Below are 72,089 nucleotides of genomic sequence, written 5' to 3' on the forward strand. Positions count from 1 at the left end.
ACCATTTCATCTCAAGCCATAGCGGTATTGTCCTAAAAAAATATAAGAATTTTGGCAGTATTAGCATTTTTATAACATTGATACAGCCCATTAAAGTCAGATGCAAATTATTCATTCGAGCCAAGTCCGTCTTAACTTTTAGCATTAGGGGCGCCAAATTCTTCTGTACTAGTGACTCCAAATCTGCTGTAATTGCAACCCCCAGATATACCGCTGAGTCGGTGACTCTTTGATCGTTGAAGACTATATACTGGTTACATATTATTTGTGTTTTAGAGCTATTTAAGCTATACCCCGATACCTTCCCAAATCTTTGTGCTTCAGACTCAATTTCTCCTATGGCCATGCTAGGGTTGGGGGTCAAAATGGCCACATCATCAGCATAGGCAAGGGACTTCATTATACTTCCATTCAATCTAATTGGAGGGATCCTTACGTTATTATCTATATTCCTTATCAATGGGTCCAGGTAAAGTGCAAATAATAATGGGGAAGATGGGCAACCCTGTCTGGTCCCTCTTCCAATACTAACTGCTGCTGATTTACCCCTATTGACTCTTATCTTTCCTGACGGATTTTTGTACAAAGTCTGCATTACGGTTGTAAAGCTATTCCCGAAGCCATTCCACTTAAGTATTTGCCATAGATATTCCCAGGAGACCCTATCGAACGCCTTCTCAGCATCTAAGAAGAGCGCCGCAATAGGGTCCCCCAGGCCAGCCGCCGCATCGAAAGCTGTAATTACCTGTCTAATATGTTGTGTGGTACCTTTACCGGGAATAAACCCGTGCTGAGTATGGCTTACCAAACCCTCTATTACTTCTGCGAGTCTTATTGCTAATATCTTAGAATAGACTTTTGTGTCAGCGTTCATCAATGCAATAGGCCTGTATGATCCTGGGAGCAGCACATTTTTTCCTTTTTTTAAAATGACGATGATATCTGCTTCCCCCCATGATTCGGGGATCATATCCCCTGTCTGTGCTTCCAACATAACCTGAAACATATCTATTCCAAGAACTTCGTAAAATACCTTATAAAAATTGACCGGGAGCTGGTCAGGACCGGCTGCTTTACCCGATGGCAACATATTTAGTGCCATATGGAATTCCTCCAAGCTAAAGGGAGAGTCCAATCTATACTTTTCTTCCATAAATAAAACCGGAGGAATAATCTTACTAAGATAATTTTGAATCTCCCTTATAGACGCTCCCCTGTCCCTCGTGTATAGCTCTTCGTAAAATTTCCTGAACACTTCCCTCACCTCGATTGATGCAGTGACCCTAGTTCCATTCCTATCCCTAATCTCCTGAATATCTGATGCTGCTAATTTCTGTCTAGTGCGTACTGCTAATAGACGGCCTACCTTGTCGCTTAACTCATAAGCAGCTTCCCTCTTAGTTAAGTAGTTCTCTACTGCTTTTTTTGAAGTGCATTCTGTCGCCTCTGCTCTGAGGACCGCTAGTTTTAATAAATGTGCTTCTATTGATACCTTATCTCTTATATCCCTAACCAATTCCTCCTCTACTCTTAATATCTTTTGGTAAACCTCCTTAATTTCCAGCCATGTCTTTTTTTGTGATGAGAACACATAGCTCATCGTCTCACCCCTAACTCCGGCCTTAAAAGCATCCCATACTATTCGTGACGGAGCCGTGCCTTTATTAATTTCCCAGTACTCCTTAATCCAATTAGACATGTAAACCCTGTATCCCTCATCCCCCAGCAGGGCTCTGTCGAATGTCCATTGCGTATCCTTTCGCCTTACCTGCCCTATTCTAATCGTCAATATCAATGGACTATGGTCCGAGATGATACGAGGTTGCTTTTCTATCTGCGCCTCTGGCATCAGGGAAGATGAAATCAAAAAATAATCTAATCTGACAAGCACCTTGTGAGGGGCTGAGTAATAGGTACTACCATCACTGCCTAAGTTTAGCTTAACCCATGGATCCCTTAATGAGTTGTTCAACACCATATCTGTGAGTGCCTTATGGGTACTCTTTTTTCTCCCTGCGTATGTCCCTCCCGGATATAAAAATGAACTACTGGGATCATGGATATTAAAATCGCCACAGCATATAATTGGCTCGGGCCATAATGCCAACTCAATGTCCAAAAATTGAAAGAGTTCGGGATCGTCCTCTGTTGAACCATACACAGAGACTATAGTGCATTTTTCCCCCTTAAATTTTATTTCGACGATTACCCACCTCCCCCATTGATCTTCCTTTTTCCTTATCACCTCCACGTCAGTGGATCTTCCTAGTATCGCCACTCCCCTATGCTTAGTCCCTTGCTTTGTATTTGCTAATACCGCAAATCCTAGGTGGTCCAATAGATAACCCTTGGATGCTTCAACATGAGTTTCTTGAAGACAAACCAAATCCAGCTTAAGCGTCCTAAGTAATGCCGCCGCCCTAATCCTCTTCCCTGGGTCGTTGAGTCCACAGATATTAATGGTAGCAATCCTACAACTCATTAGGACCCATCATAGGTTCTATCCAGCAATGCATACCTTATTCTATCTATTGTTCTGTTGTGACTTGTAAAGTATATCTGATGATTTTGATTATCATTTAGACTCCACCTTATAGCAAATCTGTGTTGTGCACTATGAATTCCGTGTGCGTAGTATTGTGCTCTCCTGTGTTGCTTCTTGAACCCTACCTCCCCTTTTTTCCATTTTTCCCCCTCTTTTTACCTCCGAACTCCACCCTCCCCACCCTCCCCACCCTCTGTCCTCTGTCCTCCACCCCCCTCCCCCCCTCCCTGCATTTACTGGCAAATAGGTCCAGAGACCTATGTGCAGCCGCACTAGCTCGCGGCGAACGCTCCTCACTCTCCCCCCCACACCTAACCCCTAATTCATCCTATACCCCACCTATGTGTCTTTAACCTAACTTATTTAATCTTTTGTGTGTATTAACTCCTTAGTAGAATAAACCAATCTGGGAGATACCTATACCTAAAGTCTTCCTCTCCTAGTCTATAAATCTCACCTAGTGACTTTCAAGCTTTTAGCATTTAGGATTTGACATTTTTATCTTATAATTCTCAGCCCCCTTTCTGCGATTTAATTTCCTCTAAAAACTGTTGGGCCTTAATCTCAGAAAGAAAGATACTCATTCTGCCCTTGAAGACCACCTTTAACCTCGCCGGAAATAAGAGGAACGCCTCAGACCCTAGTGCCTGAAACGGTTTGATAAGCTGTCTGAGTTTCCATCTTCTTTCTACCGTTACATGGCAAAAATCTGGTCTAGCAAAGAATGTGGTTCCCTCATATGTTCTTTTCTTATCAGGTCTAGCCTTATTTATAATTTCCTCCCTGAGCAAGAAGTTCCCCACATATACCAAAATGGCTCTTGGAAGTGGGAGTAGGCCTGCCTGGCCCTTGGCCCCTTGGTTTTTCCTAACTGTAAAGGGGAATCTGTGGGCTCGTTGGATCTCTCTTTCCCATTCCCACTGTGATTCAGGGAAAGCTCCCTTAAACAAATTAACCACGAACTGCATAATGTTGTCCCCCTCTTTCCCTTCCGCCACCCCCAAAATGCGAATGTTATTCCGCCTCTGACGGTTTTCGAAGTCTTCCAGTTTCCATTGCAAATCACTAGTCAGTTTTTCTTGTTCCTGTTTGAAATCCTGCAGACCCCCAAGATCATCCTCTATTTTCCCAGTCCGCTCCTCTACCTCAGTCACTCGCTGGGCAACCCCTTCATAGAGTTTATTGACCTTCTTAAGGGTGTTGTGGATTTTCTTTGTGGCTTGTCTGGCCCTCCGACTTTCCGACCTTGCCTCCCCTTGCATCTGTTTAAGTGTAGCACAGATCGTGTCGAAAGGGGCCAGGTACTGTGCAGGAATGGGAGTATTATCTAGGGGCTTGCCCTCCTCCGCGTAAGACTGCGACGTTGCAGAATAGTCCCAGTCTAGCTTCTTCCCCTCTACTGTAGGTGATTCAGGTTTTCCGCCGTACCTCTTGCCCCTTGCCTTTCTCTTTTTCTGTGTAGCCTCTTTCATAGAGAAGTTTGAATCAGAACTTATTTCCCCGTCTGACTCCCCCTCTTCTGATGTGTCATCAGTTGACTGGGAGATGTCTGTGTCCTCATTCAGCGAAAAGAAACATTCCCCGTCGGCTGAAGCTCCCTCTTTTTTCTCTGGGCCCGCATTTTTAACATCAATAGCCGACATAGGGTTTTTTCCTGTTGAGTTAAAGTCATTATTTGCTTCCTTGCCCCTTTTCCTGCCCATCTCAGCTTCTAATTGAATAAGTGCCTCTAACATGTCCGTACTTCCAGATACCCCAGGTGCAGATGAGCACTTACTAGAATCTGGCATCAAGCTTTTTTTAGACCCCTTTGTTGCTTCCACCTCACTGTCATTGGGGGATAAAGGTTGTAATACCTTAGAGTCTGTAATGCCTGCGTTACCTTCTCCGCCGTCCCCGTAGCTGCCGGCGAGTGCTGCCGTCGAAGCTTGTGGTTGCTTAGCAACGGGCGCCTCCGGTGCGTCCTCGAGGACGCTCGTAGTCACGGTTCGCTCGATTTGCTCAGTGTCCGACTCAGGCTGCAGAAGGGGACTTTTCCTGGCTGCGAAGACTTTCGTCAAGGTAGACTGCCTCAATGTTGCGTCTTTCCCCTTGTTCTCACCCTGAGTTACACTTGTGGATGTATCTTTGCTGAAATTCTCCGGGATTTGTCTGGAGCGGGTTCGATCGAGGCTATCTGGCCCCGTTGAGTCTGTTTTCCGCTGCACCTCGGCACACTCCGCTTTCTCCGTTGTCCGAGGTTTGAACACCTTTTCATTTTTCTTCATCTTTTGGGGTAATATTGTTTTCCGTATTGCACCTGACCCTCGTTGTTGTATTCCCGAGGGTGGATCGCTACTACTTTTCTCACCTTCTCGCTGGGTCTTCGCTAGATCGGAATTTGAAAGATTTGTTTTATCTTTCTCTTTATCCTTGAGGGCTTTTACCAATCGCACTGGCATCCTCGTCAATTGACCCCGCACCGTGGTTTCCCACTTACTTAGTCTTAGAGCAAACCGTGTGAATTGGGTTTTAGACGTGGGATATTTTAACCAAAAGCTGGTTAGTCCTGCCTGTATCCAAACAGTGAAATCCATAGGATAGGTATAGGGTATACAATCTTCATCCACTAGCCATCAGGTGTATCAGGGGAGAGAGAACTGGAGCGTCTTCTCACCACAACCTCACGGCGGCCATCTTGCCTCCATCTACTAATCGTAATTTCTATGGCAAAATGAACCCCCTCATTGTGTTCCTTTGTAAATTAAATGTTTTAAGTGTTACCAGTTTATTATAATCAAGATGGCTTCAGGTGTGCCATACTTTTATCACAAGTAAGACTGTTAGTGCTCTAGTTGTTCGTTAGAACACTCTGGGACATTCTGTCATTGGGCTATACTTGGGCTACATCTGGGTGATATTTGGGCTACATTTGGGCTCTTTTGTCTCTGGTGGCCATTTTGGGAGACTTATTTGTTATGATGTTTCCTAATTTCCTCATTTACTACAGTCTCCTCAGTAGGAAATACTTTCAGTTTTTTACTTTGATTCCATCAAGAAGACATTCAGATGTGTCACACATGTGTCACACATTTGCCATAAATTCAGAATGTTAGCACTCTAGTTGCTTATTAGATCACTAGTAAAGCTACTGCTCACCAGGGAAGTCTGCTGCTGGTATTCAAAGTGCATGTTTCAGTCTGCATGTCAGAATTTTTTTAGGAAATAGAAGAGGATTTGAGAAGTCAAAATGTGCCCTTATTTTTCTTTCTGCAGCACTAATCATACTTTCTATGGCACAATGAACCCCCTCATTTTGTTCCTTTTTAAATTAAATGTTTTAAGAATTACTACTTTATTCCAACCAAGATGGCTTCAGGTGTGCCATACGTTTGTCATAAGTAGGCCTGTTAACGCTCTAGTTGTTCTTTAGAACACTCTGGGAAGCTGCAGTAGAACACAAAGGAATCAACTGACAGTCTCTGCCCTTGTTGGATGTACATGTTTTACTGAGAATGTCAGACTTCATTCTCACATGACTGAGAAAGATAATGTGAATTTACAGAAAATATGCTCTCAGTTAGCTTATAGATCACCTTCCAAACCTCTGTGGGAAAAGCATGAGAAAATAGTTTTCTCTCAAACATGATTCATGATATCACAGCAGAAGGCTTTTTCACATGGTAAATTCACCTTAGAACACACCATAATTCCTAAAATGAGTATGGTACCATCAACAAATGATTTATAATGTAACAAAAGTCTTAAAACCTTCTATTAACTGCAATGCTTTTTAATGATGTGCTATCATGTATATTGGTCCCAAGATGGCTGCCAACACTTCTGGGATGAAGTGCTGACAGCCAATCAGATCTCACGATGAGATGTGTGGTTAGGCTCCACCCAGATATATATGTGATTTTACTTTTGATTTTCTCAGGAACTACTGAACGGATTTACACCATTTAAGCAAAAGGCACATGCCTGACCTGAGGACAACCTCTTTGCCAAATTTCAAGTAATTCTGTTAAGCCGTTCGGGCTGTACCTTCGACTAAAGGTCCTATGGGAAAATGCATGGGAAAAACGCGTTTTGGGACCCCCCTTTTTTCTCAGCCCCCGCTTGACGAATCACCCCGAGACTTTCAGGGTAGGAGCTGAGCAGAGCGCCCCATTCCTTTTGAAAATTTCACGAAGATAAGTCAACCGGCGCCAAAGTTATTCAAAATAGAATTTTCAGATTTCCTATGGAAACTCGGTCCTAACTATAACTATCTACTGGCGACCGCCAGTAGATAATATATATATATATAGATATATATAAAATATATATATTACCTACTGGCAGTCGCCAGTAAGTAGTTATAGTTAGGACCTATTTTCCATAGGAAATCCGCAACATTCTATTTGGAATAACATTTGCACTGTTGACGCAGCTACAGCCCGAACTTCTGAACGGAATTACACCAAATTTGGCAAAGAGGTAGTCCTCAGTTCAGACTCGTGCCTTTTGCTTAAATGGTGTAAATCCGTTCAGTAGTTCCTGAGAAAATTAGAGTTAAAAGTACATATATATCTATGGCCTCGGAGGATCCGCGCACCCTCCCGCACCCTAAGCGCACCCTCTTCGAACCATGCGCGCACCCTCCCGATCACGCGCTGAATGCTAATTGGCTGTTGAGTGTCTGTCTACATTCGAAACCAGGAACTGTTGGCAGCCATTTTGTGCCTCGGTAGAAGCGAGGCTGAAGTAGTAAGGGGAATAAGTGTTTAAAACATATAAAGGGGGCAGGGTAGAAATACTCTGACCCTCCAGTGTTGCTCAGGGGGACCCAGAAGGACCCCCTGGGGCCCCGTTTTTTTTAAAAAAATCTACGAAATGCGCGCAGGGTTCGCGAATCCGGACGAAAACATTAAAAAAACCCGAAGCCTGGGGCTTTCACGCTTCAATAATAATTAGCGCCCGGGAGGGCCAAATCCCGGGGGCAAAATGTTTATATATTACTAGGGGAGGGGGGCTGCGTGGTCCCCCTCCTGGAGCTCTCGTGGGCCCTCCTCAAACACGCGGAAATATCGCAAAGATGTGGAAGTTTTTTTCCCGCCCGTTCACGGTATTTTCTGCATGGTCGCGGCTCACCAAGTTACCCATGCGGTTGCTTGCGGGCGCGGCCATCTTGTTTTCACTCTTCTCGCGGTGCATGATCGCGAGAAGAAAGACGTGATCGCGCGACCAATGACATTAATGCGGGCGCGAACTGTCGCGAGACAGCGCAAATGGCTACCAACAATCCAACATCTTGTGGAGAACGCGACCGGATCGGGAAAACTTGTCGGCGAATGCGGGGATTCAGGTAAGGCGATCACGCGCGCGCGAGAATGTATTGTTTTACAGCGCGAGCAAGCAAAAAATTTCCGATAAAATGCGGATTGCGGAAATTTTGACATTTTCGCGCTCTCCGTGGAACACGAAAATGTCAAATTATCGCAATTTCCGCAAGCGGAGCAGAATTGTAGCCCAGGCCTAGTATTGGTAAACTCCTAGGGATAGTGTTGCTTGCCTAAAATCACACTGTGAGTCTGTGTGCATTTGGGTAAGGATTGTGAGACAAGGATTTGGTAACATCATGTATTTGCTGACAGATAAATGTTTTAAAACCTGTATTGTTGTCAAGTTTTAGTAGCATTAGAAGCCAGTCTTTGCTTATGCTTTGATTAAATGAGTCAGGCACTGACACTAAAGTGGAGTCCTGAAATATGTAGATTGTGTGTAGTCCCCTTACCTCTTCCATAGTAGTGAATGAATTTTGGTAAACTCCTAGGGATAGTGTTGCTTGTATAGAATCACACTGTGAGTCTGTGTGTATTTGGGAACTAGTGTGATAGAAGCATTTGGGAACATTATGTATTTGCTGACAGATAATTGTTTTAAAACCTACCATGTTGTCAAGTTTTAGTAGCATTAGAAGCCAGTCTTTGCTTATGCTTTGATAAATTAGTTAGACTTTGACACTGAAGTGCAGTACTTAAATATGTAGATTATGTGCAGTTCCCTTACCCCTTGCACAGTAGTGAATGAGTTTTGGTAAACTCCTAGGGATAGTTTTGCTCGTCTAGAATCACAATGTGAGTCCGTGTGCATGTGGGAACCACTGTGAGAGAAGCATTTGGGAACATCATGTATTTGCTGACAGATAACTATTTTAAAACCTGCCATGTTGTCAAGTTTTAGTAGCATTAGAAGCTAGTTTTGCTTATGCTTCGATAAAATGAATTAGGATTTGACAATAAAGTGCAGTACTTAAATATGTAGATTGTGTGTAGTCCCCTTACCCCTTGCACAGTAGTGAATGAGTTTTGGTAAACTCTTAGGAATAGTGTTGCTTGTCTATAATCACACTGTGAGTCTGTGTGCATTTGGGAACCACTGTGAGAGAAGCATTTGCTAACATTCTGTATTTGCTGACAGATACGTGTTTTAAAACCTGTCATGTTGTCAAGTTTTATTAGCAATAGAAGCCAGTCATGGCTTATGCTTTGATTAAATGAGTCAGGCATTGACACTAAAGTGCAGTACTTAAATATGTAGATTGTGTGCAGTCCCCTTACCCCTTCCACAGTAGTGAATGTGTATTGGTAAACTTCTAGGGATAGTGTTGCTTGCCTAAAATCACACTGTGAGTCTGTGTGCATTTGGGTAAGGATTGTGAGAAAGGATTTGGTAACATCATGTATTTGCTGACAGATAACTGTTTTAAAACCTGTATTGTTGTCAAGTTTTAGTAGCATTAGAAGCCAGTGTTTGCTTATGCTTTGATAAAATGAGTTAGCCTTTGACACTGAAGTGCAGTACTTAAATATGTAGATTGTGTGCAGTCCCCTTACCCCTTCCACAGTAGTGAATGAGTATTGGTTAGGGGTGGGCGAAATTTGCCAAATTCACTTTTGCAAATTATCGCGAAAATGTTAAAAATCTCTGCAAACGCGCGGAAATATCGCAAAGATGCAGAAGTTTTTTTCCCGCCCGTTCGCGGTATTTTCTGCATGGTCGTGGCTCGCCAACTTACCCATGTGGTTGCTCATGGGCGCGGGCATCTTATTTTCACTTGTCTCGCGGTGCATGATCGCGAGAAGAAAGACGTGATCGCGCGACGAATAACGTTACTGCGGGCGCGAACTGTCGCGAGACAGCGCAAATGGCTACCAACAATCCAACATCTCGTGGAGAACACGACCGGATCGGGAAAACTTGTCGGTGAACGCGGAGATTCAGGTAAGGATATCGCGCGCACGCGAGAATGTATTGTTTTACAGCGCGAGCAAGCAAAAAATTTCCGATAAAATGCGGATTGCGGAAATTTTGACATTTTCGCACTCTCCGTGGAACACGAAAATGTCAAATTATCGCAATTTCCGCAAGCGGAGCAGAATTTTAGCCCAGGCCTAGTATTGGTAAACTCCTAGGGATAGTGTTGCTTGCCTAAAATCACACTGTGAGTCTGTGTGCATTTGGGTAAGGATTGTGAGACAAGGATTTGGTAACATCATGTATTTGCTGACAGATAAATGTTTTAAAACCTGTATTGTTGTCAAGTTTTAGTAGCATTAGAAGCCAGTCTTTGCTTATGCTTTGAATAAATGAGTCAGGCACTGACACTAAAGTGGAGTCCTGAAATATGTAGATTGTGTGTAGTCCCCTTACCTCTTCCATAGTAGTGAATGAATTTTGGTAAACTCCTAGGGATAGTGTTTCTTGTATAGAATCACACTGTGAGTCTGTGTGTATTTGGGAACTACTGTGATAGAAGCATTTGGGAACATTATGTATTTGCTGACAGATAATTGTTTTAAAACCTACCATGTTGTCAAGTTTTAGTAGCATTAGAAGCCAGTCTTTGCTTATACCTTGATAAATTAGTGAGACTTTGACACTGAAGTGCAGTACTTAAATATGTAGATTATGTGCAGTCCCCTTACCCCTTGCACAGTAGTGAATGAGTTTTGGTAAACTCCTAGGGATAGTTTTGCTCGTCTAGAATCACACTGTGAGTCCGTGTGCATGTGGGAACCACTGTGAGAGAAGCATTTGGGAACATCATGTATTTGCTGACAGATAACTGTTTTAAAACCTGCCATGTTGTCAAGTTTTAGTAGCATTAGAAGCCAGTCTTTGCTTATGTATTGATAAAATTAGTCAGGCTTTGACACTAAAGTGCAGTACTTAAATATGTAGATTGTGTGCAGTACCCTTACCTCTTCTAGACTAATGAGTTTTGGTAAACTCCTAGGATAGTGTTGCTTGTCTAAAATCACACTGTGAGTCTGTGTGCATTTGGGAAACGATTGTGAGAGAAGCATTTGCTAACATTATGTATTTGCTGACAGATAAGTGTTTTAAAACCTGTCATGTTGTCAAGTTTTAGTAGCATTAGAAGCCAGTCATGGCTTATGCTTTGATTAAATGAGTCAGGCACTGACACTAAAGTGAAGTCCTGAAATATTTAGATTGTGTGCAGTCCCCTTATCCTTTCCATAGTAGTGAATGAGTTTTTGTAAACTCCTAGGAATAGTGTTGCTTGTCTAGAATCACACTGTGAGTCTTTGTGCATTTGGAAAGCTCTGTGAGAGAAGCATTTGGGAACATCATGTATTTGCAAACAAATAACTGTTTTAAAACCTGCCATGTTGTCAAGTTTTAGTAGCATTAGAAGCTAGTTTTGCTTATGCTTTGATAAAAATGAATTAGGATTTGACACTAAAGTGCAGTACTTAAATATGTAGATTGTATGTAGTCCCCTTACCCCTTGCACTGTAGTGAATGAGTTTTGGTAAACTCTTAGGAATAGTGTTGCTTGTCTAGAATCACACTGTGAGTCTGTGTGCATTTGGGTAAGGATTGTGAGAAAGGATTTGGTAACATCATGTATTTGCTGACAGATAACTGTTTTAAAACCTGTATTGTTGTCACGTTTTAGTAGCATTAGAAGCCAGTCTTTGCTTATGCTTTGATTAAAGGAGTCAGGCACTGACACTAAAGTGGAGTCCTGAAATATGTAGATTGTGTGTAGTCCCCTAACCTCTTCCATAGTAGTGAATGAGTTTTGGTAAACTCCTAGGGATAGTGTTGCTTGTATAGAATCACACTGTGAGTCTGTGTGCATTTGTGAACTACTGTGAGAGAAGCATTTGGGAACATCATGTATTTGCTGACAGACAACTTTTTTAAAACCTACCATGTTGTCAAGTTTTAGTAGCATTAGAAGCTAGTCTTTGCTTATTCTTTGATAAAAATGAGTTGGGCTTTGACACTAAAGTTCAGTACTTAAATATGTAGATTGTGTGCAGTCCCCTTACCCCTTCCTGAGTAGTGAGTGAGTTTTGGTAAACTCTTAGGAATAGTGTTGCTTGTCTAGAATCACACTGAGTCTGTGTGCATTTGGGAACCACTGTGAGAGAAGCATTTGGTAACATCATGTATTTGCTGACAGATAACTATTTTAAAACCTGTCATGTTGTCAGGTTTTAGTAGCATTAGAAGCCAGTCATTGCTTATGCATTGCTAAAATGAGTCAGGCTTTGACACTAAAGTGCAGTACTTAAATATGTAGATTGTGTGCAGGCCCCTTACCCCTTCCACAGTAGTGAATGAGTATTGGTAAACTCCTAGGGATAGTGTTGCTTGCCTAAAATCACACTGCGAGTCTGTGTGCATTTGGGTAAGGATTGTGAGACAAGGATTTGGTAACATCACGTATTTGCTGACAGATAACTGTTTTAAAACCTGTATTGTTGTCAAGTTTTAGTAGCATTAGAAGCCAGTCTTTGCTTATGCTTTGATTAAAGGAGTCAGGCACTGACACTAAAGTGGAGTCCTGAAATCTGTAGATTGTGTGTAGTCCCCTAACCTCTTCCATAGTAGAGAATGAGTTTTGGTAAACTCCTAGGGATAGTTTTGCTCGTCTAGAATCACACTGTGAGTCTGTGTGCATTTGGGAGCCACTGTGAGAGAAGCATTTGGGAACATCATGTATTTGCTGACAGATAAATGTTTTAAAACCTGCCATGTTGTTAAGTTTTAGTAGCATTAGAATCCAGTCTTTGCTTATGGATTGATAAAATGAGTCAGGCTTTGACACTAAAGTGCAGTACTTAAATATGTAGATTGTGTACAGTACTCTTACCCCTTCTACACTAGTGATGAGTTATGATAAACTCCTAGGATAGTGTTGCTTGCCTAAAATCACACTGTGAGTCTTTGTGCATTTGGGTAAGAATTGTGAGAGAAGGATTTGGTAACATTGTGTATTTGCTGACAGATAACTGTTTTAAAACCTGTCATGTGGTCAAGTTTTAGTAGCATTAAAAGCCAGTCTTTGCTTATGCATTGATAAAATGAGTCAGGCTTTGACACTAAAGTGCAGTACTTAAATATGTAGATTGTGTGCAGTCCCCTTACCCCTTCCTGAGTTTTGTTAAACTCCTAGGGAGAGTGTTGCTCGTCTAGAATCACACTGTGAGTCTGTGTGCATTTGGGAACCACTGTGAGAGAAGCATTTGGGTACTTCATATGTTTGAATACGCATAACTGCTTAAAAACTTTCCTGGTCTAAAGTTTTGTTAGAATTAGAAGGCAGTCACTGCTTATGTAATCACCTAGGAAGTGTCCTTGCAATACTGTAAACATTCATTTAATATTCAAGTAGTAACTGAGTGAGGCAGGCCGTAGCACATGCATTGATTCAAATGCTTATCTACTATGCGTGCAGTCCTCTAACCATCTACACAGTTCTCTTTCATACCTTTAATTCCACAGTCAGTATTCATACACTTCAAGCAAACACTCTGTCACTCCCCATGTACTCCTCTAGTGACCCATTCAGTAGCATATACTAAACCATTCCCTTTGCCAAAACGCAAACACTTATAAATTCACTCAGACACTCTCTTTGTAGTACTCTTATCATTCAGTCAGTATCCAAGTACTCATGCAGCGAGCCAGGCCTTACAACATGGACTGCTTGAAACCCCATGCAGTATGCATACAGGCCTCTAGTCACCTACACACTTGTCTTTCACTTCTTTAGTTATCTAGTCAGTATTTATATACTTCAATAAACATCCTGTCACTCATCTTGCACTCATCCAGTGACTGATCCAGTACCATGTACTAATCTTTTTACTGTTCCAAAACTGAAAATCTTAAAAGTTTTACCCAGGCACTCTCCTAGCAGTACTCTAATGATTCAGTCAGTTTACAGGTACTCATGTAGTGAATCATGCATTACCACATAGAGGTATACAAATGTCTATGCAGTATGCATGAAGACTTCTTACACACCATACACTTGTCTTTAATAGCTTCAATTCCCCAGTGAGTATCCATGTACTTTCAGCAAACATCCTGTCACTCCCCTTGCAGTGTTCCAGTGACTTATTCAGCACCATGTAGTAAAGCATTCACTGCGCCAAAACTGTAACACTTGTAAATTCATCCAGGAACGCTTCTTGCAATAGTCTAGTCATTCAGTCAGTACTAATGGAGTGAGGCCGGGCCTTAGCACATGGATTGATTCAAACGTGTTTCCAGTATGCATGGAGGCCTGTAACTACCAACACAATTGTGTTTCAGACCTTCAATTTCTCTGTCAGTATCTATAAACTCCAATAAACACTCTGTCACTTTAATTGCACACCTCCACGGACTCATTTGGCAGTGAGTATTAACCTATTCACTGCAGTAGAATCCAAAATCTTAAAAAGATTCACCGAGTCACTCTTTTGTAGTACTCTAATGATTCAGTCAGTAGTCAGGTAGTTTTGCAGTGATCCACGTGTGACTCTATGGACTGTTTCAAACGTCTATCCATTATGGATGTAGGTCTCTAGCCACCTATATACTTGTCTTTCACACCTTTAATATCCCAGATAGTGTTCATACAGTTCCTGCAAATACTCTCTCACTCTCCTTATACTACTCCAGTGACCCATTCAGCACCATGTACTAATCCATTCACTGCACTGAAAGGCAACCACTTATTAATTTACCCAGGTAGTTTCCTTGCAGTGCTTTAATCATTCAGTCAGTATCCAAGTACTCATGCAGTGAGCCAGCCCTTAGCACATGAATTGCTTCAAACGTCTATCCAGTATGCATGTAGTCTTCTAACCATCTACACACTTGTCTTTCACATCTTTAATTCCCCACTCAGTATATATATAGTGCAGCAAACACCCTGTCACTCCCCTTGTACTCCTCCTGTGACCCATTCAGCGCCATGTACTAATCTATTCAGTGCAATAAAACCCAAACACTTATAAATTCACCCAGGCACTCTCTTTGCAGTACTCTAATCATTCAGTCAGTACCCAAGTACCCATGCAGTGAGTCAGGCTTTAGTACATGCATTGCTTCAAATGCCTATCCACTATGCATGCGGTCTTCTAACCACCTACCTTGTGTTTTACACCTTCAATTCCCTAGTCAGTATTCATACATTTCTAGCAAATACTCTCTCTCTCCTCTTGGAGTCTTCTAGTGACCCATTCAGCACCATGGAGTAATCCATTCACTGTGCCAAAACCCGAACACTTATAAACTCACCCAGGCATTCTTCTTGCAGTACTCTAATCATTTAATCAGTATCCAAATAGTATTGGAGTGAGACAGGCCTTAACGTATGAATGGATTGAAACATGTGTCCAGTATGCATGTAGGTCTCTAATCATCTTCACACTTGTTTTTCACACCATCAATAATCATGTCAGTATTCATACACTTGTAGGAAACACCCTGTCACACACCCAGTTTATTTCCTAATAGTATTGTAATCATTTAGTGAGTTAGCATGTACTCTTCGAGGGCCATATGTAGGTAGCCTAATACCGGTCGGTAACGGCTGATTTTCGGTAAATATCCCGTTACCGACCGGTATTTAGGCTTTTGCTATGTAGGGGGAACATTTCAGGATTCGGTAATTTACAGAATCGGTAAAATTACCGAATCGGTAATTTTACCGATTCGGTAAATACCGAATCCTGAAATGAGATGTAGGTGACACTCAAATGAGTGATGTGTAGGGAAAATAATTCGGTATTTAGCACCAAATATATGTTGGTGCTAAATACCGAATTCATTGCAAAAAGCAATATTTTGATGCACTAACAGTGCCATGTGGCAGACATACATGCCCTTAGGGCATGTATGTGCGCCACATGTGCACACATGCAGGAATCAGGGGTGCAACAGGGTGTCAATGTGACACCCTGCCTCCCTTGAATGTGCTCCCCCCATTACCGAATCGGTATTTACCGATTCGGTAATGAGGCATACCTTCCCATTGATTCCTATGGGCCTCCAGGCCCGTAGGAATCAATGGGAAGGTATGCCTAATTACCGAATCGGTAAATACCGATTCGGTAATTACCAAATTTCTCCGATTCGGTAATATTTACCGAATGATTACCTACATACGAGTTACCACTTCTTAAAAACCGAATCGGTAAAGTTCGGTATTTAAGAAGTGGTAACTTGTATGCTACCTACATATGGCCCTTAGTGAGGTAGTCTTTAGGGCATAAACTGTTTCAAAGTAGTATGCACTATGCTTGTAGTGTTTTAACCATTGTCACAGTTGTGCTTCATGGCTATAGTTTCTTAGTAAATTTTTATATAAAATGTGTTTTTACACTAATAGCATAGTAGGAATTTGAAAGTTATTAATACACTTTTATTTGTGATTCTTTTTTACAGATACTGTTTTTCGACGTTAAAATAGAGAAATCATGCCTGAAAAAAAAGAAAAAGAAATGAACAGAGACAGGACAATTACTTGAAGAAAAGTCAACCACAAGTATTAAATGTACAAGATAATGTTGCTAAAAAGAAAAAATCTTCTGGTAAGATCACAAAGCAATTTATTAAATATGTTTGTAAGAGGAAACAGAATGTACAGAACGCTGAATCCACTATGAATGTTTCAACTAGAAAAAAAATTCAAAATAAGAGGAAAGCAAAAAAACAAATATTCAGTCAAAGGAGAAAAAGTGTGCTAAAAGAAGGCAAAATCAGTATAAGGAATTACGAAAAAAAATATTTTACAAGAGAGTAGTACATAATTTGCTGAAAGATGTGAAGAAATATAAAAAGAGAGCTCTGTTTTATAAAAAGAGGAAGCATATTGAAAACATTGTTTAAAAGGCTTTAGAAGTAAAAAGTAAACTATTCATTTTAGTATTAAACAGAATTTGATCACTAGATAAACCAATTCATTTAATGAAGGCCAAAAGTAGGAGGAAAAGAGTGATTAATAGAAAAAAAAATTGTGATATTTTTTGGGAAGAATGGAAATACAGTTCCAGTTCAGAGCCTTTCTTTAATGAAGAGTTATTTACAGAGCAAAAAATTGCTGTTTGCAGTTGACACCAGTGGTAGAGGTCACGAAGTTAGAGATTGGTGTCCAATTGAGAAAGAGAAAATGGTTGAAAGAAATGCAGAAGAAGTGATCGCTGATGAAGTTCTAGGGAGACGTCCTAAACACCCTGTGTATACATGGGATTGCAGTAGTATTTGCAGTGTACGACAGGAATCTATTGATAAATGATGTCGTTTTTTACGAGCATATACTAAAAAAAGTGTTAAACAAAAGATTAAGGTGTTGCAAGGACTAGACCCTTGCAGAGTGAGAAAAAATACTGGTTTGCATGGTCATTCTCTGGCTTGTCTTTCTAGGAAAGTTTGTGAAAGTGTTTTTCACCATTTCAGGATGCTGGCAGTACATCATACTCAAATGCGGAAGTTAGTGAGAAGATTGTATTATGCGAAAAGTCCAGCAATAAAGTTAAATGAGTTGAACAGTGCTCTTTTACGTGGCTCAGTATCAGATGTGAAGAAGGTTTGTGATGATATTGAGTTTTGTTACTTTTGTCCTCAGCAAGAGAGTGGAGAAACTGTGACATTAGTAGAAGAAAATGTTGAAGACAATGTAGAACCTGTGATTACAAAAAATTTTGAGGATGAAATCACAAAGTTTAAGGTAATGTCAGGTGAAAGACCAAATGTTTCTTGTATTTGTTGTCGGCGAACTCACTATAAAAATCAGACAAGGGGTGTCAATCTGTATTTAAAAAGTGAAATAGAAGATAATGATAAGTGGATGAAATTTGCAACTTATTTGCTGGTAGATGATTGTTTTGATTTGGGATCTGAGCAGCGTATTTGCAAATATTGTTATAACAAATTAGATTCAATCACAAAAGGAGCTAGAGAGGGAAAACGTGCCAGAACGCCCTCCAATCAACAATAGTTTCAACAAAAAAGTACTGGCACACTGTAGCAAAAACTTCCTTGTTACTCTGGACTAGGTAGGAGGAAGTGTACTTTATCACAGACCTCCAATACTCATTTATAATGTCTGGAGACAGCCCATCCAGAATGCTACAAATTTAACAATTAAAATGGATAGAAAAGTGAGAAAAGGAGAATGTGCAGTCAGTCCACAAACGGATACACTCTACAAAGACCCTCAATAATAACGAGGTGAAAAAATATGTACAGAGAGAGAGAGTACCTCACGTGCGCACCACCAGAGGAGCTACTGGTTGGTTCTCACCAGCTTGCCCACGTTTATTTCATCATCGGTCACTCTCTCTCAAGAAAAAAGTGTGCAGTGTCCAGTGGAAAAACACAAAACACAAGACAGTGTAGTGTGAAAAACACAAAAACAGATAAATTGTGCAGACAACGCCAAATAAAAATAGTGAAGGTGTATAGACTCACAAATGATTGTTTTATTCTGGTTAGGAGTCTATCACCCTGTTTAAAACCACAGCATGTTGCATACCTTAATAATGACGGCCAACATGTTTCATTGCCAGTAAAATTTATGGCAAATTCATCAGGGCAAGAAGGAGTCAAGAATCACCTTCTCTGGACACACACCTTTAAAAGGAATGACAAACACAAACAAACAAACATACAGCATAATCAGTACGGAGAGGGATGAGTTCACTGACCAACCCAAGGATGGTGATGGTGACAACATTTAGTTCATTACCTAGTTGGAGCTATGGGCCCACATACCAGCCACCAACCAGTCGCAGGGGCGTACTAAATTTTTAACTATCGCCTTCCTGCTCGGCAGAGCACGACCGTCGTTGGTGCCTGCACCTGTGGAAACAAGTATAGACCGTCTATACCTGACTTAATCTAGAAAACACATTGTGTATTTACTCTTCCTCAATACACAAATGATCAGTCACCTCGCTTGTTTGGAAGTTCTACTCCGTCATTGGTCATTACAACACACTAACCCTTTGAAATCTGATGTATCACATCAACACAACCCAGTACCGATATCGTTTTCACAGCTCAGCTGACTTCAACAGTCACATCCGTCTTGTTCATACCAAAATTCAATAATGTGTAAAAAGTAAAACCCTGGTCTATTCGTACCGCAACAGTCACGCAACACCCAGAAATGAAAACGGCGTTTTTCAGTAGCTCATCCGCCCCCGGCTTATCCTGTCCCTTGTACAACCAGGCGGTACCTCAGCACTGGAGCAACTCAACGCGCGACTGTGTTCAATTTCAACGAGTAGCTATGGCATCATCTCGCGAGACTACGCGAGTCGTAAGGTTGTATCAGTCAATACTGGAGAATGCCGCAGCCATTTTGGAGTGGTCAAGGACCCCGATTTAAAACCATTAAGACCTAAGCTGGAAAGAACTACTCTGACTACAGAGTAGTGGGTGATCATGCCATCTTGTTTAAAAACATAAGCCCGCATCAAGTAGGGTGAGGCCCAATCAGTGGCGGACGTGATCGTAATCCAAACCAGTATGCAGGCAAATTGCTACAGCACAAGGACCCGTATAGCAGCCATCTTACCAGAGATCGATATCATGTGTAATAACAGGGGAGTCAGTCCGCGATTAATAACGGTAGGGATAGATATTAACCAGCCTCCAGAATGCATCATGGAGCGCATATGTGCACCATCAACATATTTCATACAGCGCCCAAACCAATAGCGCCAGGGATAAACTAAACCAATGGCCTGTATTTCACCTGATGTGCACCCCGGGGAGCGGGAAAACCTCAAACAAATTGTTGCGGAACATGCGGAACCACTTTACCAGGGTTATACTATGTATAAGATGTTTTGAACGGTTCATCAGGGGTGAGTGGAGGTAGTATATTAATAATATGATGAAGTACTCAGCTTATCAATAACCACCTATCTGCTTACTTTATTCCACTCGATTTGGTCATTGAGACCAATGGTGTCCCCCTTCTCAGTGAAAATCCAACGGGCCTCCTTCACGGCTAGTCTCTTATCAATATCACCCATATCGCACCAGACTTTCTCCAGGACAACCCACTTTAAAGATCTAAATTGATGTTGCTGATCTTTGTAGTGTTGGACTAATCGAGTGGTGAGCTTACCAGCCCTAATAGTGCTCAGATGTTCCTGAATGCGTACCTTGACCTTTCTAGAGGTAAGACCAATGTAATGTAGTCCACAGGGACATGTCAATCTGTAGATTACATGGCACGTATTACAGTTGGTAAACTGACGGAGAAACCAGGTCCTCCCACTACCTAGTGTGATCTCAGTTGTTTTCTCCGTCAGTTCGCACACTGAACAGCTCCCACAGGGATGGTGTCCTGGAGGTAGATTTATGTTCTTCTGAACATGGGCAGGTCTTGTATGCACCAGTCTGTCCTTAAGGTTTTGGGTCCTTTTAAATGCAAATCTAGGCTGGGGCATCTGGAAGTCACTGGTAGATAACAATGACCAATGTCGCTTGATTATTTGTCTGATCTTATTAGACAACGGGTCGAATGTAAGAACCACTGGCAAACTCTCCTTGGATTCCTTCTTGTTCCTCTCCAGCAAAGCCTCCCTGGGTGTATTGTGCGCCCTTTTACGGGCTCTGGTGATAATCCTCTTAGGGTAAGCACGTTGTTCCAATTTCATGCTCAGCACCTCTGATTGATGTAAATAATCAGATGTAGAGGAACAGTTTCTGCGGTATCTTAGAAACTGACCAACTGGGAGGTTGTCCCTCAGAGCTCTGGGGTGGTACGACTGGTAGTGTAAAAGGGAGTTTTTATCAGTGGGCTTGTGATGAACGCTGGTAGTAAGTTTGTCATCCACCACAGTGATATCAAGGTCAAGGTATGTGGCCGCCTCCCTACTGAACTGCCAAGTAAATTTCAAACAGATGTCAAGAGAATTCAGCCATTCAAGAAACTCACAGAGATGTTGTTGAGTACCCCTCCAAATACATAGAACATCGTCTATATATCTCTTCCAGAGGCAGATGTGCCCCTGGAAGGGATAAGAGGGGTGGTCAAGGTAGTTTTCCTCGAATTGGCCGACGTAAATACACGCCAGGCTCGGCGCGAAAGTAGCGCCCATCGATGTCCCCGAGATCTGTAAGTACAGGGCATCCAACAAATTAGATGACAATAAAATTAGGCCTGGGCGAAAATTTTGTTCCGTTCGCGGAAACTGCGATAATTTGACATTTTCGCGTTCCGCGGAGAGCGCGAAAATGTCAAAATTTCCGCATTCCGCAGCTTGGCGATAATTTGTTTCTTGCACGCGCTGTAAAATAATACATTCTCGCGCGGGCAATCGCCTTACCTGAATCCCTGCATTCGCCGACAAGTTTTCTTGATCCGGTCGCGTTCTCCATGAGATGTTGTATTGTTTTTAGCCATTTGCGCTGTCTCGCGACAGTTCGCGGCCCGCAGTGACGTCATGTGTCGCGCGATCACGTCATGCAGAAGATCCAAGATTTCGACAATGTATCCCTTATATGTTTCATCTTCTGTTTGAAAGTGACTTGTCCGGACTTTCATATGCAGTAAATCACATTTAAAAAAAAGGAATGCATCTGCAAAATGTAACTGCTAAGCATTTTATGGATAAAGTGCATCAGAGAGATGATCATTTAGAATCTCAGTTGATTAATCTGATGGCATGTCAGCGTGGGACTAATGAATATTGGTACCGTCGACATGGAGAACTGAAATTTATGCTACGGAACTTGGGAACTCCTACATGGTTTGTTACACTAAGCTGTGCTGAGTATGCTTGGGATGATTTACTTGAATTTCTTCGAGAGGCAAATTGCAATATAAAAAATAATGAATACAAGACACCTGGAGAATTGTGCTCATTGGATCCTGTTAATGTATGCAGATATTTCAATCATAGATTTGAAGCCATGATGTCTTTCATCTGCAATAAAAATAATCCTCCTCTTGGAGAAGTTGTGGATTTCTTTTGGAGACAAGAGTATCAAGAAAGAGGTGCTCCTCATATACATATGTTTTTATGCATTAAGGACGCCCCCAAATTTGGAACAGATTCAGATGAAACTGTTTTGTCTTTCATCGAAGATTATGCCACATGTGCTGTACACAATAGCAAAGAACATAGAAACTTAAAACAACAAGTCTTACGATTCCAAAGTCATCGATGTGGAAAATACTGTTGACGAAAGTACAAGTCAAAGGATAAGTTCTATACCAAATGTCGTTTTGGATTTCCACGTCCTGTATTATCCAAAGGAAGAGTGAACAGTTTTATGGCAGCTGTGCGACATACTATCACAAGAAAGTCTCCGAAAAATACCTACAACTTAAAAAGAAGTGAAGAATCAAAATACATAAATGACTACAATCCAGTCATTTTATCGATGTGAAATATTAACATGGATATTCAGTATGTTGCGGACAATTCCATTGCTGTCGCTCGGTATGTAACGTCCTACATTACTAAATCAGAAAAGACGGAATTGAAAGAAATGTGGGAAGAGATTTCTCACGAGAAGACTCTAAATAAGAAATTATACAGTTTCAGTTTGAAGATGTTATCGCATCGTGAAATTGGAGCATATGAATGTTCAGATCAGTTATCATCTGCAAGTCTATATTCAAAAAGTAGAAGAATCATTTGGGTGAGTCTAGGTCTTGCAGGAATGCGAAATCGGGTACTGAAATCTGTTCAAGAAATTGAATATTTAGCAGAAAAAGAACCAGAAAGTACAGATATTTTGAAAACGAATATGTTGGACGCATATTACCCGAACAGAAGTCATCATCTTGAGAGCATGTGTCTCTATGAAGTGCTGCAAAACTACACTTTTAAACGGAATACTAAAGAGAACATCAATGATGGAAAGTATGCAGTTATTGGTTCTGAAGGATGTCTGGTGAAACAGAGAAAAGGACATTTAATTAATCACAGGAAACTGAGTTGCGACACTGCTGATAAAAGGGAATTTTACTATTTAGCCCTTTTGCAAATGTCCAAACCATGCCTTTCAGAACTGGAATTACTTGGAGATTTTCAGAGCTATGAAGATTCATTTAATGCTTGTAAAGATAGCATACAATGCAGTGCTTTTGCAAATTATGTGAAATGTTGAATGATGAAATTGATCAAGAAGCTACAATTGCAGCTGAGATTGCTAGAGACAGTTCTCAAGACAGTCAAAGTTCTGCTGCACTGAGTCAAGATCCACTAGGACAACCAATTGTTAAAAATGAAGCAGCAACTGCCATGAATGAGGTGGAAACAGCGATGTATCAAGCTCAAGAAGATGTAGTACAGTTAGGAAACTTGGAAGAACAACTAAATGTTGAACAGAAACAAATATATCAACAAGTGAAAGAGCAGATTGACCATGGATTACTTCATGAAAAGAAAGGGTGCTCATGTACATCATTTCAACCTAGCCGAATGTATGTGAGTGATCAAGCTGGAACAGGAAAACGTTTCTTAATTAAAGTAATTACAAGTTATCTGCAAAAAACAACTGAGTCACATTTGTCTTGTGTTGTCACTGCTCCAACTGGGTTGGCAGCACATAACATTAAAGGAATTACTTTACATCGTTTACTAATGCTACCAGTAGAGCATGAGAACAAATTGGAAAACCACAAGCTATCTGGAGAAGCTTGTTGTGAAGTTTCAAGAGTCTTGAAGAAAATGAAACTTCTCATTATTGATGAGGTGAGCATGGTCTCTAACTTGATGCCTGCCTTTGTGCATTTGAGACTGCAACAAATTCTTAAAACAGACTATGACGTGTTATTTGGAGGAAAACACGTCATAGTTTTTGGAGATCTATTTCAACTTACTCCGGTAAAAGGACAACCGGTATTTAAAATACTTGCACATGAAGATACCAGAAAGTCTCTTGGTAGTGTTGGTAATGTGAACATTTGGACTAATTTTGAATACAAAGAACTGACAGGCAAATGATGCTGAATATGGAACTATTCTTCAAGATATAAGAATTGGAATTCTTACAAAACATGGCAAACAAGCTTTGGAAAGTCGATTACTTTGCAATGTCTTTCCAAATGAAAATGTACTTCCTGCAAAAGTGTACATGAAAATTGCTGAAAATAAATCAGTGATCTGTTTAATGCCAACACTGCGAGAGTGTTCCATATTCAACGAAGAACTATTGAAATTGGAAAATGAAGAAATTATAAAAATGGAAGCCATCGATAAAATAGAGCATGAAGGAATTACTATTATTTTGACGGGAAAGTTAAAAACAAAACTGGATTCTTTACAAAAAAAATATCTAAAACAGCTGGTTTAGAAAAGACACTGTATGCGTGTGTAAACTGGCAGGTAATTTTAAGGCAAAATTTGGATGTAGAAAAAGGGTTAGTTAATGGCGCAATGGGTTAAGTGGTAGATTTTGTTAATTATCAGTAAAAAGAAGGAATTGAATTTTTCAAAATTAAATTTGATCAGATTGAAGAAGTTAAAGAAATTGTTCGTTGTTCAGTTCGTTTTTTGCTTGTTAAAGATTTATATGTCCGTAGGAAACAATTTCCATTTTCTCTGGCATATGCAGTGACTATTCATAAATCTCAAGGATTAAGTGTAGACAGTGCATTGGTGAACATTGGATCTACTGTATTTAAAGAGGGTATGGCATATGTTGCTTTGTCGAGATTCAGAACATTATCTGGTTTGGTTTTGATTGATTTTGATGAGACAAAGGTTACTGCAGATGCAAACTGTGTAAAAGAGTATAATAGGTTAAGAAGGGTGTATGCTCCAAATTTAGGTCAATATTAGGCCTGGGCGGTAAATTCCGTTCCGCTTGCGGAATTTGCGGAATTTGGGTAATTTCGCGTTCCGCTGAGAACGCGAAATTGCCCAAAAATCTGCGTTCCGCGACTTCGCGAAATTTTTGCTTGTTCGCGTTCTCAATATGCGTGTTCGCGAGATATTTCACCCCGAGCACGCAAACAGCGATCGCGAACAGGAAAAAAGTATCGTGAACAAGCAATTCTGCGTGTTCGCGGAATTTCTGCGTGTTCGCGGAGATTTTTTACCATTTCGCGGAGATTTGCGTAACGCGATTACGCAAATTCCGCCCACCCCTAGTCAATATCCTGTATTTGAAAAGCGTGTGGTTGGTCGAAAAAGAAGGTTTGACAGTATCTGTTCTGAAGGTGTTGACAAGGGAATAGCACACGATAATGTTGTGATTGCAAGTAAAAAGAAATTGGACACTGTTGAAGAGGTTGTTGGATATCAGTTTGAAAATAGTTCAGGTGTCAACTGCTATGCTAATGTAGTGGTCAATGTTGTTTTTTATCTTGAAGGTTTGCAAGAACAAATTATGCAGAATCGGCAACAAAGATTTTGTTCTCTGTTGCATTCTGTTTTTGAAAAATTGACAACAGATAGAAGCAAAATACAATCTGTTTCAGATGTTCGTAGTGTTTTGGATGTGTGTTCTGGTTCTACACATTTTTCCCAAAATATCCAACAAGATGCTCATGAATTTTTAATGTATATGCTTAGCATTTTTGAAAATGAAGGTGTAGAAATAGAAAATATTTTTGGCCTTTCTTACAAATGGGAACATTATTGTGAAAATTGTATACATGTAGCTCCAATGTAGACACTGAGAGATTTCTGTATTTAACATTACCAGACTGTAAATCAGTGTCTTTTAATAAATTAGTTAAAGGTGCAAATCAAAACATGGAGTGTAGCCAATGTAAATCAGAAATGTTATCCACATTATTTTTAACAAAATATGGCAAATACATAATTTTAATGATGCAACGTTGTACAGCTGAAGGAACAAAATTGGATACTTTAATAAAGCAACTTATAGCAGAACAACTATCAATATCAGGAAGGACTTTTGTAGCAATTGCTACAATTTTCCATGATGGTCCTTCCACCACATCTGGACATTACACTGCCTATCTAAGATGTGACAAAGGCTGGACACTTTGTAATGATGCCCGGTTGGTTTTCAAACAACGTTTGCCTAGTGAATTACCAGATTCCTACCTAATATTTTTAAAGCCAAAATTTTAGGAAGATAATTCACTCTCTGAGAAATGTATTGTTATAATTTAATAGGACTACCATTGGACATTTTACATGAAAAAAGAAGTGCAAAAATACCATTTGGCCTCAAGGAAAGGTATATGTTTCAATTATGGACTTTTTGGTGGTCATTGATTCGGTGAATATTTTAAAGCGGCAACATTTACAGTTTTTATAAGTTAAACTTATATAATTTTGTTAGCCATAAGCATTTCACATATGTGTGATTTGTATTTTCTGGTATTTTACTGAGAATAGCATGTTGTTTTTTTTAACCCCTTCAGTGCCACGCCCTTTCCCCCTCCTGTGCCGTGCGTTGCACTAGTGGGTGGGGTTCATGACGAGATAGTCTCGTCATGGGCACAGCGCAACCGTGCTCTATGACGAGACTATGAAGAGGTTAACAATCTTTCTGATGTTTTTATTTGCCCGCTGTTAAGTGATGAGTACGATTCAAATGACTATTTCTAGTGAAATTCAATATATTCTGAGAACAGTAAAAAAGGCAAACAAATTACTTTGTGGCAATTATGCTGTGTTGTAAAAATTGTATTATTACATGTTATAACTATTTTTTTCTTTTCTTTCACAGATCCTAATTTTAAAATAAGCAATTTACATCAATTTAGATTGCAAAGAAAATCTGAAAAAAATGTGTACCATTTTTTATTTCTATTACTGTGAGTAAGTTTAACTAAGTATCAATATGCAGACTGGAGAGATCTGCAAGACGCTACAAAGTTTAAACACGTTTTTAAAAACACTCTGTTTATACCTATGTAGTTTTGAAATCTGACCGTAGTCGGATATCATGTGACCTTCAAAAAAAGAGATTTGAGGGGTTCATAATATTTCCCATTGTACCTATTGAAGGACCGCAATCATTTCAATCATTCTTCTTTGAACATCTTTGCAGACAAAACGCTGTGCTTACCTTCTATCATTTGCAAGCAATTTTAAAAACAGAAATATGTCACTTTTTGTAACATAGTTATTGCGCAAGACACTCTTTCATATTTACAAAGAGAGGAAAAGGCACTCTGTGCACTTTTTCTACTCCATGTAAATACAACCTCATCATACACACCACTTTGCGATGAAAGGGTGTTCTATAAGTGTTGTTGTGCATGATTGCACTGAATACTCCTAGAACAAGACACATCTCTAGATTTATCAGAAATCATAAATCTCGATATGTGTGTGAATGCTGCACCATTCTAAAATTGGTGTAGGAAAGCACAACGAGGAGAATTCTTTTCATTTCTCCACATTTTTATATCTTCAATGCATGCTACAATGCTCAGCATACATTGAAGAAGAACAATGCCTTTACTGATTGTTTTTGTGCAGGAAGGTATGTCTTCCTGCACAAAAACAAACAGCACATGACACAGATATCCTTGCGCTATGGTGCAAGGGTGCCTGTGTCACCACATGGCTGCAGTTTAAGCAGCCGTGCAGAGAGAAGCATAGACTTGCAACATATTTATGTACCTATGTTCCATCCCTGTGCTTCGGAAGTTCTACAGCACACTGCAGTTAAAGAGGTTACTGTGTGATGCTGCAGCACTTCCTCATAGTTCTGCACTTATACATTCACCATACGCTACTAATGCATTCATTCAGTCAATTACGTCCTACACATACATTCATCTAAACTTTCACACACAAACAAGCAAATAAAGCTCTTTTTTTTTAAACCAGGAAAGTTAGTTCTTACAAGAACTTTTTTTTTTCTTCTTTCATATTTTTTGGGGGGTTTTCTGAACAATTTTTAATTTTTTTTTGGTTTTTCTACAAAAAAAAATTGAAAACACAGAACAGGAAGAAAAAAACAATGAACTCCAGGGGAAAAAAAACCCAAAAAACTAGCAACGGTGACTTTCTTGCCGACGGCAGATCAGATCTCCGTAGCATAATGTCACGTTGCATTTAGTGCCGAGCACTTTCAAAAATTGAAATTGTGCACGGATGTCCAAATTTTGTGCTGATGGATGCACTCTTGAAGTGCTCGGCTGCGATGAGTCGGATGGAGCAGGAGCAACTCTCATCCTCCAGCATTCCTCCCGAGCAAGATTTACCGGATAAAGGGTCCTCAGGTGCTTCATTATACTAGCCGTCCCGCACGAGTATTTCTTGCTAGGATCCCCTCGAGACAGCACTCTTTTGCAGATCTTGTACGTTACCAAGGTGGCATTGGTTTTAGTTTGCCCCTCTGGATACGTAAAAAATGTCCACACAACAGATGAAAAACGTGGTGTTGGTGGTGGCTCTTCCATAAAATCATCCTCAGATGTATGAGGAGATGCTGGAGATGCCTGCTGCCCTGAAGCCATTCTCTGTTCTGTAAAAAAGTTTGAGCTAAGTAAAAACTTAGTCAAAAAAGCTTCTTCTCTGTAAGGAGATGCTCTTCCAAAGAAGGTCAAAGAAGAATGATTGAAATGGGTGGGGTCTTTCAATAGTTAGAACAGGAAGTGTAATGAACCAATCAAATCTCTTTTTTTGTAGGTCACGTGGGATCCGCGCACCCTGCGCTTACGCAGCACGCACCCAGCGCGCATCCGCAAAATTGAATTTAAAAGGAATATAGGTTAGATGTATAAATATATTACTTTTAAGACTAGTTTAGAGTTTCTCTTCAATTAATATTCACATGAAATATATATATATAAGTTTTTTAAATGTTCAATATTTCGCGGGATCCGTGCACCCACAGCATCATACATGCATGTGACGCATCGCGGAAGCACGTAAGCGTCGCGTAACGTAATCGTACATGTCACGTATAGGCTTGGTGTCGAGTACCGGTCGCATTGCAATCGTGCATCAAACACGTACCCAACACATACCGTGCGTGGATGCTTTTGCGTATGGATTGAGAACGGTGCGCTTAGGGTGCGCGGATCCCAAAGAAATGCAAAAAAAAATTACAAAAAAAGTTTTGAAAATATAGTTTACAAAATATTTGTAAAAATATAAAAAATATTTTTAAAAACCCAATGAAAACAAATAATATTTTTTAATTTAAAAAAAAATTAATTGAAAAAATAAGTTTAAAAAATGGTGATAAAAAATTATTTAAAAAAAAAATAATGAAATTGACACACTGAAATTGAAAAATTTAGAAAACCAATGAAAATCATTAAACGTGATATCTTTAGAGATACGTTATAGATAGGAATTAGCATTTACAAAACCTTTGAAATTCACTGAAAAAACTATAGGTTTCATGCACGTTATAGTTAGGAATTGGCATTTAAAAAACCTTTGAAATTCACTGAAAAAACTATAGGTTTCAGGGGCGTTATAGTTAGGAATCAGCATTTAAAAAACCTTTGAAATTCACTGAAAAAACATAGGTTTCAGGGGCGTTATAGTTAGCTGGACTTTTCCCTCGTACAAAACCCTAGAAATTCCCCCATTATAGTTAGTTCAGATAACTATAACTCGCGCCCCCGCAATGCACTGCTGATGACGTCACATATTACATCACTCATGACATGGTCAGTGACATCACTGATGACATCACTGATGACATCTCAAATGACATCACTGATGACATCACTGATGACGTCATCCATGTGATAAATTAGTGCATCTTCTCACACCCTAATATAACCTTTGATACACAGACTCAAAATTTCAGATGGCCATTTTGAAAACCATAGATACTCCAATACCAATAACTACATACCCACTAATTGACTCTTAGGTCTACATACATCTCCACTCACTCACCAGTACAGTCACTCATACTTACAGTCACTCAGTACAGGACTATCATATGCATTTATACACCAATATAGACACTCACACACCGCCAATCATCCATTGAGGTACTCACACACCTGGTCAGTCATGCAAATAATTAATCACAGTCCAATTTGGTCGGCACAAGAGACCAAGTCAAGCCTGGCTGCATATCAACTCGAGCAACGAGTTCCATCTGCCACACATGAAAAAGGACATCTGCTGGATCCTATTTTCAGCAACTGTGACCAGCTTGAAGTGGGAAATATAACCAGACTCCCCTGGTCAGACCACTTCTTAATAGCCTTCAACTGGACCACAAGCAAACTACCCTCCTCCTCATTCACTATTAGGAAAACCCGTAACTGGTCCAAACTCCCCATTGACAACTGGGTACAAGCTCTAGGCACCATGAAACCCTCCCTTTCCCAAGACCCAACTGTTAATAACAAAAAATATGAAGAATGGATAACCACCTCTCTGGACCAGGTCCTCCCAGAATACGCACCCAAATCTAAGAGACATAGTAAAACAGCTCCCTGGTACACAGAAGAGCTCAGGATGGAACCACAAACGTCTCTGCAAAAAACAGGAGAGAAAGTGGCGCACCTCATACAACCCTGAAGTAAAGGCCACATACAGGGAAATGATCAGGAACTATAAACTGGCTATTAAATCTTCGCAAGCTGCCTTTTACAACCTTAAAATAACTACGGCAAAATCTAAATCCAAAGAAATCTACTGCATAGTTAACTCCCTGATCAAACCCCCGCCCCCAGTCACAGATAACAACAACTCACCAACCAAATGCAATGATCTGGCGGAATTTTTTTTCCAAAAAATTAATAAAATCTATCTTTCCTTCCCCAATCCCCCCTCTGACTCCCCTGGCCAGAACCTGCACCTGACTTCTAATTCATCCAAGTGCCTAGAGTCTTTCCCCTTGATAACTTTGGAAACCGCACAGACACTGGCACAAAAAATAAAATCCGGCTCCCCATGCGACCCTGCCCCCCCAGGCTCACTGAATCTTGCCAGTACTACTATTCTCCCCACGCTCCTGGAGCTCACGAACTCCTCCATAATCAGTGGGATAGTCCCTCCAACATGGAAGCATGCTATGGTGCGGGCCCTGCTGAAAAAGCCTTCTTTAGACCCAGCTAATCCTAGCAATTATCGTCCGATCTCGTTACTCCCCTGGGCATCGAAAATTCTGGAGAAACATGTCAATACCACTCTGACAATGTTTTTTGAAGAAAACCATCTCCTCGACCCCTCCCAAACAGGTTTCCGTACCAAACATGGGACTGAGACGGCGTTACTGGCTGTGACTGAGGAGGCAAGACGGCTCCTGGATCGAGGAGGATCAGTGGCAGTGATCCTCCTCGATCTAAGTGCCGCATTTGACACGGTGCATCACAAGATCTTGCTAACTCGTCTTGCCAACTTAGGAGTGACCGGAGATGCCCTGACATGGTTCAATTCTTTTTTGTCCAACAGAACCTTTCAGGTCTTCGATGGCACATCACGCTCATCTATTCGTCCCTTGGGATGTGGAGTCCCCCAGGGCTCCTCCTTAAGCCCGACGCTCTTCAACGCTTACATGAGGCCACTGGCTGAGGTAGTCCGTCCGCATGGTGTAAAGATCATTTCCTATGCGGACGACACCCAGCTGGTGGTCTCCCTGGAAGAGAAGAGCGGCCTCCAGGCACCACCAGACCTAGCGGCGTGTCTGGAGGACGTAAAGAAGTGGATGATGAGCTCCTGCCTAAAGTTGAATGACGACAAAACTGAGCTGATGATCCTGGGCACAGCCTCCCCCGTCTCCATAGAGCCGAGCTGGCCATCAAGCATGGGAGTGGCTCCACCCTCCAGAGACAACATCAAAAGCTTAGGGGTCTGGCTCGACAAGTCTCTGAGCTTTAACACACAGGCCACTAAGATCTCAGCCACCTGTTTTGGCCTCCTCAGAGTGATCAAGAAAGTCCTTCCCCTCCTCTGCTTCGAGGCCAAACAGATAATTATACAGGGCCTTATCCAATCCCGTTTGGATTTTAATAACGCCCTATACCTGGGAGCCCCGGACTACACCCTACAGAAGCTCCAACGCACCCAAAACTGTGCTGCCAGAGCACTGTTGGGCATCCCCCGGAGGACCTCAGTGAGAGCCAGCTTGAGGACCTTGCACTGGCTACCTATCAGGGACAGAGTAACATTTAAATCGCTCTGTATTGCCCACCAGACTTTCTGGGAAACGGGCCCAGACATCAATCGACCCCTGATCTCTCCCTATAGGCCGAATAAATCTCTCCGCTCTTCTACAGCATTCCTGGCCGAGATCCCCAGAACTCGCAGAGCCAGAGCAGGAGGACGCTCCTTCTCGTATAACGTTTCCAAACTCTGGAACTCACTCCCTTTGCAACTAAGAAACAACCCCAACCTGACCACTTTTCGTAAACAGCTAAAAACCTTGCTGTTTAATGCCTAGCTAGTAACCTCAAGAGGGCCCCATCTGTTCCAGCGCCTGGACGCCTCAGGGCAACTGTAGCGCTTTACAAGTTAAATTTTCATTTCATTTCATTTCATTTACTCACCTATACAGTTAAACACACTCAAGTTCACTTACTCATAAAAATACTAACAAATTCTGACGCTCTTATACAATTACTGATACAAGCACACACTCATCCATACAGCTACTCCCGCAATCATACACTCTCACATATAGATAGTTATATACTATTACACACATATACACTCTGTTTCACATATGTAGTTACTGACATATGTACAAATGAGATATACATTCAATCACTAACACACCCATACGTATGCTCACCCAACCATACAGTCCATCACAGTTGCACAGAGTCACACACACCCTACCCACACAAACACTCAGGCACCCATACAGATACTCAGACAACCAATCAATAACCTATATAGACACTCATATAGCTATTCACAAAACCAGGCAGCCACTTATACACCAACACACAGACACATACACACATTCACACAGTTTAGTCACTAGTCTGCAGTAAGATACATTTAATGACTCACTTATAGTCAGTTACGCACCTAGAAAATCATCCATTCACACACTTGTACACCCACTCATTCTTCAAGAGGCCTTTCCCTATATATATTAAACATATTAAAACTTTACAGAAACACAGACTCACTCTATGACGTCATCAGTGATGTCATTTGAGATGTCATCACTGATGTCATCAGTGATGTCACTGACCATATCATGAGTGATGTAATATGTGACGTCATCAGCAGTGCATTGCGGGGGAGCGAGTTATAGTTAGCTAAACTAACTATAACGGGGGAATTCCTAGGGTTTTGTACGAGGGAAATGTCCAGCTAACTATAACGCCCCTTTGACCTATGGTTTTTTCAGTGAACATATATATATTCACTAAAAAAAACATAGGTTTCAGGCATCTTATAGTTAGGAATTAGCAATTAAAAAAAAACCTTAGAAATTCACTGAAGAAACCATAGGTTTCAGGGGCGTTATAGTTAGCTGGACTTTTCTCTCGTACAAAACCATTGAAATTCCCCCATTATAGTTAGTTCAGCTAACTATAACTCGCGCGCCCGCAATGCACTGCTGATGACTTCACATTTTACATGACTCATGACATGGTCAGTGACATCACTGATGACATCACTGATGACATCTCAAATGACATCACTGATGACATCACTGATGACATCATCCAGTGAATGTGTGTTTTTCTGAAAATTACATATGTTTTATCTATGTATATCTCAAGGTCGATGGAAGAATAAATGGGTATATAGGTGTCTAAATGGATGATTTGTTTTTGAAAAATTGATTGTATAACTGACTGATTAAGTGTATCTTAGTGAATACATGGCTTAGTGAGTAATGTTTAAATATGTAAATATCTGTATCAGTCTCTCACATTGTGTATAAGTGGCTGCATGGGTTGGTGAGTAGCTACATGAGTGTCTATAAAGGTTACTTATTAGTTGGTTTTTTGAGTATCAGTATGAGTGTCTGAGTGTCTATGGTTCGATGGGGGTATTACATAGTGCATAGGTGCATGAATGAGTAGCTCACTGTTTGTATGTGTTGAAGACAGCATGTGTGCAGTACTGTATGGGTGGATGAGTATGTGCATGGGTGTGTTAGTGAGTGAATGACTGTCTCAATAGTGTCTTTATGAGTAACTACACATGTTTTAAACTAGTATATGTGACTATTGGTGTATATAAGTGAGTATATGTGAGAGTGAGAGATTGGAAGAGTTCCTGTATGAATAAGTATGTGTTTCTATAAGTGATTGTTTAAAAGACTAAGTATGTGTAAGTTTCTGTAGAAGTAAGTGTGGTGGTGTATGTATAACTGTATATGCAAGTAAATGGATGTTTGATTCTTTATTAGCATGAGTGACTATGTGTGTGAGTACCTCTATGGATGAGTGGTGTTGTATAACAGGATGTATGGGTGTATCAGTACATATGATGAGTGAGTACATGTATGAGTGACTATATAGGACTGTTGGTGAATGAGTGGATGTGTATGTGGATCTTAGAATTACTGAATAGGTTGTTGTAACTGGTATTGGTATGTCCATTGTTTTGAAAATTTTAGTTTCTATTTTTGAATGTGTGTATCAAAAGTTATATTAGGGGGAGAGGTCTGCCACCCCATCACAAGGATGATGTCATCAGTGATGTCATCAGTGATGTCATTTGAGATGTCATCAGTGATGTTATGAGTGATGTCACTTACCATGTCATGAGTGATGTAATATGTGACGTCATCAGCAGTGCATTGCGGGCGCATGAGTTATAGTTAGCTGAACTAACTATAACGGGGGAATATCAATAGTTTTGTACGAGTGAAAAGTCCAGCTAACTATAACGCCCCTGAAACCTATGGTTTCTTGAGTGAATTTCTAAGGTTTTTTTAATGCTAATTCCTAACTATAACATGCCTGAAACATATGGTTTTTTCAGTGAATTTCCAAGGTTTTTTAAATGCTTATTTCTAACTATGCCTACAGAGATAGGACATGTGAAGACAGAAGAAAAAACGCACAGAAGGAAAAAAAAGAAATGCAGAAGAAGCAACAGAAGTCCTCAAAGACGAAGAAAAGTGCAGGAAGAAGGATGACGTGCAGAAAGAACAAACAGAAGAGCAGAAAGAAGCCTTGTTGCAAAATCATCCTGTACCCTCAACTTTTTCAGACGGATACTGATGGTAACTGAGTCTGACTAACCAGTCCTAGAGCCAGTGCTATGTTAAAAGATAATCAGAATACAGTGCAAACACCTACATACACTAGGGAACACTATAGTTTGGGGTCACCCTGTTATTAGCATGACCTCCTCTGTAAGCCCCTAGTATTTAATAGGGCAGGGTATTAAAACTACCTCTTAAAACGCGGCACAGGGCGTGTTTGCACACGTCACCTCAGGCCCCATCCCCTCCCTTCCCCACTGTGTAAACACGACATGTGGCCGTTTTAAGTTGGGAGATTAATTCCCCTTGAACCCTGAGGGTCCCTAGGATCCAACTAGACCACTAGGTACCTCCAGTAAGCGCCACAGAGCTGCATTGCAGAGAGATGTAAAAAGGGGCACGGCCTAGACCACCTCTCTGCAACGCAGCGCAATGGCGCTTACTGGAAGCCCCTGGTGGGCTAGTTGGCCCCCAGGGTCCCTCAGGATTGAAGGGGAATTATTTCCCCAACTTAAAACGCGCCACAAGGTGTGTTTACACACGTTAACTCAGGCCCCGTCCCCTCCCTTCACCACTGTGTAAACACACGCCCTGTGGCCGTTTTTAGTTGGGAGATTAAGTTCATTTGAATCCTGAGGGTCCCTAGGGTCCAACTAGCCCACTAGGTACCTCCAGTAAGCGCCAAAGAGCTGTGTTGCAGAGAGGTGTAAAAAGTGACACGGCCTGGACCACCTCTCTGCAACGCAGCTCAGTGGCGCTTACTGGAAGCACCTGGTGGGCTAGTTAGCCCCCAGGGGCCCTCAGGATTGAAGGGGAATTATTTCCCCAGCTTAAAACGCGCCATAGGGCGTGTTTGCACATGTCACCTCAGGCCCCGTCCCCTCCCTTCCCCACTGTGTAAACATGCCCTGTGGCCGTTTTAAGTTGGGAGATGAAGTCCCCTTGAATCCTGAGGATCCCTAGGGGCAAAATAGCCCACTAGGTACATCCAGTGAGCGCCATTGCAGAGAGGTGTAAAAAGGAGCACGGCCTTCACCACCTCTCTGCAACGCAGAGCAGTGGCGCTTACTGGAAGCACATGGTGGGCTAGTTGGCCCCCAGCGTCCCTCAGGATTGAAAGGGAATTATTTCCCCAACTTAAAACGCGCCAGAGGGCGTGTTTGCACACGTCACCTCAGGCCCCGTCCCCTCCCTTCACCACTGTGTAAACGCGCCCTGTGGCCGTTCTAAGATGAGAGATTAAGTCCCCTCGAATCCGAAGTGTCCCTAGGGTCAAACTAGCCCACTAGGTACCACCAGGAAGCGCCACAGAGCTGCGTTGCATAGAGGTGTAAAAAGGCGCGTGGCCTCAGAACACCTGTCTGCAACAGAGCTCCCTGGCGCATACTGGAGATACCTGTTGGGCTAGTTGGCCCTCAGGCACCATCAGTATTGAAAGGGAATTAATTCCCCAACTTACAACTGGCCAGGGGGCGCATTTGCAGGGTGCTGAAAGGAGGGGGCGTGGCCTCCAACGCGATGCCGGTCTTTTATTTATTTTATTTTTTTAAGAGGGAGGGCTGTGTGGCCCCCCTTCTTTTTCTAATTTATTGGCCTTGGAGACCCCATGCCCCAGGGCCTGCACCCTAATTTGTTTGTTGAAAAAAAAAAATTTGGAAGGGGGCCACGTGGCCCCCCTCCCAAGGCCTTAATCGGCCCCGGGGACCCCAACCCCCGGGTCATGACCTTTTGTTTTTTTAATTCTTTAGGAGGGGGGCTGCGTTGCCCCCCTCCTCAGGCCACTTATGGCCCCGGGGACCCCATCCCCCGGGGCCGTCCTTTGTTTTTTATTATTTAAAAAAATATATATATATATTTATAGAAACGCCTAGGACATGCTTGACAAACCCTATGTACCTATCACCATAACGATTTGCGTGATATTCATTAAAAGGCGACTATGCATACAATGAATCCACATGGAATGTATTTACACCGCTAGTGAAGCTCTGACGTGTCTGACGCCGTCCCGTGCCTAATGCCAGCGCACCCGCCGGTGGGTACTCTCCAAGTAGACACCCTTGTCGTTTATTTATACAAACATGGGTAGCTATTGATGGGCACATTTAATACACACGCACACCAAATCATTCAAAGGGGATTTGACAACAAAAATTCGACCAAACTATGCAAGAAACCACCCTCATGGTTACTAAAACACACATCCACTCCCGGATGTGTAATACTTTTTTTTTACTCTCTGGAAAGGAGACGAACCTCACTTGAGAGTCACAGCATGCTCCTGGCTGAGCCCAATGCTGTGTTACACCCACCAGTGCCCGCCGAGTGCCACACACCTCTCTGTTGTATTCAATCAGCTAGTGCGTATGCTATGACACTCTAGCCCATGTGCACTGTAACACCACCCCATAAATATGTCATGCCACACTTGCCTTTGCACGGGTTATATTGCCCCATCTAACGTGCCTTCCTCGATGCCTATGTTATAACGCACAGCGCTATGCCATACATATTACAATCTGGGATCCATATCTTTGTCACAGCGCATATGCAACGTTACACTCCCCAGCACATATTTTATATTACAACTTTAGAGACTAGTTATTTTACACAACACTGCCCTGTGCATATTACACTCCAAGGCGCATATCGCATAGCACGCGCTAGTGCCTATGCTATCTCGCGCTCTCCAATGAATCTGTCATTGCGCACAATGTATTGCATATTATATTTCACGCCCCGGTTCATCTTATATCACACTTTTTGGTGCATAGTTTATACCATATACTATATCTAGTTTTGATTTTCAATCTTGCTCTCAGCACTATGTTCTATATCACACTGCGTCCACCTACCCTTTTCACGGGCATTACATTTTGTGATGGGGGTGGAGGGTAAGAGGGTGTTTCTGCCAAATGAGCCCGGAGTCACAGTCACAAACGTCCTCTTCTTCCTGAATAAAAGTGAGATTATGCTGCATGCTTGTTCATATTTTAAGTAGTTCGCACAGACACACATTTTAAAAACAATAGAAGTTCCTAATACCCACCTTCTCTGAACAGTTAGCTTGCTTCCCCATCCACATCCTCCCAATCCTCTCTTGTCTGAATCAATGGACTAGCCTCCTCCCTCCTGCCATGCATGGTCTGATGTGCTTCCACTGCCCTCCATTTAGCATGATGTACCAGTCCACTCCTCCTGCCCTCCATTGCCCAATTCTATGGCCCATCATTGACCTCCTGCTTAGCCTCTGTGCTTAGCTTGCTGCCCCTATTTTCCTTCCCCCTGCCCTCCGATGTCTTTGTGCATGCCCCTGCTCCATCCTTTTTACCCACCATGTACCATGGACCTGACACTCTTATCTACTCTGAGTGTTCTGTTGAGCTGCCACTCCCCTCCCACCTGCCTAGCATTGTCAGATGACTGTAACCTGTCCCTGCCACCTCCACCCTGCCTGTCCACATGCCATGCCCCTATCCCCTTCCTCCTGTCCTCCATGGTCCATTTTACTGCGATACTCTCCAGCCCTCCCTGGTCTGTTGTGCTGCAACTGCTCCTCCTGCCTACCCCACCCGATCTGTTGTGATTCCCCTTCCCCTAAACTCTCTTTTCTGTGCCCAGGTCCTGACCCTCCCTTCTATCCTCCATGGTCCTTTGTGCATGCCCCTGGACCCTCCTTCTTGCCCATCATAGCCATTGTGCTGCCACTAACCCTCCCGCTTGCCATGTATGGTCGTCTGTGCTGCCATGGCCCCTCCCACCTTCCCTGTGTGGTCAGCTAGCTGACCCAGACCCCGTCCCTGTGTGGTGTATTGGCTGCTGCAAACCCTGATGCCTGCCCTGTAGGGTCAGTTTGGTACACCTGACCTCCATGTCCCTCCTGTCCTCTGTTATCCGAGTCCATGTCCCTACCCCAATTCCTCCTGCCTACCATGATCCAATGTGCCATACTTGCGAAAATTTTGAACTTGGTAAGAGGGAGATTTTGAAAATAAACTGGTGTATTGATTTTTCCCTTTGAGTTACATTGAAAAAGAGGAGATTGGAGACAGGAGACAGATCAAATAAAGCCCATTTGAGCTTAAAAACATTGGACGTTTCCTGGCTGAAACGGGTCTGTTGGCATGTATGGTTGTACTACCACTGCCTCTTCCTTCTGCCTACAATGGTCTATTATATTGCCACAGCCTTTCTTGCCAGTCCGGTATTGTTGGTTTGTTGCCCCTGCCCCCCTTTCCACTGCCCTCCATAGCCTGTTGTGCTGCCACTGCCCTTCCTGCCTGCCCAGTGTGGTCAAAGTGTTGCCTCTGCACTCTCCTACCTGCATTCAATTTTCAGAGTCCGTGCCCCTGGCCTCTGCCTCTCAACAGTATCCCAATGAACAACTAGATTGCTAACATTCTATATTTATTACAAAAGTGTGGAACGCCTGACGTCATCTTGATGTAATCAAAACTGTAATACCTAGAGAATTTCCTTTAGAAATTACATATATGAGAGGGTCTTATTTGCATCAAAATTATGGTTAGTGCTCTAAAAAACTAAAATGAGGACATATTTTCTGAGTTTTCAAATAGCGACAAAGAACTTTTAAATTATTTTAATCTTTATGTTTTTTTATCCAGTTGACCACTTGATTAAATGTTGCACTTAGGGGAGAGGATGTGGTGTTACTTCCAGAGCTGTAGACTTTGCAACTAAGGAACCAGGTTGGAGTTTCTGCTTCAGCTCAACATTCTGTGATTCTGGTCAAATCACTTAATCTCCCCATGTCTACAACCAAAATGAATTTGATCTTGTGTGATGTAACCAATGCGCATGTAAAGCACTCCAATACCTGACAAGTCTGCACTATATAAAACTACAAATACACAAAAATAAGTGTTTTGCACACTTCTGTCATTGAGCTACATGTGGGCTACATCTGGGTGATATTTGTGCTGCATTTGGGCTCTTTTGTCTCTGGTGGCCATCTTGGGAGATTTATTTGCTATTAAGTTTCCTAATTTCCTCATTTACTGCAGTCTCCTCAGTAGGAAATACTTTCAGTTTTTTACCTTGATTCCATGAATAAGGTATTCAGATATGTCACACTTTTTCCATAAATTCTGAATGTTAGCACTCTAGTTGCTCATTAGATCACTGTAGTAAAACTAGTGCTCACCAGGGAAGTCTGCTGCTGGTATTCAAAGTGCATGTTTCAGTCTGCATGTCAGAATTTGTTTATGAAATAGAAGAGGTTTTGAGAAGTCAAAATGTGCCCTAATTTTTCTTTCTGCAAAACTAATCTTAATTTCTATGGCAAAATGAACCCCTTCATTGTGTTCCTTTGTAAATTAAATTTTTAAGTGTTACCACTTTATTCCAATCAAGATGGCTTCAGGTGTGCCATACTTTTGTCATAAGTAAGACTGTTAGCGCTCTATTTGTTTGTTAGAACACTCTGGGACATTCTGTCATTGGGCTATATTTGGGCTACATCTGGGTGATATTTGTGCAACATTTGTGCTCTTTTGTCTCTGGGGGCCATTTTGGGAGACTTATTTGTTATGAAGTTTCCTAATTTCCTCATTTACTACAGTCTCCTCAGTAGGAAATACTTTCAGTTTTTTACTTTGATTCCATCAAGAAGGCATTCAGATGTGTCACACATTTGCCATAAATTCAGAATGTTAGCATTCTAATTGCTCATTAGATCACTGTAGTAAAGCTACTGCTCACCACGGAAGTCTGCTGCTGGTATTAAAAGTGCATGTTTCAGTCTGCATATCAGAATTTTTTCATGAAATAGAAGAGGATTTGAGAAGTCACTCAAAATGTGCCCTAATTTTTCTTTCTTCAACACTAATCATAATTTCTATGGCAAAATGAACCCCCTCATTGTGTTCCTTTTGAAATTAAATGTTTCAAGAGTTACCAATCAAGATGGCTTCAGGTGTGATATATGTTTGTCATGAGTAGGACTGTTAGCGCTCTAGTTGTTCTTTAGAACACTCTGGGAAGCTGCAGTAGAACACAAAGGAATCGACTGACAGTCTCTGCCCTTGTTGGATGTACATGTCTTACTGAGAATGTTAGATCACTGTAGTAAAGCTACTGCTCACCACGGAAGTCTGCTGCTGGTACTAAAAGTGCATATTTCAGTCTGCATATCAGAATTTTTTAATGAAATAGAAGAGGATTTGAGAAGTCACTCAAAATGTGCCCTAATTTTTCTTTCTGCAGCACTAATCATACTTTCTATGGCAAAATTAACCCCCTCATTTTGTTTCTTTTTGAATTAAATGTTTTAAGAGTTACCAATCAAGATGGCTTCAGGTGTGCAATATGTTTGTCATAAGTAGGACTGCTAGCGCTCTAGTTGTTCTTTAGAACACTCTGGGAAGCTGCAGTAGAACACAAAGGAATCAACTGACAGTCTCTGCTTTTGTTGGATGTACATGTCTTACTGAGAATGTCAGACTTCATTCTCACATGACTGAGACATATAATGTGAATTTACAGAAAATATGCTCTCAGTTTAGCTTATAGATCACCTTCCAACCCACTGTGGGAAAAGCATGAGAAAATAGTTTTCTCTCAAACATGATTCATGATATCAAGGCTTTTTCACATGGTAAAATCACCTTAGAACACTCCACAATTCCTAAAATGAGTATGGTACCATCAACAAATGATTTATAATGTGTATAAAGTCTTAAAACCTTCTATTAACTGCAATGCTTTTTAATGAGGTGCTATCATGTATATTGGTCCCAAGATGGCTCCCAGCACTTCTTGGATGAAGTACTGACAGCCAATCAGATCTCACGATGAGATGTGTGGTTAGGCTCCGCCCAGATATATCTATCTTTTTAACTCAAATTTTCTCAGGAACTACTGAACGGATTTATATCATTTAAGCAAAAGGCACGAGTCTGAGCTGAGGACTACCTCTTTGCCAAATTTGGTGTAATTCCGTTCAGCAGTTCGGGCTTTAGCTGCGTCCACAGGTCCTAGGGGAAAATGCATGGGGAAAACGTGTTTTGGGACCTCCCTTTTTTCTCGGCCCCCGCTTGATGAATCACCGTGAAATTTTCAGGATAGGAGCGGACCGGAGCTGGCCAAACGTTTGGAAAATCTTGCGAAAATTTGTTAATCGGCGCCAACGTTATTCCAAATAGAATGTTGTGGATTTCCTATGGAAAATAGGTCCTAACTATAACTACCTACTGGCGACTGGCAATAGGTAATATATATAGATATATATATATGAAAGAAAGAGTTTGCCCCTCGGTGGGACCGCACTTGCAGGTAGGATTAATGCCATAGCACAGGCAGTCTGTTGAAAACTGCAACCTTTATTTTCTTCCTGCTATACGCGTTTCGGGCCACCGCCCTCCTCAGTAGCAGATAGTATGTGTTTGGCAGCGCACGAGTAACCGCCAGTTCATCCCCAGTTCATATTCCACAGGTGCAACTGCTCGCAAAGATTCTTGGGACTGGTAGTTCATCAAACCCATGTGGGTCGTTGCTGCAAAACACAATTTCAAAGTTCAACACAAGGCACGGCAAAGTTCATTCAGGCGCCCATGCACATAAACAGCACCTCCTGCTCCGCTTAAACACTGCATTCCTTTGCTCAGTAGCGGACCCACAAATATTTCGCAGTAGTGCAGTCCCGCGGCCAGCCGACCGCTATGTATGAAAGAAAGAGTTTGCCCCTCGGTGGGACCGCACTTGCAGGTAGGATTAATGCCATAGCACAGGCAGTCTGTTGAAAACTGCAACCTTTATTTTCTTCCTGCTATACGCGTTTCGGGCCACCGCCCTCCTCAGTAGCAGATAGTATGTGTTTGGCAGCGCACGAGTAACCGCCAGTTCATCCCCAGTTCATATTCCACAGGTGCAACTGCTCGCAAAGATTCTTGGGACTGGTAGTTCATCAAACCCATGTGGGTCGTTGCTGCAAAACACAATTTCAAAGTTCAACACAAGGCACGGCAAAGTTCATTCAGGCGCCCATGCACATAAACAGCACCTCCTGCTCCACTTAAACACTGCATTCCTTTGCTTAGTAGCGGACCCACAAATATTTCGCAGTAGTGCAGTCCCGCGGCCGGGCCGACCGCTATGTATGAAAGAAAGAGTTTGCCCCTCGGTGGGACCGCACTTGCAGGTAGGATTAATGCCATAGCACAGGCAGTCTGTTGAAAACTGCAACCTTCATTTTCTTCCTGCTATATGCGTTTCGGGCCACCGCCCTCCTCAGTAGCAGATAGTATGTGTTTGGCAGCGCACGAGTAACCGCCAGTTCATCCCCAGTACATATTCCACAGGTGCAACTGCTCGCAAAGTTTCTTGGGACTGGTAGTTCATCAAACCCATGTGGGTCGTTGCTGCAAAACACAATTTCAAAGTTCAACACAAGGCACGGCCAAGTTCATTCAGGCGCCCATGCACATAAACAGCACCTCCTGCTCTGCTTAAACACTGCATTCCTTTGCTCAGTAGCGGACCCACAAATATTTCGCAGTAGTGCAGTCCCGCGGCCGGGCCGACCGCTATGTATGAAAGAAAGAGTTTGCCCCTCGGTGGGACCGCACTTGCAGGTAGGATTAATGCCATAGCACAGGCAGTCTGTTGAAAACTGCAACCTTTATTTTCTTCCTGCTATACGCGTTTCGGGCCACCGCCCTCCTCAGTAGCAGATAGTATGTGTTTGGCAGCGCACGAGTAACCGCCAGTTCATCCCCAGTTCATATTCCACAGGTGCAACTGCTCGCAAAGATTCTTGGGACTGGTAGTTCATCAAACCCATGTGGGTCGTTGCTGCAAAACACAATTTCAAACACAATTTCAAAGTTCAACACAAGGCACGGCAAAGTTCATTCAGGCGCCCATGCACATAAACAGCACCTCCTGCTCCGCTTAAACACTGCATTCCTTTGCTCAGTGGCGGACCCACAAATATTTCGCAGTAGTACAGTCCCGCGGCCGGGCCGCATATTTAATTTTCAGAAAAACACACATTCACTGGATGATGTCATCAGTGATATCATCAGTGATGTCATTTGAGATGTCATCAGTGATGTCATGAGTGATGTCAGTGACCATGTCATGAGTGATGTAATATGTGACGTCATCAGTAGTGAACTAACTATAACGGGGGAATTTCATTGGTTTTTTACGAGTGAAATGTCCAGCTAACTATAACATGTGTGAAACCTTTGGTTTTTTCATTTAATTTCTAAGGTTTTTTAAATGCTAATTCCTAACTATAACGTGTGTGAAACCTTTGGTTTTTTCATTGAATTTCTAAGGTTTTTTAAATGCTAATTCCTAACTATAACATGTGTGAAACCCATGGTTTTTTCAGTGAATTTGCAAGGTTTTTTAAATATTTTAATATTCTATCCTTTTTTAAAGACTATGGTTAAATTTTAAAAATTCTACAATATATTTTTTATTTTTACCATTTTTTTAAACTAAACAGGTAAGATTTATTAGTATAACATAGTGGTTTTTTTTTCCCCTTTTTTTTTTTTTAGTATTTTTTTAACGTGCGCGTACGGTAAGCGCACGTCTTGCTTTTATAACGTTAGATTTCTACGCTGCTTGCGTTCATTTACGCAATTTGCGTAGACGTACGTCACGCGTGCGCAGCGCGTAACGCGTACGCTGCACGCGCATGTTACGCGGAAGTGAAGGGGCGTGCCTGTTTTGCGCATGCGCGCGTGCGCGTGTCTTTTTTACGCGCATGCGTACTTTTGCCGTAAGCGCTCCGTAAGCGCACCGTAAGCGTAACGTACGCGCACGGTAGGTCATGTGATCAAGAAACAAAACTTTTGATTGGTTTAAAGTACTTTCAGTTCTAGAACTCTCATACACCACACCCATTCCCCTCATTTCTGCTTGTGATCCCTTAGGAGAAGGAGCTGAGTTGTCTTTGTGATACGATGGCAGAACAGCAGACCTCTTCTGAGAGTGAGGCTAGCAGCACTACCTTGAGGCAGAGAAGGAGGAAACAAAAGAGCTCTTTCATATGGGAGTATTTTTCTTTTCCAGAGGGCAAGAAAAAGGTAAATGCACCCTTAGTGACTTGTAAGCTTTGTGACCGTGTACTTTCAAGAGGGAATCCCAACAAGAAGTATTCCTTCGGGAATCACACCATGTTGAGACACCTTCATGATGTACACGGTAGGACATATGCTCGACATACTGAAGGTAACCCTTCAGTAAGTCAACCAAGCATATCCACAGCAGCTCAGCCTGGTCCATCATCTGCAGGGCCGAGTCCATCTTCGGCAGGTCAGCTGAGCCCTTCATCTGTGGGGGGAGCATCTCCTTTTTCTGGTCCTCTGGAAACCAACCATCGGTTTGCGAGGGTTTTAATTCGGTGCGCCACTTGTCATGATCTAATTTGTCATAGGGAGACCAGTGTTGCCCTAGTGAACAATTTAATAGATCAGCACATTTGTCGTACCGACTAATATTCCCATTCTTTCTTTCCTCTGTCCCTGCATTTTTTTATTTATTTATTTTAGCGATTTCTAAAGCGCCTGGTGACCCAAGGGCATCCCCGCGCTATGTAACTTGAATCTTATTGAGAGGGGAGAGCATGAACACAACAGCTCTTTTAAGAGCCAACCTTACCTTTCAACTTTTTTTTATATATTTTTTTAAACTTTTTTTTATTTTTTTTTTACCGTACGCGTACGGTACGCGTAATTTTTTTTTTTTTCAAAAAAAAACACTAAAAACTCAATTATCACATTACAAGGTCCTTGAGAGACTACAATGAAAAACTGAAAATGTGATTGTGGAGAAGTGGAAAAAATGGACCATGAAATTTTTGACTTACCATACCCACTCAAAAAATTATTTATTAATTAAAATGTAATTTTAATTGCTTTAAAAATGGTTCAAGTTTTGAAAATTTTCTATCTCAATCTGAAAAAAAAGAAAAAAGTATTAATATTTAATAAAACATTTTATAATACAGTACACATATAGACCAGCAACATGTGTAACCTGGGTGACTGAGTACACTCCAGCAAGGGCAACCAGCCTTAGTGATGCTGAATGTATTTGCATTACTGACTGCAACCTCAAACCCCACTCGGTTGTGAATACTGTGCATGATTCCACAGGATAAGCAGCTGGCTGTGTGCTAAGAGTCTGCTTCTGCACAAAAAAATAGCTCCCCCTTTACATCTAATGCAAATGTAAAATCACCAGAGCAATACGCAATAAATCTCTGCCTGTAATTCCTATTTGCACACAGAGTCATGTTTTCATATTAGTCACAAAACGAAATTTCTTTGCCAATTTGAAAGCACACTTACTACTCTTTTTTTTGGCAATTGATAAGTACTTTTACAGTCTGACACATTATGAATCCACTTTTCAGATTCTTAAAAAAGCACATGTCCAAACAACATTTTCAGACCAGCAACATGTGTAACCTGGGTGACTGACTACACTCCAGCAAGGGCAACCAGCCTTAGTGATGCTGAATGTATTTGCATTACTGACTGAAACCTCAAACCCCACTCGGTTGTGATTACTATGCATGATTCCACAGGATATGCAGCTGGCTGTGTGCTAAGAGTCTGCTTCTGCAGAAAAAAATACCTCCCCCTTTCCATCTAATGCAAATGTAAAATCACCAGAGCAATACCAAACAGCTTTCTGAGACCAACAACATGTGTAGCCTGGGTGACTGACTACACTCCAGCAAGGGCAACCAGCCTTACTGATGCTGAATGTATTTGCATTACTGAGTGCAACCTCAAACCCTTAAAGTATTCCTTATTTATACCAGTACACCTTAATTTATCGTGAAACCATAGTCCATATTATTTTACATGTTCCTCACATTTAAATTTCTCCCAAAACAGAAAATGATAAACACAACTTCAACAAAAGGAATTCCAATTCTATTATTCATTTCTTAATTTGCCATATACATCCCCTCTCAAACTCTAAACTCACCTTTAAAATTAGTTAGTTGTGAAAGAAATGTGGCACTCAAACAGCAGATTATCAGAGCCAGGATCTCTGTTCTGTACACCTCTCTCCTCTCAGCAGAACCAGATAATGGCAAAGTTTCCCTCTCTTTTTCCACACATATACATGTAAGTTTCAAATCTCAGTGCTTCCCCCTTTTTTTCAAATGTAATCACACATTTCTATTGGTTGAAAACCAACCCTTTTCCAAAAGTTACCTTCCCCCAACTTGACTTCTGCCTAGTACCCTTCCCCCAACTTGACTTCTGCCTGCTACCATAGCAACAGCTCTTGAAACACTGCTGTGTAGAGTTAGGTCAGAAGTTCACCAAACAATGTTTCATTTCCAAAGAGCAGGAGTGCTTGACTTTTCAAACCTAACAGCAAATCCATAGTACTGTTCTTTGGTAACACATTTTTCTGTACCAATACAAAACATGCTTCTATAAATGTACACATACAGCCTAGTTTTTATTGTAGAATGGTATGAAACAGCCAATCAGTTTAAAAAAAAAAAAAATATGTATGCCTCCATTTCCAAACTGTCTTTCATTTCTTTTTACCATTCTACTGAATTACACCTCCTGAGTGCATCCAGTTCTCCTTTGAAGATGTTCACAGTGTGGATTGTAGGGCACAGCTATGTCTTCTGGAGTGAAAAGTATGCAGAGAAAACAGGTATGGTGAGAGACCTTGCTTTGCCAAATGTAGACATTAAATGGATTGGTCAGAGAGGGTTAAAGTGGCACCAATTGATGCCATTGGTGAAATCCTTCATGCAAATCCAACACCCTGACCTCATAATAGTGCACTGTGGTGGCAATGACCTAGGCACTTTGACTGGGGTAGGTCTGGAAATGCTTATGAAGGAGACCTTTGCACAACTGTTTTCACTTTTCCCTAAAACTGCCTTTGTGTTTTCTAACATATGCCAAAGGCAAAAATGGAACTGGTCCAATCATTTCTGTCCACAGATTGACAAAGCAAGAAAGCACGTCAACAAATCTGTTTCTGCTTTCCTCCGAGACTATGGTATGGGTTCCATTTACCACAACAACTTGCGTTACGACATGCAAGACATTTATAGAGGAGATGGTGTGCACTTCAATGATGAAGGGAACAGAGTCTTCCTCTTGAACCTTAGACTCTGCATCGGTACTTACTTGTAGGTACCACTAAAAAATCACTTCATAAACCCAACAGCTCTTTTTAGAGCCCCCTAATATCTAAACACTTAAATCTGCATTTCATTTCATTTTTTATTTTTTTTTTCTACCGTACGCGTACGGTAAGCTTACCGTACGCGTACCCCGCGATTTTTTAAAAATTAATAAATGTTTTTTTTGTACTTTTCTGTCCTTCTTTGACCCCCTTTCAAATGTTAGGGGGTCTGTAACTCTCTTCCTTGCCCCCTTTTCAAGTTATCTCCCTTTTTTTTCTGACTGAAACACACGAAATGGCGGCCGCCGCTTCCTGGTTTCGACCGATTCGAATGTTTACTAAGATCTATCAGCCAATCAGAATCGCGCTCGCGCAAGTCACCGTACGCGCACCGTAAGCTGGCTCAGATATATATATTGATTTAAAGGCTATTTTCACAGAATCTACTGAACAGATTTACACCAAACCTACAAAAGGCACTTCCTTGACCTGAGACTACCTCTCTGCCAAATTTCATTAAACTCTGTTCAGCCGTTCGGGCTGTAGCTGTGTCTAAAGGTCCTATGGAAAAATGCATGGGAAAAACGCGTTTTGGGACCCCCTTTTATCTCAGCCCCCGCTTGACGAATCCCCCCGAGACTTTCAGGGTAGGAGCGGAGCGCAGCGCCCCACCTATTTTGAAAATTTGGCGAGGATTCGTCGACCGGCGCCAAAGTTATTCAAAATAGAATGTTGCGGATTTCCTATGGTAAGAGGGTCCTAACTATAACTACCTACTGGCGACCGCCAGTAGGTAATATATATATATATATATATATATATATTTATATATATATTTATATAATCTACTGGCAGTCGCCAGTAGATAGTTATAGTTAGGACCGTGTTTCCATAGGAAATCCGCAACATTCTATTTGGAATAACTTTGGCGCCGGTTGACGAATCCTCGCGAAATTTTCAAAATAGGTGGGGCGCTCCGCTCCGCTCCTACCCTGAAAGTCTCGGGGGGATTCGTCAAGCGGGGGCTGAGAAAAAAGGGGGTCCCAAAACACGTTTTCCCCATGCAATTTTCCATAGGGACCTTTAGTCCAAGGTACAGCCCGAGTGGCTGAACAGAATTACTTGAAATTTGGCAAAGAGGTAGTCCTCCGGTCAGGCATGTGCCTTTTGCATATATGGTGTCAATCTGTTCAGTAGTTCCTGAGAAAATCAAAAGTAAAATCACATATATATCTGGGCGGAGCCTAACCACACATCTCATCATGACATCTGATTGGCTGTCAGTACTTCATCCAAGAAGTGTTGGCAGCCATCTTGGGACCAATATACATGATAGCACCTCATTAAAAAGCATTGCTGTTAATAGAAGGTTTTAAGACTTTAGTTACATTATAAATCATTTGTTGATGGTACCATACTCATTTTAGGAATTGTGGTGTGTTCTAAGGTGATTTTACCATGTGAAAATGCCTTCTGCTGTGATATCACGAACCATGTTTGAGAGAAAACTATTTTCTCATACTTTTCCCACAGAGGTTTGGAAGGTGATCTATAAGCTAAACTGAGAGCATATTTTCTATAAATTCACATTATCTTTCTCAGTCATGTAAGAATGAAGTCTGACATTCTCAGTAAAACATGTACATCCAACAAGGGCAGAGACTGTCAGTTGATTCCTTTGTGTTCTACTGCAGCTTCCCAGAGTGCTCTAACGAACAACTAGAGCGCTAACAGTCTTACTTATGACAAAAGTATGGAACACCTGAAGCCATCTTGATTGGAATAAAGTGGTAACACTTAAAACATTTAATAGACAAAGGAACAAAATGAGGGGGTTTATTTTGCCATATATATTATGATTAGTGCTGCAGAAAGAAAAACTAGGGCACATTTTGACTTCTGAAATCCTCTTTTATTTCATAAAAACATTCTGACGTGCAGACTGAAACATGCACTTTGAATACCAGCAGCAGACTTGCCTGGTGAGCAGTAGCTTTACTACAGTGATCTAATGAGCAACTAGAGTGCTAACATTCAGAATTTATGGAAAATGTGTGACACATCTGAATGCCTTCTTGATGGAATCAAAGTAAAAAACTGAAAGTATTTCCTACTGAGGAGACTGCAGTAAATGAGGAAATTAGGAAACTTCATAACAAATAAATCTCCCAAGATGGCCACCAGAGACAAAAGTGCCCAAATGTAGCCCAAATATCACCCAGATGTCGCCCAAGTAGAGCCCAATGACAGAATGTCCCAGAGTGTTCTTAAGAACAACTAGAGCGCTTACTGTCTTACTTATGACAAAAGTATGGCACACCTGAAGCCATCTTGATTGGAATAAACTGGTAACACTTAAAACATTTAATTTAAAAAGGAACACAATGAGGGGGTTCATTTTGCCATAGAAATTATGATTAGTGCTGAAGAAAGAAAAATTAGGGCACATTTTGAGTGACTTCTCAAATCCTCTTCTATTTCATTAAAAAATTCTGATATGCAGACTGAAACATGCACTTCTAATACGAGCAGCAGACTTCCGTGGTGAGCAGTAGCTTTACTACAGTGATCTAATGAGCAACTAGAGTGCTAACATTCAGAATTTATGGTAAATGTGTGACATATCTGAATACCTTATTGATGGAATCAAAGTAAAAAACTGAAAGCATTTCCTACTAAGGAGACTGCAGTAAATGAGGAAATTAGGAAACTTCATAACAAATAAATCTCCTAAAATGGCCACCAGAGACAAAAGAGCCCAAATGTAGCCCAAATTTCACCCAGATGTAGCCCAAATGTAGCCCAATGACAGAAGTGTGCAAAACACTTATTTTTTGTGTATTTGCAGTTTTATATAGTGCAGACTTGTCAGGTATTGGAGTGCTTTACATGAACATTGGTTACATCACACAAGATCAAATTCATTTTGCTTGTAGACATGGGGAGATTAAGTGATTTGACCAGAATCACAGAATGTTGAGCTGAAGCAGAAACTCCAACCTGGTTCCCCAGTTGCAAAGTTTGCAGCTCTGGAAGTAACACCACACCCTCTCCCCTTGGATGCAACATTTAATCAAGTGGTCAACTGGATAAAAAAACTAAGATTACAAATAATTTAAAAGTTCTTTGTCGCTATTTGAAAACTCAGAAAATATGTCCTCATTTTAGTTTTTTAGAGCACTAACCATAATTTTGATGCAAATAAGACCCTCTCATATATGTAATTTCTAAAGGAAATGCTCTAGGCATTACAGTTTTGATTACATCAAGATGACGCCAGGCCTTCCACACGTTTGTAATAAATATAGAATGTTAGCAATCTAGTTGTTCATTGGGATACTGTTGAGAGGCAGAGGCCAGGGGCACGGACTCTGAAAATTGAAGGCAGGTAGGAGACTGCAGAGGCAACAATTTGACCACACTAGGCAGGCAGGAAGGGCAGTGGCAGCACAACAGACTATGGAGGGCAGTGGAAAGGGGGGCAGGGGCAACAAACCAACAATACAGGACTGGCAAGAGAGGCTGTGGCAATATAATAGACCATTGTGGGCAGAAGGAAGAGGCAGTGGTCATACAACCATACATGCCAACAGACCCATTTCAGCCAGGAAACGTCCAATGTTTTTAAGCTCAAATGGGCTTTACTTGATCTGTTTCCTGTCTGCAATCTTCTCTTTTTCAATGTAACTCAAAGGGGAAAATCAATACCCCAGTTTTATTTCAAAATCTCCCTCTTACCAAGTTCAAAATGTTCGCAAGAATGGTACATTGGATAATGGTAGGCAGGAGGAATTGGAGTAGGGACATGGACTCGGATAACAGAGGACAGGAGGGACAATGAGAGGTGCACCAAACTGACCCTACAGGGCAGGCATCAGGGTTTGCAGCAGCACAATACACCACACAGGGCATGCGAGACGGGAGTGCAGCACAACAATCCATAGAAAGCAATAGGGAGGGGACAGGACCATGCACATGGACAACAGACAACAGAGGGGAAAGAGGCAATGGTAACTAGCTGACCATAATGGACAGACAGGAGGGAAAGCTGCAGCATAACAGACCATAAAGGGCAGGAGGGACGGATCAGGGGCATTACAATGGAACCGACAAGCCAGGAGGGAGGGAATAGGGGTCTGCACATGGAAACAGAGGGCTGGGGGCAAGGGGGCAGAGCAGGAGCAGCAAGATGACCATGGAGGTCAGGCAGGATGGGCACTAGAAACAAGACACACCATGGAGAGCAACAGTGAGACTATGATGGCATACACACAGACCATGGAGGGAAGGTGGGAGGGGGTCAGGAGCAGCTAGCTGACCACACAGGGAAGGTGGGAGGGGCCATGGCAGCACAGAAGACCATGAATGGCAAGCGGGAGGGTTAGTGGCAGCACAATGGCTATGATGGGCAAGAAGGAGGGTGCAGGGGCATGCACAAAGGACCATGGAGGATAGAAGGGAGGGTCAGGACCTGGGCACAGATAAGAGAGTTCAGGGGAAGGGGCCTCACAACAGACCGCGTGGGGCAGGCAGGATTAGCAGTTGCAGCACAACAGACCAGGGAGGGCAGAAGGGTGTGGCAGTAAAATGGACCATGGAGGACAGGAGGAAGGGGATAGGGGCATGGCATGTGGACAGGCAGGGTGAAGGTGGCAGGGACAGGTTACAGTCATCTGACAATGCTAGGCAGGTGGTAGGGGAGTGGCAGCTCAACAGAACACTCAGAGTAGATAGGAGTGGCAGGTCCATGGAACATGGTGGTCAAAAAGGATGGAGCAGGGGCATGCACAAAGACATCGGAGGGCAGGGGGAAGGAGAATAGGGGCAGCAAGCAAAGCACAGAGGCTAAGCAGGAGGTCAATGATGGGCCATAGAATTGGGCAATGGAGGGCAGGATGAGTGGACTGGTACATCATGCTAAATGCAGGGCAGTGGTAGCACATCAGACCATGCATGGCAGGAGGGAGGAGGCTAGTCCATGGATTCAGACAACAGAGGATAGGGAGGAGGTGGATGGGGCAGCAATCTAACTGTTCATAGAAGGTGGGTATTAGGAACTTTATTGTTTTTAAAACGTGTGTCTGTGCGAACTACTTAAAATATGAACAAGTATGCAGCATAATCTCACTTTTATTCAGGAAGAAGAGGACGTTTGGGCTATGACTCCGGGCTCACTTGGCAGAAACATCCCCTGACCCTCCACCCCCATCGCAAAATGTAATGCCCGTGAAAAGGGTAGGTGGACGCAGTGTTATATAGAACATATTCCTGAGAGCACGATTGAAAATGAAAACTAGATATAGTATATGGTATAAACTATGCACCAAAAAGTGTGATATAAGATGAACCGGGGCGTGAAATATAATATGCAATACATTGTGCGCAGTGACAGATTCATTGGAGAGTGCGAGATAGCACAGGCATTAGCGCCTGCTATGTGCTATGCGCCTTGGAGTGTAATATGCACAGGGCAGTGTTGTGTAACCTAAGTAGTCTCTAAAGTTGTAATATAAAATATGTGCTGGGTAGTGTAACATTGCATATGCACTGTGACAAAGATATGGATCCCAGATTGTAATATGTATGGCATAGCGCTGTGCTTTATAACATAGGCATCGAGGAAGGCACGTTAGATGGGGCAATATAACCCGTGCGAAGGCAAGTGTGGCATGACATATTCACGGGGTGGTGTTACAGTGCACATGGGCTAGAGAGTGTCATAGCATACGAACTAGCTGGTGGAATACAACACAGAGGTGTGTGGCACTCGGCGGGCACTGGTGGGTGTAACACAGCATTGGGCTCGGCCAGGAGCACGCTGTGACTCTCAAGTGAGGTTTGTCTCCTTTCCAGAGAGTAAAATAAAAAGTACTACACATCCGGCGGCGGATGTGTGTTTTATTAACCGTGAGGGGGTTTCTTGCATAGTTTGGTTGAAGTTTTTGTCGAATCCCCTTTGAATGGCTTGGTGTGCATGTGTATTAAATGTGCCCGTCAATAGCTACCGATGTTTGTATAAATAAACGACAAGGATGTCTACTTGGAGAGTACCCACCAGCGGGGGCGCCGGGATTAGGCACGGTAGGGTGTCAGACATGTCAGAGCTTCACTGGTGGTGTGAATACATTCTACGTGGATTCATTGTATGGATAGTCGCCTTTTAATAAATATCACGCAAATCGTCATGGTGATAGGTACATACGGTTTGTCCAGCATGTCCTAGGTGTTTCTATAAATATATATTTAAAAAAAAAAAAAAACAAAGGCTGGCCCCGGGGGTTGGGGTCCCCGGGGCCATAAGTGGCCTGAGGAGGGGGGCAACACAGCCCCCCTCCTAAAAAATAAAAAATGTAAAAAAGGCCATGACCTGGGGGTTGGGGTCCCCGGGGCCGATTAAGGCCTTGGGAGGGCCAAATTAATTTTTTTCAACAAAAAAAATTAGGGTGCAGGCCCTGGGGGATGGGGTACCCAGGGCTAATAAATTAGAAAAAGAAAGGGGGCCACACAGCCCTCCTTCTTAAAAATAAATAAATAAAAGACCGGCATCGCTCCGGAGGCCACGCCCCCTCCTTGCAGCACTCTGCAAACGCGCCATCTGGCCAGTTGTAAGTTGAGGAATTAATTCCCCTTCAATACTGAGGGTCCCTGAGGGCCAACTAGCCCAACAGGTATCTCCAGTATGCGCCAGGGAGCTGCGTTGCAGACAGGTGTTCTGAGGCCACGCCCCTTTTTACACCTCCATGCAACGCATCTCTGTGGCTCTTACTGGAGGTACCTAGTGGGCTAGTTTGACCCTAGGGACCCTTAGGATTCAAGGGGACTTAATCTCTCAACTCAGAATGCCCACAGGCCCTGTGGCGTGTTTTTAAATTGGGGAAATAATTTCCTTTCAATCCTGAGGGACCCTGGGGTCCAACTAGCCCACCAGGTGCTTCCAGTAAGCACCACTGCTCTGCGTTGCAGAGAGGTGGTGCAGGCCGTGCCACTTTTTACACCTCTCTGCAACGCAGCTCTGTGGCGCTTACTGGAGGTACCTAGTGGGCTAGTTTGACCCTAGGGACCCTTAGGATTCAAGGGGACTTAATCTCTCAACTCAGAACGCCCACAGGCCCTGTGACGCGTTTTTAAGTTGGGGAAATAATTCCCTTTCAATCCTGAGGGACCCTGGGGTCCAACTAGCCCACCAGGTGCTTCCAGTAAGCACCACTGCTCTGCGTTGCAGAGAGGTGGTGCAGGCCGTGCCACTTTTTACACCTCTCTGCAACGCAGCTCTGTGGCGCTTACTGGAGGTACCTAGTGGTCTAGTTGGACCCTAGGGACCCTCAGGATTCAAGGGGACTTAATCTCCTAACTACAAACGGCTACAGGGCGTGTTTACACAGTGGGGAAGGGAGGGGACGGGGCATGAGGTGACGTGTTCAAACGCGCCCTGTGGTGTGTTTGAAGAGGTAGTTTTAATCCCCTGCCCTATTTTCTACTAGGGGCTTACAGAGGAGGTCATGCTAATCACAGGGGGACCCCAACACATAGTGTGCCCTAGTGTATGTAGGTGTTTTCACTGTATTCCGAGTGTCTTTTAACATAGCACTGGCTCTAGGACTGGTTAGTCAGACTCAGTTAACACCAGTATCCATCTGAAAAAGTTGAGGGTACAGGATGATTTTGCAACAAGGCTTGTTTCTGCTCTTCTGTTTGTTCTTTCTGCACGTTATACTTCTTCCTGCACTTTTCTTCGTCTTTGAGGACTTCTGTTACTTCTTTCTGCATTTCTTTTTTTTCTTTCTGTGCGTTTTTCCTTCTTTCTTCACATGTCCTATCTCTGTAGGCATAGCTAGAAATTAGCATTTAAAAAACCTTTGAAATTCACTGAAAAAAACATAGGTTTCAAGCACGTTATAGCTAGGAATTAGCATTTAAAAAACCTTAGAAATTCACTAAAAACAACATAGGTTTCAGGGGCGTTATAGTTAGCTGGACTTTTCACTTGAACAAAACCATAGAAATTCCCCCGTTATAGTTAGTTCAGCTAACTATAACTCGCGCGCCCGCAATGCACTGCTGATGATGTCACATATTACATCACTCATGACCTGGTCAGTGACATCACTCATGACATCACTGATGACATCATCCTTGTGATAGAGTGGCAGACCTCCTCTCCCCCTAATATAACCTATGATACACACATTCAAAAATAGAAATTAACATTTTCAAAACAATGGACATACCAATACCAGTTACAACAACCTATTCAGTAATTGTAAGATCCACATCAACATCCACTCATTCACCAACAGTCCTATACAGTCACTCATACATGTACTCACTCATCATATGTACTCATACACCTATACATCCTGTTACACAACGCCACTCATCCATAAAGTTACTCACACACATAGTCACTCATGCTAATAAAGAATCAAACATCCGTTTACCTGCATATACAGTTATACACACACCACCACACTTACTTCTACAGAAACTTACATGTTAGATCTGGGGGTCTCTAGTTGGCAGGGTAGGTTCCACTGTCCAAGTAGGGACCCTTGCTTCTAGTCAGGGAAAGGGGGATACACTGTTAAGATAACCCCTGCTCACCCTCTAGGTAGCTTGGCCTGAGCAGTCTAGGCTATCAAAGGCAATGTGTAAAGTATTTGTACCAACACTCACAGTAACACAGTGAAAACACCACAGATTTACTCCACACCAGTTTTAGAAAAAATAATGTATCTTTACTAAAAACTTCACAAGACCAAATACTACAGACAAACCAACATATAATTCAAAAGGTTACTTTAAAGATAGTTCAAGAGTTTGCAGAAAGTACTCCAGGATGTCAAAATCAGTGTCCTGCACAGTGCGACTCTCAATGCACAAAATGCGACACTCTCGTGCCCAACAGTACCTGTAGTTGCGATAAGGTTCCCAAAAGCTATAACAAGGAAGATGGCAAAGGCGATGCGATGCTCCTGAGATCCTGGGGAGGCTTTGCAGCAGCCCTGCTTCACGCAGCAGAGGTGGATGCGCCGGCTCCGATCTGTAGGGGGAGGATGCGATACCTTTGGCTTTCGTTGCGTAGGTTTCTTGGGGGGAAGCTTCACGCATAGGTTCGATGCGACACTCTTCGATGTGGTGCGATGCGTGGCGCAGCGTTGCCTTCCGGCGCCGCAACTCTCGATGCGCCACGGAACGGGACTCTGCGTCGACGCACGCAGCGACTGGAGACTTTTCACGCACCGGCAGTGGTGCGGCCCACAAACTGGTTCTGCGACGACCCTCGCAGCGTCAGGAATCTTCTCGCACCGGACGATGCTCGACGCACTCGGCGATGCGGGGACCCCTTTTGTTCCTGGGACTTCTTAACAGGGAGCCAGATCTTCTCAGGCCCTTGGAGATCAGAATCAAAAGAAGGGGACACAGCAAAGTCCTTCCCCTCTCCTTGGCAGCAAAGCAAAACAGCAAGCAGGCAGTCTTCTCTTCTTCAGTCCTTTTCAGCTTTCTCCTTGGCAGAGGTTTCTTCTTAGTTCCAAAGTGATCTAAAGTTTAGGTGTCTGGGGTCCTCTTCTTATACCCCTCCAAGCCTTTGTCTCTCTTTGTTCCAGTGGGGGGATTCCCCTGCTCAAACCGGTTCCTGGGTGTGCTCTGCTCTGGAGCACCTGGTTCCTTTCAGAGTGAGGGGCAGGGTCGTTAGACGCTCAGCAGGAGGTGGAGCCTTCTTTGTGCCAGCAGAGGCAGAGTCCTCAGCCTGGCCAGCAGGGGGTGGAGCCAGCTTTGTGTTTGGCAGGGACAGCCCTATTCAAACCCAGGGACTACTCCTCCCACCCATCTAAAGCAGATCTCCCTATTCACCCTGCTGCTGACTCATCCAGGCTCCTGGAGCCACCTGGCCCATCACATGACACCCTTCAGCCAACCAGCACACAGGCACACAGGAAGGTTAAACAGGAGAATAGCTACTTTCTAAAAAGTGCTATTCTCACACAGTGAATTTAAAAACCATCTTGCTAAAAAGATGTATAATTAAATTCTGAACAAAGAGATACCAAACTTGGATTTTCTATCTTGCTCTTATGGGAAGATAGGCATGTAAACAGCCTTCCCCATTCGATCCTATGGGCAAGATAGCCTCTCAGCAGTGAAAAACGAAAATGGCTGTAATTCACTACCAGGGCATGTTACACACCTCAGTACATGCCCTACCTTTCAGATACACTGCACCCAGCCCAGGGGGGTACCTAGGGCCACCATAGGGATGCCTGACATGTACAGAAAGAGAAGGATAAGGCCTGGTCAGTGGGTACACTGGCCAGGTCGACATGGCAGTCCTGGACTGCACATAGGCACTGCAAGCAGGCCTAAGACATCATTTTAGCGCTACTCCTGTGGGTGGCACAATCAGTGCTGCAGCCCACTAGTAGCATTTGAATCACCAGCCCTGGCACACCCAGTGCACTTTACTAGGGGCTAACAGGTGAAACAAATATACCAATCATGGATAACCAATCAATATAACAATTTACCAAGGGAGCACTTGCACTTTGACACTGATCAGCAGTGGCAAAGTGCCCAAAGCATCTAAACCAGCAAAATCGAAATCCAGCATAGCATCAAAAATACAGGAGGTAGAGGCAAAAAGTCAGGGGTAACCACGCCAAAGATGCCAGGTCTAACATTACACATACTTAGTCTTTTTAACAATCACTTATAGAAACACATACTTATTCATACAGGAACTTCTTTTAATCTCTCACTCTCACATATACTCACTTATATACACCGATAGTCACATATACTAGTTTAAAACATATGTAGTTACTCATAGAGACACTATTGAGACAGTCATTCACTCACTAACACACTCATGCACACACTCATCCACCCATACAGTCCTGCACACATGCTGTCTTTAACACATACAAACAGTGAGTCACTCATTCATGCACCTATGCACTACGTAATACCCCCCACCGAACCATACAGACATCAGACACTTCTACTGATACTCAAAAAACCAACTAATAACCTATATAGACACTCATGTAGCTACTCACCAACCCATGCAGCCACTTATACACAAAGTGAGAGACTGATACAGATATTTACATATTTAAACATTACTCACTAAGCCATGTATTCACTAAGATACACTTAATCAGTCAGTTATACAATCAATTTTTCAAAAACAAATCATCCATTTAGACACTTATATACCCATTTATTCTTCCATCAACCTTGAGATATACATATATAAAACCTATGTAATTTTCAGAAAAACACACATTCACTGGATGATGTCATGAGTGATGTCATTTGAGATGTCATCAGTGATGTCACTGACCATGTCATGAGTGATGTAATATGTGACGTCATCAGCAGTGCATTGCGGGCGTGCAAGTTATAGTTAGCTGAACTAACTATAACGGGGGAATTTCTATGGTTTTGTACGAGTGAAAAGTCCAGCTAACTAAAACGCCCCTGAAACCTATGGTTTTTTCAGTGAATATATATATATATATATATATATATATATATATATATATATATATATATATATCCAATCGTAGGTGCTCGAGCATCCCACTAGAGGATTGATTAACATGAGGGGCATCACGGCAACTCACCATGAATTTCAATGTTACCGAGACTTCACATACCAGCATGCAGTGGTAAGGCACGCCCACTGGGGCGGAACTCAAATTGAACACCGTGAGCACGGCGTCTCATTCATGCTGTGGTTCTCCTCCAAAGAGCACCATTGACAAAGGGCTCCACAAGCCCGAAACGCGTTTGGACATTGCAACTAGCTGAGAGGATGATGAAGTGGTCCCGCTGTCCTATCCAAATAAAAGGTGAAAACGTGATTGTGTGTGGCGCCTCACTTGCCGAGCACCTACGATTGGATATATAGCGGTCCGCTCTGACCGCGAGGCGCCCCGCTGCGGACGAGCAGCTCCTTCGCGCCGTAACTATCAAGCGTCATAGGAACATCACGACCGTATGGATAGGATTGATACAAGCAGGGCTCCAGACTCACCTTCTCGAGCATCCCACTAGAGGATTGATTAACATGAGGGGCATCACGGCAACTCACCATGAATTTCAATGTTACCGAGACTTCACATACCAGCATGCAGTGGTAAGGCACGCCCACTGGGGCGGAACTCAAATTGAACACCGTGAGCACGGCGTCTCATTCATGCTGTGGTTCTCCTCCAAAGAGCACCATTGACAAAGGGCTCCACAAGCCCGAAACGCGTTTGGACATTGCAACTAGCTGAGAGGATGATGAAGTGGTCCCGCTGTCCTATCCAAATAAAAGGTGAAAACGTGATTGTGTGTGGCGCCTCACTTGCCGAGCACCTACGATTGGATATATAGCGGTCCGCTCTGACCGCGAGGCGCCCCGCTGCGGACGAGCAGCTCCTTCGCGCCGTAACTATCAAGCGTCATAGGAACATCACGACCGTATGGATAGGATTGATACAAGCAGGGCTCCAGACTCACCTTCTCGAGCATCCCACTAGAGGATTGATTAACATGAGGGACATCACGGCAACTCACCATGAATTTCAATGTTACCGAGACTTCACATACCAGCATGCAGTGGTAAGGCACGCCCACTGGGGCGGAACTCAAATTGAACACCGTGAGCACGGCGTCTCATTCATGCTGTGGTTCTCCTCCAAAGAGCACCATTGACAAAGGGCTCCACAAGCCCGAAACGCGTTTGGACATTGCAACTAGCTGAGAGGATGATGAAGTGGTCCCGCTGTCCTATCCAAATAAAAGGTGAAAACGTGATTGTGTGTGGCGCCTCACTTGCCGAGCACCTACGATTGGATATATAGCGGTCCGCTCTGACCGCGAGGCGCCCCGCTGCGGACGAGCAGCTCCTTCGCGCCGTAACTATCAAGCATCATAGGAACATCACGACCGTATGGATAGGATTGATACAAGCAGGGCTCCAGACTCACCTTCTCGAGCATCCCACTAGAGGATTGATTAACATGAGGGGCATCACGGCAACTCACCATGAATTTCAATGTTACCGAGACTTCACATACCAGCATGCAGTGGTAAGGCACGCCCACTGGGGCGGAACTCAAATTGAACACCTTGAGCACGGCGTCTCATTCATGCTGTGGTTCTCCTCCAAAGAGCACCATTGACAAAGGGCTCCACAAGCCCGAAACGCGTTTGGACATTGCAACTAGCTGAGAGGATGATGAAGTGGTCCCGCTGTCCTATCCAAATAAAAGGTGAAAACGTGATTGTGTGTGGCGCCTCACTTGCCGAGCACCTACGATTGGATATATAGCGGTCCGCTCTGACCGCGAGGCGCCCCGCTGCGGACGAGCAGCTCCTTCGCGCCGTAACTATCAAGCGTCATAGGAACATCACGACCGTATGGATAGTATTGATACAAGCAGGGCTCCAGACTCACCTTCTCGAGCATCCCACTAGAGGATTGATTAACATGAGGGGCATCACGGCAACTCACCATGAATTTCAATGTTACCGAGACTTCACATACCAGCATGCAGTGGTAAGGCTCGCCCACTGGGGCGGAACTCAAATTGAACACCGTGAGCACGGCGTCTCATTCATGCTGTGGTTCTCCTCCAAAGAGCACCATTGACAAAGGGCTCCACAAGCCCGAAACGCGTTTGGACATTGCAACTAGCTGAGAGGATGATGAAGTGGTCCCGCTGTCCTATCCAAATAAAAGGTGAAAACGTGATTGTGTGTGGCGCCTCACTTGCCGAGCACCTACGATTGGATATATAGCGGTCCGCTCTGACCGCGAGGCGCCCCGCTGCGGACGAGCAGCTCCTTCGCGCCGTAACTATCAAGCGTCATAGGAACATCACGACCGTATGGATAGGATTGATACAAGCAGGGCTCCAGACTCACCTTCTCGAGCATCCCACTAGAGGATTGATTAACATGAGGGGCATCACGGCAACTCACCATGAATTTCAATGTTACCGAGACTTCACATACCAGCATGCAGTGGTAAGGCACGCCCACTGGGGCGGAACTCAAATTGAACACCGTGAGCACGGCGTCTCATTCATGCTGTGGTTCTCCTCCAAAGAGCACCATTGACAAAGGGCTCCACAAGCCCGAAACGCGTTTGGACATTGCAACTAGCTGAGAGGATGATGAAGTGGTCCCGCTGTCCTATCCAAATAAAAGGTGAAAACGTGATTGTGTGTGGCGCCTCACTTGCCGAGCACCTACGATTGGATATATAGCGGTCCGCTCTGACCGCGAGGCGCCCCGCTGCGGACGAGCAGCTCCTTCGCGCCGTAACTATCAAGCGTCATAGGAACATCACGACCGTATGGATAGGATTGATACAAGCAGGGCTCCAGACTCACCTTCTCGAGCATCCCACTAGAGGATTGATTAACATGAGGGGCATCACGGCAACTCACCATGAATTTCAATGTTACCGAGACTTCACATACCAGCATGCAGTGGTAAGGCACGCCCACTGGGGCGGAACTCAAATTGAACACCGTGAGCACGGCGTCTCATTCATGCTGTGGTTCTCCTCCAAAGAGCACCATTGACAAAGGGCTCCACAAGCCCGAAACGCGTTTGGACATTGCAACTAGCTGAGAGGATGATGAAGTGGTCCCGCTGTCCTATCCAAATAAAAGGTGAAAACGTGATTGTGTGTGGCGCCTCACTTGCCGAGCACCTACGATTGGATATATAGCGGTCCGCCCTGACCGCGAGGCGCCCCGCTGCGGACGAGCAGCTCCTTCGCGCCGTAACTATCAAGCGTCATAGGAACATCACGACCGTATGGATAGGATTGATACAAGCAGGGCTCCAGACTCACCTTCTCGAGCATCCCACTAGAGGATTGATTAACATGAGGGGCATCACGGCAACTCACCATGAATTTCAATGTTACCGAGACTTCACATACCAGCATGCAGTGGTAAGGCAAGCCCACTGGGGCGGAACTCAAATTGAACACCGTGAGCACGGCGTCTCATTCATGCTGTGGTTCTCCTCCAAAGAGCACCATTGACAAAGGGCTCCACAAGCCCGAAACGCGTTTGGACATTGCAACTAGCTGAGAGGATGATGAAGTGGTCCCGCTGTCCTATCCAAATAAAAGGTGAAAACGTGATTGTGTGTGGCGCCTCACTTGCCAAGCACCTACGATTGGATATATAGCGGTCCGCTCTGACCGCGAGGCGCCCCGCTGCGGACGAGCAGCTCCTTCGCGCCGTAACTATCAAGCGTCATAGGAACATCACGACCGTATGGATAGGATTGATACAAGCAGGGCTCCAGACTCACCTTCTCGAGCATCCCACTAGAGGATTGATTAACATGAGGGGCATCATGGCAACTCACCATGAATTTCAATGTTACCGAGACTTCACATACCAGCATGCAGTGGTAAGGCACGCCCACTGGGGCGGAACTCAAATTGAACACCGTGAGCACGGCGTCTCATTCATGCTGTGGTTCTCCTCCAAAGAGCACCATTGACAAAGGGCTCCACAAGCCCGAAACGCGTTTGGACATTGCAACTAGCTGAGAGGATGATGAAGTGGTCCCGCTGTCCTATCCAAATAAAAGGTGAAAACGTGATTGTGTGTGGCGCCTCACTTGCCGAGCACCTACGATTGGATATATAGCGGTCCGCTCTGACCGCGAGGCGCCCCGCTGCGGACGAGCAGCTCCTTCGCGCCGTAACTATCAAGTGTCATAGGAACATCACGACCGTATGGATAGGATTGATACAAGCAGGGCTCCAGACTCACCTTCTCGAGCATCCCACTAGAGGATTGATTAACATGAGGGGCATCACGGCAACTCACCATGAATTTCAATGTTACCGAGACTTCACATACCAGCATGCAGTGGTAAGGCACGCCCACTGGGGCGGAACTCAAATTGAACACCGTGAGCACGGCGTCTCATTCATGCTGTGGTTCTCCTCCAAAGAGCACCATTGACAAAGGGCTCCACAAGCCCGAAACCCGTTTGGACATTGCAACTAGCTGAGAGGAAGATGAAGTGGTCCCGCTGTCCTATCCAAATAAAAGGTGAAAACGTGATTGTGTGTGGCGCCTCACTTGCCGAGCACCTACGATTGGATATATAGCGGTCCGCTCTGACCGCGAGGCGCCCCGCTGCGGACGAGCAGCTCCTTTGCGCCGTAACTATCAAGCGTCATAGCAACATCACGACCGTATGGATAGGATTGATACAAGCAGGGCTCCAGACTCACCTTCTCGAGCATCCCACTAGAGGATTGATTAACATGAGGGGCATCACGGCAACTCACCATGAATTTCAATGTTACTGAGACTTCACATACCAGCATGCAGTGGTAAGGCACGCCCACTGGGGCGGAACTCAAATTGAACACCGTGAGCACGGCGTCTCATTCATGCTGTGGTTCTCCTCCAAAGAGCACCATTGACAAAGGGCTCCACAAGCCCGAAACGCGTTTGGACATTGCAACTCGCTGAGAGGATGATGAAGTGGTCCCGCTGTCCTATCCAAATAAAAGGTGAAAACGTGATTGTGTGTGGCGCCTCACTTGCCGAGCACCTACGATTGGATATATAGCGGTCCGCTCTGACCGCGAGGCGCCCCGCTGCGGACGAGCAGCTCCTTCGCGCCGTAACTATCAAGCGTCATAGGAACATCACGACCGTATGGATAGGATTGATACAAGCAGGGCTCCAGACTCACCTTCTCGAGCATCCCACTAGAGGATTGATTAACATGAGGGGCATCACGGCAACTCACCATGAATTTCAATGTTACCGAGACTTCACATACCAGCATGCAGTGGTAAGGCACGCCCACTGGGGCGGAACTCAAATTGAACACCGTGAGCACGGCGTCTCATTCATGCTGTGGTTCTCCTCCAAAGAGCACCATTGACAAAGGGCTCCACAAGCCCGAAACCCGTTTGGACATTGCAACTAGCTGAGAGGAAGATGAAGTGGTCCCGCTGTCCTATCCAAATAAAAGGTGAAAACGTGATTGTGTGTGGCGCCTCACTTGCCGAGCACCTACGATTGGATATATAGCGGTCCGCTCTGACCGCGAGGCGCCCCGCTGCGGACGAGCAGCTCCTTTGCGCCGTAACTATCAAGCGTCATAGCAACATCACGACCGTATGGATAGGATTGATACAAGCAGGGCTCCAGACTCACCTTCTCGAGCATCCCACTAGAGGATTGATTAACATGAGGGGCATCACGGCAACTCACCATGAATTTCAATGTTACCGAGACTTCACATACCAGCATGCAGTGGTAAGGCACGCCCACTGAGGCGGAACTCAAATTGAACACCATGAGCACGGCGTCTCATTCATGCTGTGGTTCTCCTCCAAAGAGCACCATTGACAAAGGGCTCCACATGCCCGAAACGCGTTTGGACATTGCAACTACCTGAGAGGATGATGAAGTGTTCCCGCTGTCCTATCCAAATAAAAGGTGAAAACGTGATTGTGTGTGGCGCCTCACTTGCCGAGCACCTACGATTGGATACATAGCGGTCCGCTCTGACCGCGAGGCGCCCCGCTGCGGACGAGCAGCTCCTTCGCGCCGTAACTATCAAGGGTCATAGGAACATCACGACCGTATGGATAGGATTGATACAAGCAGGGCTCCAGACTCACCTTCTCGAGCATCCCACTAGAGGATTGATTAACATGAGGGGCATCACGGCAACTCACCATGAATTTCAATGTTACCGAGACTTCACATACCAGCATGCAGTGGTAAGGCACGCCCACTGGGGCAGAACTCAAATTGAACACCGTGAGCACGGCGTCTCATTCATGCTGTGGTTCTCCTCCAAAGAGCACCATTGACAAAGGGCTCCACAAGCCCGAAACGCGTTTGGACATTGCAACTAGCTGAGAGGATGATGAAGTGGTCCCGCTGTCCTATCCAAATAAAAGGTGAAAACGTGATTGTGTGTGGCGCCTCACTTGCCAAGCACCTACGATTGGATATATAGCGGTCCGCTCTGACCGCGAGGTGCCCCGCTGCGGACGAGCAGCTCCTTCGCGCCGTAACTATCAAGCATCATAGGAACATCACGACCGTATGGATAGGATTGATACAAGCAGGGCTCCAGACTCACCTTCTCGAGCATCCCACTAGAGGATTGATTAACATGAGGGGCATCACGGCAACTCACCATGAATTTCAATGTTACCGAGACTTCACATACCAGCATGCAGTGGTAAGGCACGCCCACTGGGGCGGAACTCAAATTGAACACCGTGAGCACGGCGTCTCATTCATGCTGTGGTTCTCCTCCAAAGAGCACCATTGACAAAGGGCTCCACAAGCCCGAAACGCGTTTGGACATTGCAACTAGCTGAGAGGATGATGAAGTGGTCCCGCTGTCCTATCCAAATAAAAGGTGAAAACGTGACTGTGTGTGGCGCCTCACTTGCCGAGCACCTACGATTGGATATATAGCGGTCCGCTCAGACCGCGAGGCGCCCCGCTGCGGACCAGCAGCTCCTTCGCGCCGTATCTATCAAGCATCATAGGAACATCACGACCGTATGGATAGGATTGATACAAGCAGGGCTCCAGACTCACCTTCTCGAGCATCCCACTAGAGGATTGATTAACATGAGGGGCATCACGGCAACTCACCATGAATTTCAATGTTACCGAGACTTCACATACCAGCATGCAGTGGTAAGGCACGCCCACTGGGGCGGAACTCAAATTGAACACCGTGAGCACGGCGTCTCATTCATGCTGTGGTTCTCCTCCAAAGAGTACCATTGACAAAGGGCTCCACAAGCCCGAAACGCGTTTGGACATTGCAACTAGCTGAGAGGATGATGAAGTGGTCCCGCTGTCCTATCCAAATAAAAGGTGAAAACGTGATTGTGTGTGGCGCCTCACTTGCCGAGCACCTACGATTGGATATATAGCGGTCCGCCCTGACCGCGAGGCGCCCCGCTGCGGACGAGCAGCTCCTTTGCACCGTAACTATCAAGCGTCATAGGAACATCACGACCGTATGGACAGGATTGATACAAGCAGGGCTCCAGACTCACCTTCTCGAGCATCCCACTAGAGGATTGATTAACATGAGGGGCATCACGGCAACTCACCATGAATTTCAATGTTACCGAGACTTCACATACCAGCATGCAGTGGTAAGGCACGCCCACTGGGGCGGAACTCAAATTGAACACCGTGAGCACGGCGTCTCATTCATGCTGTGGTTCTCCTCCAAAGAGCACCATTGACAAAGGGCTCCACAAGCCCGAAACGCGTTTGGACATTGCAACTAGCTGAGAGGATGATGAAGTGGTCCCGCTGTCCTATCCAAATAAAAGGTGAAAACGTGATTGTGTGTGGCGCCTCACTTGCCGAGCACCTACGATTGGATATATAGCGGTCCGCTCTGACCGCGAGGCGCCCCGCTGCGGACGAGCAGCTCCTTCGCGCCGCAACTATCAAGCGTCATAGGAACATCACGACCGTATGGATAGGATTGATACAAGCAGGGCTCCAGACTCACCTTCTCGAGCATCCCACTAGAGGATTGATTAACATGAGGGGCATCATGGCAACTCACCATGAATTTCAATGTTACCGAGACTTCACATACCAGCATGCAGTGGTAAGGCACGCCCACTGGGGCGGAACTCAAATTGAACACCGTGAGCACGGCGTCTCATTCATGCTGTGGTTCTCCTCCAAAGAGCACCATTGACAAAGGGCTCCACAAGCCCAAAACGCGTTTGGACATTGCAACTAGCTGAGAGGATGATGAAGTGGTCCCGCTGTCCTATCCAAATAAAAGGTGAAAACGTGATTGTGTGTGGCGCCTCACTTGCCGAGCACCTACGATTGGATATATAGCGGTCCGCTCTGACCGCGAGGCGCCCCGCTGCGGACAAGCAGCTCCTTCGCGCCGTAACTATCAAGCGTCATAGGAACATCACGACCGTATGGATAGGATTGATACAAGCAGGGCTCCAGACTCACCTTCTCGAGCATCCCACTAGAGGATTGATTAACATGAGGGGCATCACGGCAACTCACCATGAATTTCAATGTTACCGAGACTTCACATACCAGCATGCAGTGGTAAGGCACGCCCACTGGGGCGGAACTCAAATTGAACACCGTGAGCACGGCGTCTCATTCATGCTGTGGTTCTCCTCCAAAGAGCACGATTGACAAAGGGCTCCACAAGCCCGAAACCCGTTTGGACATTGCAACTACCTGAGAGGATGATGAAGTGGTCCCGCTGTCCTATCCAAATAAAAGGTGAAAACGTGATTGTGTGTGGCGCCTCACTTGCCGATCACCTACGATTGGATATATAGCGGTCCGCTCTGACCGCGAGGCACCCCGCTGCGGACGAGCAGCTCCTTCGCGCCGTAACTATCAAGCGTCATAGGAACATCACGACCGTATGGATAGGATTGATACAAGCAGGGCTCCAGACTCACCTTCTCGAGCATCCCACTAGAGGATTGATTAACATGAGGGGCATCACGGCAACTCACCATGAATTTCAATGTTACCGAGACTTCACATACCAGCATGCAGTGGTAAGGCACGCCCACTGGGGCGGAACTCAAATTGAACACCGTGAGCACGGCGTCTCATTCATGCTGTGGATCTACTCCAAAGAGCACCATTGACAAAGGGCTCCACAAGCCCGAAACGCGTTTGGACATTGCAACTAGCTGAGAGGATGATGAAGTGGTCCCGCTGTCCTATCCAAATAAAAGGTGAAAACGTGATTGTGTGTGGCGCCTCACTTGCCGAGCACCTACGATTGGATATATAGCGGTCTGCTCTGACCGCGAGGCGCCCCGCTGCGGACGAGCAGCTCCTTCGCGTCGTAACTATCAAGCGTCATAGGAACATCACGACCGTATGGATAGGATTGATACAAGCAGGGCTCCAGACTCACCTTCTCGAGCATCCCACCAGAGGATTGATTAACATGAGGGGCATCACGGCAACTCACCATGAATTTCAATGTTACCGAGACTTCACATACCAGCATGCAGTGGTAAGGCACGCCCACTGGGGCGGAACTCAAATTGAACACCGTGAGCACGGCGTCTCATTCATGCTGTGGTTCTCCTCCAAAGAGCACCATTGACAAAGGGGTCCACAAGCCCGAAACGCATTTGGACATTGCAACTAGCTGAGAGGATGATGAAGTGGTCCCGCTGTCCTATCCAAATAAAAGGTGAAAACGTGATTGTGTGTGGCGCCTCACTTGCCGAGCACCTACGATTGGATATATAGCGGTCCGCTCTGACCGCGAGGCGCCCCGCTGCAGACCAGCAGCTCCTTCGCGCCGTAACTATCAAGCGTCATAGGAACATCACGACCGTATGGATAGGATTGATACAAGCAGGGCTCCAGACTCACCTTCTCGAGCATCCCACTAGAGGATTGATTAACATGAGGGGCATCACGGCAACTCACCATGAATTTCAATGTTACCGAGACTTCACATACCAGCATGCAGTGGTAAGGCACGCCCACTGGGGCGGAACTCAAATTGAACACCGTGAGCACGGCGTCTCATTCATGCTGTGGTTCTCCTCCAAAGAGCACCATTGACAAAGGGCTCCACAAGCCCGAAACGCGTTTGGACATTGCAACTAGCTGAGAGGATGATGAAGTGGTCCCGCTGTCCTATCCAAATAAAAGGTGAAAACGTGATTGTGTGTGGCGCCTCACTTGCCGAGCACCTACGATTGGATATATAGCGGTCCGCTCTGACCGCGAGGCGCCCCGCTGCGGACGAGCAGCTCCTTCGCGCCGTAAATATCAAGCGTCATAGGAACATCACGACCGTATGGATAGGATTGATACAAGCAGGGCTCCAGACTCACCTTCTCGAGCATCCCACTAGAGGATTGATTAACATGAGGGACATCACGGCAACTCACCATGAATTTCAATGTTACCGAGACTTCACATACCAGCATGCAGTGGTAAGGCACGCCCACTGGGGCGGAACTCAAATTGAACACCGTGAGCACGGCGTCTCATTCATGCTGTGGTTCTACTCCAAAGAGCACCATTGACAAAGGGCTCCACAAGCCCGAAACGCGTTTGGACATTGCAACTAGCTGAGAGGATGATGAAGTGGTCCCGCTGTCCTATCCAAATAAAAGGTGAAAACGTGATTGTGTGTGGCGCCTCACTTGCCGAGCACCTATGATTGGATATATATATATATATATTACCTACTGGCAGTCGCCAGTAGGTAGTTACAGCTAGGACCTCGTTTCTATTCAAAAAGTGTTTTGCCAATATCTTTGACTCCTTATGACGAATCTTCGCAAAATGTTTAAAACTATTGGCCCGCTCCATTCAGCTCCTGTCTTGAAAGTTTCAGGGTGATTTATCAAGGGCGGTACGAGAAAAAAGGGCGGTCCCAAAACACGTTATCCCCATGTTAATTTCATAGGAATCTTTAGACACTGCTACAGCCTGCTGAATGGAATTACACCAAATTTGGTAGAGGAATAACTGCTAGCACTAGGACTGTTCTACTACCCGGTAAGCTCATTTGACTATGCCAGCACTAGAATGGACATCTTTAAAAGTATAAGAAAATTTAAATTAAAAAGTACTTTCTCCAAAACAATAAATCAACAACTGACGGAACTACAAAACAATCAGAACAACCAACAGTTAGTCCTCCCTGTTTTAATCTAACTGCATCAGACATGCCATTCTGTAATAATCAAGGATGTCTCGTAGACAGGTTACGTAGAACAAGTTATAGGTTTATTGGTTAGCCATAAAGTCCATGTAGATCTCATGTAAGGCCTCAGCTAGGCCCCAGTAAAGCCCCACCAGGAGCAGCCTCCCTGCTGCTCAGCCCATCTCCTCCAACTGCCAACTCCTCCAGTCCCCCACACTCAACATTCCAAGTGACATCACTCATGGCTGAGCAGCAAGGAACAGGACAGCAATGAGGAAGATGTACAAACAACTACAATAGATTATAGCACATTCCTATCAGACCTGCAAGAACTTGTGAATGAAAGCAGCATCTCAATAAATACCAATAGTAGGGAAAGTGTGGCTATCAATATTTCGACCAAACCCACTACAACAGTTGCTCCATTCAAACCCCGATCTACCTTTAATCCCATCACACCCAGGGACTTCATTGATATTTTTCAGGAGCAGGTAGTGACGTGCATCAAGCGACTTAACCACAGAATACCGAGGACTAGAAAATGAAAAACGAATAAACTTGAACTCCAATATCACGTGTTGATGGACAAACTTAAATCCAACAAGGATATAGTCATTCACAATGCTGACAAAGGAGGAAACTTTGTTTTATGGATTGAAACGGAGTACATTGACGAAGCAATGAGCCAATTATCAGATAGGAAATGTTACCGCCACAGTGACCAATTGACCTTAAAATCCATGTACAATGAATATAACATGCAATTGGCAACTTAGAAGAACACAGGGCTTTTGACTCTTCAAGAGTATAAATATACACGAAACGACAACCCTGTGACTCAAATATTTTACTTTATACCCAAGATACACAAAAATGCCTCTAAACCCCCAAGGCGACCTATCATCTCAGCACGAAATAGTCTGCTTGAAAAAACGTCATAATATGTTGATTTTTATTTACAAGAACATGTACAACAGCTCCCCTCATATATCAGGGACACAGGAGACTTCCTATCTAAAATACACAATTTTGAAGTGGCAGGATGACCTTAAACTCATTTCTTTGGATGTTACATAACTTTAAACATCCATCAACCATCAAGATGGGCTGAGGGTGCTCCAACACTATGTAACAAAAAGACCTCCAGAGTTTGTTCAACACAGCAAAATGCTTTTAAACATGGTTGAATTTTGTTTAAATAACACCATGTTTTTATTTCAAAATGTCCAATATCAGCAACAACGAGGCGTAGCGATGGGGGCCAGCTTCTCCCCCAGCTATGCCTTCCTTCACATGGGATGATGGGAGGAGCTGGTTC

Source organism: Triturus cristatus, chromosome 11 (assembly GCF_964204655.1).
Source record: "Triturus cristatus chromosome 11, aTriCri1.1, whole genome shotgun sequence".
Lineage (NCBI taxonomy): Eukaryota > Metazoa > Chordata > Amphibia > Caudata > Salamandridae > Triturus > Triturus cristatus.